Raw genomic sequence first — 69,543 nt, 5'->3', positions numbered from 1 at the left:
AAGATGAGCAGATGTTGTGGGTGGGTGGGGGAAAGAGGCTTGATTAGGGGCTGGCAGTGCTGGAGGGACCCCGATCTCCAGGCCAACGGGCAGGAGGGCTGGCTGGCTGAGAGGTGCGTGGAGCTGTGTGAATGAGGCGCTGGGGACACGGCAGTCAGCTGCGTTCCAGCCCCGCCCCGCTGTCCAGAGCAGACCTCAGGCTGCGTGGGCACTCTCTCAGTCAGCTAGGGCCGCCATAACAAAATGCCGCAGCCTGGGTGGCTTAAACAACAGAAAGTGATTTCTCACAGTTCTGGAGGCTGGAGTCCCAGATCAAGGCGTTGGCAAGGCTGGTTTCTCCTGAGGCCTCTGTCCTTGGCATGCAGACAGCCATCTTCTCGCTGTGTCCGACACGGCCTTTTCTCTGTGGGTGCACAGCCCTGGTGTCTCTTCCTCTTCTTATGAGGACACCTGTCCTATTGGATCAGGGCCCACCCTTATGACCTCATTTCATATTAAATACCTCCTTAAAGGCCCTATTTCCAAATACAGTCACATTGGAGTAGGGCTTCAACATGTGAATTTAGGGGGACACAATTCAGTCCATAACAGGCACCGAGGGTGGAGAGCTGCCTCTTGTTGGAGGTGAGGGTTGGGGCATCCCTGAGCAATCCCGATTCAGAGGACTTATCACTCACTAGTTTATCTCTGCCACACGCTAGGTAGGAAGGGTCCCTCTGCCTGGAGTGGCTGCTCTCTTTCTCTGGTCCCGAGGGGAGGTGACACACTGTAGAGCAGGTGTTCTCACTTTAAGTTCACAGTGGGCTTCCTGGGGACAGTGGACCCTGAGATTGTGTGCGTATTTTGTGGGTTGTGTGTCTGTGCCTTTTGCATTTTCCTGGGAGAAAATCAACGACTTTCACTTCATTTCCTGAGGCATTTGCGTCCAAAACACGATAAAGACCGTTGCTCTCTGTGGCTGGGGGCCTGGGCCTTGGTCTGGTGGCTCAGTGCAAAGCTCTGGAGGGAGCAGGGCTGTGCACGTGGTCCTTCAGAATGCAGCATGGCGGGATAGAATCTCCTCATTCCTGTGGTGCAGAAACATCAGGAACTCGCCTAGAGGTGACATCCAAGGCCCTTCGAAATCCGTTATCTTATTTGATCCTCACAACAATCGGGGGCCAAGCAGGCGTTACATCTAATCGACTCATATTTCAGAGGAGGAAACTGAGGCTCACAGAGTTAGAATTGGCCCAGGGTCATTCTGGGAGCTGAGACCCTCGGGCTCCTGATTCCTGGGCTACATGTTCCGCATCGCATTGTGTGCTCTAAATAAGCTAATTTGTTTGTTTTGCTGGCTGGCAGGTTTTGCTTATATTTCAAGGCATGAATTAGAACTCAGGAGTTCAACTCTGTATCTCGTAAGTCTCTTTGTGTTGGTCCACTTCTCACCAGAGGTCAAGCTTCGCCGCCTGCCATTATGCCCACATTGTCATTGATTTGAAGCACCAATTCTCAACCTCAGCAGCCCGTGGAGAGTCCCTGGGGTGACTACATCCTGTTTGAAGAACAGGGTGTCTGGGCCTCCCGCTCAGGCCCAACCTAAGTCGTGGGCATCCCCACTTTTATAAGCTCATTAGGTGACTCTGATGGAAATGAGAAGTAAGACCTGCTGATTCATAAAAATGTTGAAACTGAAATGTAAACAGCAGGGTAATTAGCAGGTTTGCTAACTGATCTCTCTTCATATATCAGTTATGATTAGGTTCAGCAATGGGGAACAAAGTCCTGAACAACAGAGGCTTATACAAGATAGAAGTTTATTTCAGCGTCACGTAAAACGAGTCTGGAAGTACACAGTTTTAGGGCCAGTATGGTGTCCTCATGATGACTCAGGCTCCTTCTAGCTTGTGGCTTCCATTCCCCAAGATCACCTCATTGTCTAAGATGGGTGCTAGGGCGCCAACCATCACAGTTGTGTTCTAGGCAGCAGGATAGAGGAAGGAAGGGTGAAGGGCATGCCCTATCCTTCTTAAGGAGGCTTCCTGGAAGTCTTGTATAACATTTATGCTTACATTTATTTGGCCAAAAAGACACAAAAAACACTAATGTAGACTTTATTAAAATTGAGAACTTGTCTTCATCAAGAGTTCAAGAGAGGAAATAGTCAAGCCAACGACTGGGAGAAGATGTTCAGAATACATATATCTGACAAAGGATTCCTATCAAGAATGTGTAAAGAATCCCCACAAATTAACAAGAAAAAGACAACCCAATTTTAAAAAAGGAGTGAAAGACACATTTCATGAAAGCGGATATACAAATGGCCCATAGCATATGAACAGGTACTCAACATCATTACTTATTTGGGTAAGAAAAATGAAAAACCACACGAGATACCACTATCCAATTACTAGAAGGACTAAAATTGGAAAGATGGACATCAACAAAGGTTGGCAAGGGTGAGGAGCAATGGAAACTGTCATCCACCGCCTGGAAGGGTAAATTAGTTCAAACACTTTGAAAAACTGGAAGTTTGTTATAGAGCTAAAACGTACTTTTATATGGCCCAGAAATTCAACTCTTTGGTATTTAACCAAGAAAAGTAAAAACATATGTTCATATAAATAATTTAATAGCAACTGTATTCATAAATGGCTAAAAATTCGAAACGACCCAACGTCCAACAACAAGAGAATGGATAAAGAGATTGTGATGCACTCACATGACACGGATATGAGAAAGTGCAAAGGTCATTGCTGTAGGCCCAGCTTGTAGCACGTGCTGCCCACCGCCCCCATCGCCTCCCCCCACTGGTTCACAAGGCTCAGGGCCTGGCTTGGGATCCTGTAGCAGAGCCTTGGCGGGCGGGGCTGGGGATAACTCAGAGTTGGAGGGGGTGCAGCCTGCAGCAGCCAGGGGCACCTCCTCCTGGAGACCGGACTCAACCGGTCTGCATCTGTGAGGAGCCACATGTAACATGCATGGCATATAACATGTGTAGCACGTAACACACATGGTGTGAGACATGCATAAGGTGTAATATATAGCATGTGTGCATGTATAGCACACGACACACAACATGTAACAACCTAGTGTATAAGATCTTGTATAGCATGTAACACAATGAATAACATTACAGCATGTAACACACATACACGTATCATGTGTAACACATATAGCATGCAATACCTAACACCAATAGCATGTAACACATAATACAGTACATGCTACACAGTACACAGAGTGTATAACATGCATAGGATCTAACACACACCATGCAACATACACCCATATAACATGTAACAAACATGCGATGCATACACGTATAGCATGTAACACACAGCATATACCATGTATAGCACATAACAGCACACAATATGTACAGCATGTAGCATACAGTATGAAGCACACAGCATATACCATGTACGGTATATAACTGAGACAGCGTGTGCACGTATGTAGCATGTAATAGGCACGGCACAAACCCTGTGGCTGTGGTTCGCCCTTCCACGAGGCACATCTCCCTGGGTGGCCTGGCCTCAGGTGGGAATAGCTTTTTCTGGAGGGTATAACCAGGCTTGTTTTGCCCCACCGTTCACCCTCTACCCATTTCCGTCTGGGGTCCTGGCCTGAATAGCTGGGATAAAGAAGGAGGACTTTTTTAACGTGGCCATGAGCAGAGAACAGTCCCAGAGGCTCTTCTCTGTACCAGCCCCTGGAGCCAAGTGAGACCGTCTCTCTCGGCAGCACCAGGCCTCTGGCTGCCTGCAGGCCTGCCCCCAGGCTGCGCCTGAGGGCACTGGCTTCCCGCCCCTCATGCCGCTGTGGCTCCATGGAGGGGAAGCAGCAGGGAGAGAGGACTTCCGGTGGCTGCCCTGGAATCAAGGTCTCCGTGTTTGTGTCTCCCAGAAGCAGACCCAGAGCAAGGCTTCCACTGCCAACGGTGGACTCAGGAGGTGACTCGAAGAAAGCTCCAGAATGTAAACGAGGACGTGAAGGAAGGCTTATCTAGCAGGTCCCACTGGGCAACTGGGGGTCATTTCCCCTGGGACCCTGGAGACTCATCCTCTTCCGTCCTGGAGCCATTAATTCTCCAGCTACAGACGCCACCTCACAGGGACTGGCATCTCAAATCTGCAGTGACCCTCCATTTCACAGCCGAAACACTTGCTCACGGAGAATGAGCGTTTGCCCCAAAGCTGGCAGTGGGGGAGCTGGAGGAGGACTTTCCCCACCAGCTCCTGGGCTGTAAGTTCAGGAGCAGAGGGACAGCCAAGGGGCGTGTGAAAGGGAAGGGGTGAGGACTGGCCTGAGGGTGGGGGGCACACCAGGGAGCCCCTTCCTCCCTGACCAGTAGAACGGGAGCGAGCGGGGCTGAGGCTGAGCCCACGGGGCCTCACGTCGCGGCTCAGTGATGCCCTGTCACTTGACCCCATCTGACGAGGCCCCACAGTGGGCCCCTCCCTGAAGGGAGGCCAGGCCGCACGCGGGAGGAGCCAGCACACACAGCTCGTAGCGGCCTTCCCAGGGACGGGGCCCCGAGGGGCGCTGACAAAAGATCCCCAGAAGTGACTGCAGAGGAGAGGGTGGTGGTCCGGCTTCTCGCCTGGCCCTCAGCAGCTGGTGCCGGCCTTGTGAGGGTGTCGGCTCTCCCTCGGGCTGCGGCGAGTCAGAACTATCTGGCTGCTCAGGAGGGCTGGGGCCAGGGCTTGCTGCGGGCGCCGGCCCGGGGAGGGTTGCTGGCGGAAGGGGAGCGGCAAGGACTCGCCATGGTCATCGTTCTGTCCTCACGTCAACTTTCTCAATGACTGGCCTTCCGCATGGAGCCTCCATCAGGTGATGGGAGGAAATGTCGGTGCCTGTCCTGGGTCAAGAACAGCCCTGCCCAAAGGCAGCCTGGTTAACATCAAACTCTAGACAGGGAGTCTGCCTCTGGGAATGTGGAGCAGACGCACGTATGCCTCCTGCTAAGCAGAGCCAAACCCTGGGTGTTTCACAGACAGACAGAGACATTGATATCTATGAATAATACATATTATGTTCATCTATCTATAGCTATCAACCATCTATCATCTATCAATCATCTACCTACTATCTATCATCATCTATCATCTATCTATCATCCATCTACCTATCTATATCTATCTATGTATCTATCTATGTATCTATCTATCATCTATCTATCTACCTATCAATCATCTATCACCTATCATCTATCTATCTATCTATCTATCTATCTATCTATCTATCTATCTATCATCATCGTCATCATCATCATCATCTATCATCCATCTACCTATCTATCATCTATCTATCCATCTAAACCCTAAGAGGCAGAGAAAAAAGATGGCCTGGCTGGGCCCTCGAGACCCGGGAAGGCCACAGCAGTGAGCTCCTGGGTTTTCTTGTGGCCTCACATGCCCCAGCACTGGAGCAGAAGCATCCAGCAGCCCAGCACTGCCAGTGGGCAGACAGAAAAGCCCGAGAAAGCCACTTTCTTAGCTGAAGGAGCAGGAGAGGTGCAGCCCAGCAGAACAGAAAACTCTTAGGTAATAACCCCTCTACCAGTCACCAGAAAACTCTGTGGCCCCACCCCCAGCCCCCCGCACTGGCAAAGGCCAAGTGGGGAACCTCAACTACACAAGGCCCCCACATCACCACGGGGTGGGTCAGAGAAGGCCAAGCAGGGAGCCAGGACTTTTGTCCCCACTGGCTGGTCGTCAGCCCTCCATGAGTGTCAGTGAGGAGGAGCTCCCCACTTTGGTGCCAAGAGGCAATGGAACCTGGATGTCTCTCTACACTGGGGCTCTGGTGAAGGGGACGACAGGTGTGTGGGGGAGGCGGGGCCCACACGGGGGAACCTCACGATTACTTCATGGTTCATCCAGCAAAACGATGTGAACAAATGCTCGAAGCCCCAAGGCCCCCAGCCCCATGTCTTGGCCTAGGGGTTCTTGGGCCTGGCCGTCTGCGCTGGGTCCCTTCCTGTTCCGGGAGCCTGAAGCCTGACTTGCAGCCTGAGCTTCCGCGCGTGCCTCACGTACAGGCTTTTCACAATGGTGATTTTATTTTGAGAAACAGAAAACCATAAGGAAAAGTACAAAGAATAACATGACAAACTCCCACATACCCACCACCCAGAAGTGATAGTTGTTACTCCTTTATTTGCCTGTTTTCTAGCTATAACACATAAAATGGTACAGAGAAAGTTTAAGTCCCCTTAATCCTCCAGCCCGAGTCTCACCTTCTCCCTGCACTGTGAACTCTGAGAAAATCACTGTCATGGACTGAGAGTGTATCTTCCATTTTGCTTTTGTTTTTATTTTCAGCTCTCTATGTTCAGAATAGGTAATTCATTCACATATTCCAAAATTCAGGAGGTACAAAAGGGTACACAGGAGAAAGCCCCTTGCACTCGGTGCTGTAGCAGGTCCGCGTGTGCCCAGCCAGGAGCAGCAGGTGGACAGTCTTGAAGCAGCACGTCCCGGGCAGTCGGTGGAATGGAGGTGTTGTCACCGGGCTCCAGCTGTGTTCCCTTTGCAGGAACACCATCTTTAGTGGCCGTGCCATGTGGCCCATCATTGTTAGGATTAGGTTTAGTTGCCAGAGACAGAAACCCCAAGCAGCAGCAGCTTAAACAAGGTATGTGTTTATTTCTCTCTTACATGGATAAAGTCTTGATGTAGGCAGCCCAGAGCTGGTAGGGTGGTTCCATAGTCATCAGGGACCTAGCTTTTTGCTCTACCATCCTCAACACAAAGCATCTACTTCATGGTGCAAGATGGCTGCTTGACCTCCAGCCATCACACCTCCATTCTAGCCATTAGGTAAGAAGGGCCCACTGCTTCTCTTTTAGGATGTTCCCCAAAGCTGCAAGTGTCATCTTCTCTTGCACTTTGTCGGCTAGAGTTTAATGGTGTAGCTACATCTCATTGTGAGGAGGCTGGGAAGTGTGACCCTGCCAGCTTGACCTTGGCTGACTGTGCTCCCAATGATACATGGAGGTTCTACTGCTAAGGAAGGAGGGGAGGACAAATATCAAGGGACAACTAGAAGGCTCTATGGCGATGCCCTAGTTTTAAATCCTCTGAAGTGGACAAATTCCTTCCTGCGTGGAGAGCCCACTGAAAACGCAGACTCCCGGCCACGTCCTGTGCGGCCCCTCTCGACAGGCTCCGGACACACAAGTTCACACTGGCTTTCAACTGTTTCCTGCAGAGCGGGGCCTCTGCCACGCAGGAAGCCCGGCTCCCCTGGAAGCACTTCCTCAGAGCCCCTTGGAGCCCCGTGGTGAGGCTCACCCTGGGCGTCCTGGGGTCGGGACGGCACTGGGGCAGCACTAAGCGTGCGTCCAGCTCCGCACAGACAGTGTTGTCAGGAGCCCCTGGGGCCCTGACTCCGGCCTCGTGGCTTCTGGGGAAGGGCGGGCACCCTGGAGAACAAAGCAGCCCAGCTGCGCGACTCCAGGCGGCCCCCTGAGTCTTGGAGAGGCCGCCCGGCTTTTTGTTTGAGAAAGAAAAGTGTTTTCCACAGTCCCTTTTCACAGAGAAGCCCAGGGTTCCGACGAGCCACAGAGTGGGGAGAGGAGGGGGCGGTGAGGACGCTGGGGGCACTGGGAGGAGTGTTGGCAGGCAGGGAGGAAGGGGTGTCCCTGCCGGCCTCCATGGCCTTGGAAAGAGCGCGGAAGGGCCGAGAGGGAAGCAGAAAGAGAGGGAGCACGCTGGCCTGTTGGGGATCCTGGAGCTGGGTGTTTGCAGGACTTGTCAGCTGTAGGGGAGTGGAAACGGCAGTGTGGCAAGTGCAGACGGACAGCGGGCCTCCCACAGCCGGTGGGCGGGGAAGCCTGCCTGGGGGAGGTTAGGGGCCCTGTACCTGCCTGGGGTGGGGGGGTCCCTGTGGCAGGGGGAGGGGCTGGAGGAGGGGATAGGGCTGGAGAGCTGAGGTGGGGGCTCGTCAGCAGAGCATCAGAGGGACAGACTGGCTCCTGGGAGGCTTTCTGCCCCTCACCCACGCCACAGGGGTGACCCTGAGTTCCCACTGCCCTGAACATCCTGCAGAGGAGCCTGCGAGGATGGAGGCTGGCGGTCCCAGCCAGGGCCTGATGGCCTTCGTGACAAGGTGGCAGGGGGACAGCAGAGGGGGCCATGTGTGAGCACCCCGCCACCCATCCCTGGGGGATAGGAGTGTCCCCTGGGCCCCGATGCCACCCAGAGAGGAGGAGAAGCAGGGGACAGGGGACCCCTAACACTGGTTCTAACCAGGAGAGACTGAATTTGAACAGACAAATTAAAAAAAAAATCATGCTCAGAGGAGTGGGAACGTGCAAGTCAGGGAGTGAGCAGTTTCTTTAAAAAGGGCATGTTTTGGGGCAAGCCTGGGCAGTGCTGTGTCAATTCGGACGGCTCCTTGGGCCTGTCCAGGAGCCCAGGTCCCCCCTGAAGCTGGAGGCCGTGGCCGAGCAGGGAAGAAAGGCAAAGGAGAGGGACAGTCCTCAGGTGTGCCCAGAGGAGAGGCTGGGGGCCACAGCGGTGCTCCACAGCGGGCGGTGCAGCGGGCGGGACTGAGGGGTGGTGGGGAGGGTCAGGACTCTGCTTGCTCGTGCTCAGGGTTGGTCAGAACTGGAGCCAGAGATGAAGATGCAGCACGCGGTGTGCCCCGCCTGGGCCTGGCTCCCCTCCTCTGGACGCAGGTGGGCCCCAACACCAGCCTCCCCACCTCACAGAGAAGGGCCACAGCAGGTCAGCGGTCCAGTCGGAGTCCAAATCCCCATCTGACGACAAGGCTGTGTTCTGGAAAGGCTCCTCTGTTGCCGCAGCAGGGAGGAGAGCCAAGACCAGGCTCCCACAGTGAGGGGGTCTCCTTGGACCCACGAGGCGAGGACCTCCAAGCCAGGCCTTGTCAAGGGGGCTGGGTGCTCACCCTGATCCACTAGGGCAGGAGCTTGTGGGGAAGGGGTCCGGTCAGCTGGAATGGGGTGTCGTGCAAAGGGTCCCCATGACATCAACGCACCCGGTGTCCTCCTGGAGGCCTCCTAGTCTTGGAGGTCCCTGAGACCCAGTGCATGATCCCAGGAGGGGACTGTGGGCTCCCATCCTCTCTGGGGTGGCTGACGGCACCCAGAGAGCCCGTGTGCTCTGGCTTGGGAGCATGGGGGCCAGAGGGCCGGGTCCTGTCTCTGCCACCACAAAGCGGCTGTGCCCAGGTGGAGCGAGTAGGGACTACTTTCCCCCAGAAGAGACGCAGAGTGGCGCCCAGAGCACTGCGTGAGGACGAGCGCTGGCCCGCAGGGTTTGGGTGAGGGGTGAGCATCCACGGGAAGCGTGTGGGTAGCAGGCCCACCCCAAGAAGAGGCAGCTGCTGGTCATGGCTGGAGTGTCAGCAGGGCCAGGGTTGGTGGGGCAGGGTGGCAGCTGGCCACGAGGAGGGGGTGCTTGGTCCGAACCCAGAGACCCGAGGAGCAGGGTCAGATGCAGGCTCGCCCAGCAGTGCAGGAGGGGCAGGGCCCACGGGGTGGACGGGTCTGACCGGCTGGGCTGACCCAGGGGAGGCTACAGCCGAGTGCAGGGAGCAGGGATAGGCGCCGGGAGCCTCCAGGCTCTCAGGCTCAGGAAGACTGAAAAGTGGCCTTCCCCTCTGAAGAGCAGTAGGAAGATGGAACCCCCCTCCGCTAGGCGAGGTGTTTTCAGGACCCATTTCCCTTCGTCTGATCACACGCCAGCCCTGCCGAGTTGCACGGAGCCATCAGAAAGTGGAGGGCACCTGCGTCATGCGTTCCCCGAGGGAGGAGCCAGGCTGAGGGCTCCAGATGAAGTGTCCAGGGAGGGGCCGAGGTGGGGGCCTGCGCAGGTCTTTCCCCACTGGGGTCCTTGTGGAATCTGCCTCTGCTCCTCCCTCGCGAGTCTCTGCTGTTTATTAAAGAGGGCTGCTCCCTCACAGATCAGAGGGTCAAGAATGCCCTCTCTTCAGATCTGAGGGCTGGAGATTTAAGGCGCAGCCCTGTCTTCCTCCCACTCTGACTCTCCCACGTAGGAGGGGAAGCCCCGGTGATGACAGCACCCACCTTCACCCCGAGGACTGCCGTGAACACTAGCGGTGACCGCGGTCTCCCGGGTTCTGCCCTGCCCTCATTCGCTCCGTGACTCATCCTCTCTCCTCTCTGCAGCCACCCTGGCCCTCCACCCGATCCTTTCACCCCTGTGGATGGTACAAGGCCAGAGTATCCAGGTATACATCCTGGGAAGGGGGAGGAAAAGAAGACCCCCTCAGCGTCGAGGTCTGAACCACTGGCTCCAATGTGGCTCTTCTTGAGTCTTGCGTGTGACAGTCACTGGGAACCGGCTCAGCCTGCTGGGTCTCCCCAGGACCCTCACAGAAGTACATGGCTGGGCACACTGGGGCCCCTGGCCCTAATTCCCTCTGGCAGCCGCTAGCCTTACCTAAGCATGACGGATCCACTTCCCAGAAGAAAAAGCAAGGAGCTGACTGCTTTTATCAGCCCTGAGGTCACATCAGGACCCAGAAATTGAGCAAGGGACCCCCACCCCATGGGACAGAGAACTGAAATTCATCAGTGCTAGTGGCCAGAACCACCTCACCTGCGGGGCACTCGTGCCCCAGATGTTCACCTGCATCTGATCACGAGGAAACAATCAGACTCATGCAGACCTCTTAAGAGACAACTGGTCTGTTAAAATGTCAATGCTAAGAAGGATGAAAAAAGGCGGGGGTGGGCCTCTGCCTGGTTACAGGAGATACTGGAAATAGGAGAAGAGATAGGAGAGGCATGAGTGGATCAGAGACGTTCTGAAGACAGCTGGAAAATTTGGATATGGACTGTATGTCGCCTAATATTGTTGTATTTATGTTAAATTTTGGGGCTATAATGGGGTTGAGTTTTGTAGCAGAAATGTCATTCTTAGAGGTACATGCTGGAGAACTTAGAAGTCTTCTGAGGACTGCAACTCGCTTTCAAATGTTCCAGAAAAACGTGTGCGTGTCCGTGTGTCTGTGTGTGCCTGTGAGTGCACTTGTGTGTGAGCAGCCGTGTGTACAGACACAGTGGGAGCAAGTGTGAGCACAGGACAACTCACGTGATGGAATGCTAATCCAGGTTAATCTAGCTTAAGGGTTGATGGGTGTGCACGGCGGCCTGTCCGCTTGTCATCTGAAATCACTCAGAATTGGGAGGTGAGGGAGAGAGGTCTCTGGGAAGGAGCACGTGGCGCCTGCCTTTCCCTCCACTGTCCTGTAAGCTGGGATTGTCTTCTCAAGTACCATGATTAATGATTCATAAACGACTCTTGTGTGAAGACAGTCACCTCTCCAACTTCCATGAAGCATTCCTTAGTGGAGAAGCGTGTTGACCCCCCTCTCAGGGGCCTGCACGGAGGGAGGAGCCTGGGCTCCTGCGTCCCCTCCTGTGCTCACAGATGCTCACTTGGGAAATTAGATCCAGAAGGAAGGTCCTGGCCAGGCTGCCCTGGGCGGACGCTATGGTAACAACCACAGACCACAGCACACCAGTGGCTCCTTTTCAGGGTTTATTTCATCTGCTAACATTCATTCTCGACCTAGACAAAAACAATTAGATGATTATGACTTGCTTTTCCATCATCACCTCATTTTTTTTTTGTATGAATAACCAAAAGATTTCTTCTCAACACTTTTTTTTTTTTAATAAGAAGCTATAAATAAATAAAGCTTTAAACGCTCCTGGGTTCAAGTTAAACACTTCCAGTTCCCAAAAAGTTCACAGACTCGCTGCTCGGACAATTTGGCCATCCCCGGCTCCTCCTCCAGGAGAGGCCGGTGCAGGCCTGTGTGGGGAGTGGGCTGTTCGCTCACTGCGTGTTTGCGCCTGTCCTCTCAGCCCTGGCAACAGCCGGGTGGGGCCGCCCCTTCCATGGGCCCCAGCGTGGCGTCGAGGAGCTGCCGCCAGCACAGGAGCCTTCACCGCAACGCAGGTGGCCTGAGCGGGAGAGGCTGGACTGGAGACTTGAGAAGCTGAGGGCTCTGCCAGTTGGCACCGTCTCTGGGCACCTCAGCCTGGGCGCTGGCCCGAGACAGGACAGCTTTCCAGATGCAGCAAAGAAACCGAAAAGAGACCCATACTTCCGTGTGAACTGGGACAACAGGCCATAAGTTAACACATTGCAATATGTACAAACCAGATCCTACACTCAGGCCCGCACACACAGGAAAGCCACCACGAGGAGGGCCGTCCTGAGCCAGGCCACTGGCCAGGTGCCCAGGGGCACAGGCAGAACATGGCCGAGCTTTCCACTATGCCCTGGAGTCGGCCACCTCCCAAAGGGAGGACACAGCAAGCCCCCAGCGCCTCACGTGCTTGTGCAAGACCACAGAGCTCTTGTGAACACATCTCCCCTCCCCAGAGCACGCGTGCCCCAAATGATGAGCGTCAGAGCCCAGACACCCCCACTGACCTTCAGTTCCCCTTAAAAGAGCCACTCAATTACCTCGCCTCTTCGGCATTATGTGTCCACTCGAGGGGTGGTCCTGGGCTGCCTGGCACGGTGCCCACCCAGGCCTGCTGACAGCTCTGCCCTTGGACTACAGGATGAAGTGGCCAGTGTAGGAAGGTGGATGGTGGGGCCCTTATGCCAGACAAGCAAAGACTAAAGCCGCTTCCTCCTGGGTGCCACGTCACTCGGCACTTCAGCCTCTCCTCTGCTCTGGAAGGGCCCTTGCTCCCAGGCCTTCACTCCATGGTGGAACAGCTGGGGTGGCTGAGTGGAACCTGGGCCAGGGAACCCCTGGTGGGATCTCCCACGAGGCTGTTGCCCTTGCCAGCCCCTCGCCAGGTGGCCCATGGCCCTCGCTGCCCTCCTTGAGTCCGGCCTGCAGCCTCCAGGCACACATGCTTCCTCTCTTGGAGATAGGGCGCCCGTCCACCTCAGGTGTGGGGCTCACACTCAGCTCCCCAGAACCCAGGTGCCTCGTGTAGGGAAGCACCTCCAGAGGGGACACTGGCCCAGCCTCCTCGAGCACAGGAGGGACAGGGGCAGGGATAGTGTCTACAACAGACATGAGACATGGCTTCTCTAACCTGCGGGGCTGCAGGGAACAGGGCCTGACCAGGTGGGGCGGGGGGGGGGGGTGCAGGGAGAGCCGGGGTGGGGAGGGTACCCGGGAGCTTCCAACCGGAGTTGAGAATCTGAAAGCCCGAGGCCCCTCCTGGCCATCCAGAACCACCATGGCTCCAAGTATGGCTCATGGGCAGCAGCAGCCGTCTGCCGAGTTCCAGCCAACGGAGGCTTGATTGTACTTCATACGCAGGTCGTGGGAGCAGTGGGTATGAGCCCTGAATAATGTCCAAGTGATGGGCTTCGGGCTAGGGGCAGTCTGCTGACAAATCCCAGAGGGTCAGAAAAGAGACTGGGGCAGGGGGAGCTCTCGGGTTCCATCCCCCTTCCTGTCTGAGCTGGTCTGCTGGGTGGTCACCCCCAAAGGCCAGCTGGGGGGGGTCAGACACAGGTGGCCACAGCCTTCCCTCTCCTGGGACACACTGTGTCCATGGCAGGGGCCAGGAGGCGGGCCATCTCCCACAGCCCCCTCAGTCTGAGCACTGTGGGAAACGGGGGCAGGGAGGCGGGCCCATCTCCCACAGCCCCCCCAAGTCTGAGCACTGTGGGAAATGGGGGCCGGGAGGTGTGGCCCATCTCCTGACCCAAGGCACGAAACCACAGTGGGTTTTGATCTTGGGCCAGAGATGGGGGCGGGCTTCCTTGGGGCTAGACTAGAGTCTTCTTGGCTTCAGAAGTGGGGGGCCCTGACCGTGCAGATGGGCACGCTGGGGGCTCCATTCCTGATGACACTCAGATGGCTGCCCGTGTTCCCAGGGAGGTGGCTTCACATAGGCCCTGGGGCAATGTGGTCACCCGAGGCCAGGGGGCTGCCGGGATGGCCTGAGCCTGGGGAAAGTGCCTGGCGCTGGTCTCAACCCCCTACTGGCCAGTGAGGGGTGTGCAGTGGGCATGGGATGCACCCCTGGCCTGCAGTCCACTCTCGACTCTCCTGTCTCTCTCGTCTCCAAATCCTTGGCCACTGTGAGGAAGGTGGGGGTCAGGAGAGCAGGGCCGGCGCTGCCCTTGGCCTGTGCAGACGTGACTGGGGCTCCTCCAGGCATGCTTTCCTCTGACCCAGTGCGCTGCACAGGTCAGTTTCTCAGCCCGCGGCCTGGGAGAAACAGTGAGAACCAATGCCGCCCAGCCCACCACGCGCCCCTGCCGCTTATGCTCAGGACACATCTACCTTCTGGGCAGCGGATTTGGGCCTCTCTTCCCATAGACCCGGGGGGGCTGCGTGTTGGTCTGTCCGTCCGATTCCCCCGCCTCGCCCCGCGCCGGCCGCCACTACCACTTCTCAATGATGTGGCTCATGTAGTCCTCGGTGGGCACGCGGCCCGGCTCCTCGGCGTCCTCGCGCGCCAGCGCCTCCTTGGCGCGGTGCAGCAGGCGCTCCTCGCGGCTCTTGAGGCGTTGCTCCCTGCGCTCCAGCTGCCGCTTGTACTGGTAGCGCTGCTGGAAGAGGTCCTTGGCGTAGTCGTAGAGCTGCATGTCCAGGTCGTTGAGCTCCTCGATGCGCCGGATGGTGGCGCCGTCCACCTCCACGCCGCCTGCCCGCGTGCTGTTGTACTGCATGAAGGGCCGGATGAACTTGAGGTTGAACGTCCGCTCGAACAGGTACTGCGTCTTGCGCTGGAACTCCGTCAGGCCGAAGAAGGCCATGCCACGCAGGTTCTTCTTGGCGCTCTCCAGCAGCAGCTGGGCCCGCTTGCCCTCGGGGATGAAGGACAGGTTGTAGCAGCCCACCAGGCTCAGGTCGGCCAGCATGCGCACCTGGCGGTTGTTGGCCAGGTTGTAGGGGCAGTCCATGAACTCCTGCAGCGTGCAGCCTGACCAGTCCGTGCCCTCGTAGCAGGGCGGCAGCTCCTCGGGCGTGGGCGTGCGCCCGTCACACATGTGCAGCGACGTCTTCCACGTGGCCCCCCGCTGCACGTGCCGCCACTCGCTCAGGTAGCGGGACACGGGGTCGCGCAGCAGGGTGATGTAGTAGAACTTCCTGCAACGAGACAGGGAGTGGGTGAAGCGAGGGCGCGAGGCAGGGGCCACACCGAGACTGTTCCGGGGTGAAGGAGAGACGGGGCTGGAACCCCAAGTCTGACCACTCAGAATCTATGCTAGGGGGCCACAGACAAGCGACTTCACCTCTGATACCAACCACTATGTTTAGTTCTCAAAACAACCCCTTCTGAAGGAGAAACTCAGCCACTGTCACAGCTGCCACGTGTGACCGTCACGGTGTCAGGCAGTATCCAGCCTTAGCACCTCCTGACCCCTGACCTGGGGTCCCCTCTGGGGGCTTCCCCGGAGCCCCAGGCGTGCCCTCCTGCCTGCCTGCTCCTCGGGAGGGGCAACCTGACTTCACCCTGCTGGAGGGAGCAGGGTGGCCCTGGAGCCCTCGCCGCGTGGAACCCATGGTTTAAAGAGCTGTTCACAGTGGCAGGCTTGGTGCCGCCCAAGGTGCCAGTCAGCAGAAGTCACTCACAGTCCCAGGCTGCAGAGGCAGGCCAGGGGCAGGGCCTCCCACGGGGCACACCCCACCCCAGGCTCCCGCCGAGGTCCACTGTGGGAGGAGCACCAGTAGACGACCCCTCGGTGAGCCACAAATCATAACTTATGTTGTCTCCTGGGACCTGTTCCAACCCCACGGAGTCAGGCATCCCTCAAGATAAGACCTCCCGGTGCTGACTTAAGGGAGTGTCTGCCCACGGGAGAACGGACTCAAGGAAGGCTCTGCCCCTTCTCTCCTCTCCCTCAGGGTGACAGGCACCCAGAATGATTCAAGTCCCTGCAGGGCATGGTGTGATGACTGGCCCGAGGGCGCCAGGGCACCACAGGCTGTGCGGCGGCTGCCAGATCTTCCTTTGATGGGCCTGGTGTGTGTGGGTCAACCCCAGAATGGTCTACAGTTATTCCTGGGGGCCCCTCCTCCAGGGCTGGCAGAGCTGGCGGCCTGTGCATGCTGGGGTGGGCCCTGGCCACAGAGAATCAGGGCCTGGGGCTGGCAGCCTAGAACGTCCTCGAGAGTATGCAACAGGCGCCCACTGGGCCCCACATACCACTCTTGGGGGGAGAAGACCCAAAAGGGACCTGCCCCACCAGTGCCCCCCAAGAGGGCGACACGGAAGTACACCCACACTGCCCCTCCTCGTTGAGGCCCAACAAAAGCACCCATCACACCACCCTCTGGGAGAGCTGCAGGGCACAAAGCACCTTGAAGGATCTGGTGGCAGTGCCCTGCTCTGACCACACCTCCTGAGGGTAAGGGGTCCTGGGGGGCAGGCACGGTAACCGGTGAGGACAAAGGTGGCGGGGTGCCACGGGAGGTCACCCCAGCCTACAGGAGCACATCTAGAAGATGAAGCACCTGCTTCAGGGGGCCCGGGTCCCCAGCAGGCCAGGGCATGGGGAGAAGCTGGCTGATGGCTCGGAGCAGAAGGAGAGACAGGGCAGCTGTTGGCCACCTGACACTCCCGCGGCCCCCACCGGCTGGCGCTGTGCCACTGGGGCTGGGCGAGGTGGGCCAGCCCCTATCGTTGTGGGGCTCTGGCCAACAGTGGGGAGAGGGCCTCTTTCCTAGCAGGGAGTAGAGAGCAGGATGGGCATCCTGACTCCCGACCCCTCCCCGAAGCCTGAGTTCTTCTGTCCTCTCTGCCTCAGGTCATGGATCCACCTTCCCAGATGCTGCCTGGGCCAGGCTGGGGGTGAGGTTGACAGGTCCCTATGTGCTCTGGAAGCAACCTCAGCATGTGCCCCACCCCAGCCCAGGCAGTGACCACTTGCTCCTGGCCTCTGTAGGCAGCTCGTGTTCTAGTTCCTCCAGTGTGGGGAGCCCTACAGTCCAAATCTGACCCCTTACCTCCTGTGGAACATGCTTCAGTGGCTCTTGCTGCCCTTGGGAGAAGAACAAAGTCCCATTTGTGCCCTCCCAGCCCCCCGTGACCACTGGGGCCTCCTCTTGGCCCTCTCGCTGGCTCCTGAGATACCCCAGGGCCTTTGCACAGGCTATGTCCTCTTCCCTCTATTTCATCAGCTGACTTTGGCTCATCCTCTAGACTTTAGCCAGTACCATCTCCCAGGGAAGCCTCATGCTGCCTCTTGGGCCTCTGTCACAATGGTAACTTCACACTGACCTCTCAGCTCATCCTGGGGTAGGGAGTGGGCGAGCAGGAGCTGGCTCCTCTGTGTATCAAGCAGGGCCATGGTGCCTCCCTGGGGACAAGGCTGAGAGGGGTCAGAGGGTCCAAGACAGAAGGTGCCTCAGGGCGGTCACCTCACACAGCACTCTCAGCCCCCAGTTGAGGAAACCAAGCCCCAAGAGGGGAAGCACTGCCTGGAGGGCCCCAGTGGCTTCAGCGCTGGGATGGGGCAGGTGGCCAGGCCCCTCTCTGCAGACCCTAGCTTGAGGCCCTCTGGTAGGTGAGAAAGCCCTTAAATGTGACCGGGACGAGGGAGGTCAGTTTGTCCAAGGTCAGCTTTCTAGAGACCAAGTAGAAGACACTTCTAAATCCTGACCACGACAACTGCTTCTAAAGAGGCCCAGACAGGCAGACACAGAGCAACAGACAGAGGGACACACCTAGAAACAAACGCATAAGCAAACACAACCTGCGTGCAGGCTGCTGGCACACACCTGCCCAGCCGGGTCCTGTGCCTGCCCTCAGGCCCCACGGGGAGTCCAGGGGCTGCCTGGACCTCCCCCAGTCCCATGGGGCTGACCTCCCATAAGCAAACGGGCTAGTGCGGCGGTTTCTTCTGGACACAGAAGCCAGAGAGTGGCGTGTCACCTGACAGGTTTGTCTACAGCCCCAGCCAAACCACGCGGAGCTCAACCAGGCTCCAAAGGTGACCTCCGGGCAAGGGCACACGGCATATGGCTGCGCACCGGCTCGCCTCCCCAGCGCCCGTGCCTGCGGTCCCTTCGTGGTCCTTTCAGCCTGAGGGCCCGCACTAGCAGTTGCCCTGCCCTGAGAGGTGGGCTTGGCGGAGCCCCAGCTGCCCCCAGACCGTGCGTCCCAGAGAGGGGGATGGGGCCACTAACCCCCACTGTATGGTGCCTGCGGGCCCTGGGGAGGCCAGGTGTGGACGCCCAGAAGCCCTTGGCCATGAGCCATTCCCGTTGTACAGATGTCACCTCAAAGAGGTAAAGGTCACCCAGTGACCTACGGCCAGGACCTGGAGAGCCAGGACTGATGGGAGCCCTGCCCGAGGGGGCAGGGCCACTTGTCTTCCAGGTTCCTCTCCCACAGCCCAGAGAGGGTAGGTGATTTGCCCAGCATCACACAGCGAGTTATGAGGCAGGCCAGAGCCCACGCTGGCTGACCTGAAGCCCCACAGTGAGAGCTGCCCTGTGTCTGGTCGGATGATGCGACTGGGTCTGTCAGAGGTCCGGGCACTTGAGGGCTTGGGGCCCATGGAGGAGGTCACTGAGGGGTCTCCAACGGTGCGGTCTGCACTGGTGTCTGTAGCTGGCAGGTTCCAGGAGAGCAGATGAGCCTTCTGGTCCTTGGAGTTCCCTGTTGGTGCTCTCTGGTGGAGCCAAAGGAGCTGACTGAGCCCCCCGAGCCCCTGGGGCTCACAGCAACTCCCACAGCTCTCCATGCACCACATGAGTGCTGAGTGGGGTGGCCTTGCTCCTGGCTGCAACCCTGGATGCTGGCCTGGCTGGGGTGACTGGGAGCAGTGTTAGGACGGAGTGTGCCGCCCTTCTCTGCTCAGGACATCACCATGCCCTGGCCCCCAGTGCTGTCCCCCAGACATCGCCTGTGGTGGAGACCAAGGGCCTGGGCAGACTGTGGAACCTTCTTGTGGGGCCAGCAGCCCCAGGCCACCGCCAGCAGCCCCTGTGGGCGCACACATGCATGTCTGCCGGCTGCCTCAGGAGCTCCTGCGCCCGACCCCACCTCCACTCCCCTCGTCCGCCCCGGCCCTCACTCGCTCTGCGGCCACGACACGGCAGGCACCTCCAGGCACAAACTTGTGCCCTGGCCATCCTTTGCTCAGAAGCCCCCACTCCTGTCTCCCTTTCTCTGCCCTCTATTGCCCATTATACACATGACGAGACACAAGGCTGTTTATGTTCTGGTTTACTGTCTGCTGAAAGGGGGAGCACTGATCAGAAGTGAGCCCAGGGCAGCGTGTGGCATGGGGCGGAAGACCCCTCAGATGATGGAACTCCCCATCCAGGCAGCTCCCTGCCCAGGATGTGCATTCTCTGGAGGAGCTCACAACTCAGAGGCCTGAGCCACTGGGCAGGGGGCCAAACCACAGTCTGCACACTCAAAGGTGTCCCACACACCTGCCACCAGGCTAATCTAACCCCTGACCCAGCCGCCCCCCAGGAACCTGGGGGGGTCTCTGCCCCAGAGCACAGTGCTTCCTGCGCTGACATGTGGGGTCCCCCACAAAGCAGGGGGCTTTCTACTTATCACTCTCCAGCAGGACCTGTCCACCCAGGTGGTCCAAGTGCTAACCAACGAAGCTTTCAGAAAGAGGGGAGAGAGGAAACAGGGAGGAGACGATGAAAGAAACAAGAACTGGAGTACATAATCGTTGAGAGCCCAGCAAACAAATGTGGGGACCAGACCCATGAAGCCCCTGGACAGAAAAAACAGACACAGAGAGGGTCGGTTGTCAGAACGGGACTCAACCACTCTCTCTAACACCGTGTGCTAAAAGTCAAAGAGCAACGGCTTCAAACGCCATCACACCCAGCCCAGCTATCGACCAAGTGAGCGGACAGCAGAGAGATTTTCAGACATGTAAAGGCTGAGGAAACTTATCTCCTAGGAATCCTGCTTTAGGAAGATACTGTAGTATGTATCTCGTTTAGTAAACAAGAGGAAAGAAAAGCGCAGGACCCGGGAGAGAGATCCAGGAGGCCAGCCGTGCATCCTGCGGGCCTGTCAGGAGCAGCGGGACAGGGGCTCCAGGAAAAAAGGGGCACAAACAGATCACCGGACACAACAGAGCATTTGTGGAAAAACACCAAGAGCAGGTACATGGCAGACCTGTGGAATCATCTGGAAAAAATTAAGTCTATGAAGACAGAAAACAAAGCAAGTAAAAAACAAGATGATCACTAATTCCAAGAAAAACACAAAGTTATACAAAAAAGAAATGAAGTTTACTACTTGGTTCTGAAGTAAAGAGTGGTTTTAGAGACATCATAATATACAGTGATTGCTTATTTAATAAAAACAGAGCTTTAACTCTACTTGGAGGACAGGTGGGGTATGGAGAAGGATGTGTTAAGGGCATAAGAACACAATCTTCATCTACCTAAACAGAAAGTAAATAGATCTCGTTTAAAACAGTAAATCAAGAAATAGCACTGTAAGTTATCTAGAAATATGGAGGTAAATACATGAAGAATATTGAAAAGAGCCACAAGTGGTTCTTTGGGGAGGCTGGAAAGGAAAAGCAGATCTGTTGGTTTTTATCATAAGCCTCTTGGAACTATTTGTCTTTAAGCATGTATATAAACTATTTTGACTAAAAAATTAGAAGTAAAAGAAAACAATGAGGAAACTGGCTAAAAAAACCTATGGAGAGATGCTCCACTTCATTAGTCACTGAGGGAATGGCACATTAAGCCACAACGGACTATCCACCAGAGTGGCCCAACAGAAGTGGGGCAAGGCCAACTTTCGACAGCTGCTTATGGGACGTGAATGGGGGACAGCTGTCATGGAGAGCCTTCCCTGGAAAGTGAAGGTGCACACGCTCCCCCTGTGACCCTCGCCTCCTCTCCTGGACACGCATCCCAGGGAAACCTTGTCTGTGCGCACGGGGGGTGTGGACAAGGCTGTCGGCAGCCACACTGCTGGGGACAGCCCCAAACGTCCACCAGAGAGGCACGTGTACACAAACGGTGGCATGGTCTTCCAATGGAATACTGCTCAGCAATAAAAACGAACAAACTACAGCTAACAACAACAACTTGGGTAAACTGATGTTGGGTAAAACAACTTGGGTAAAAAAAGATGTTGCAGAAAAAAAGCAAAATAAAATTTAATAGAGTAGAATGATACTGCCTATCAAGTTCCCAAAAATAAACAAAACCAAAAAAAAATACTATTTAGTGATACATATATATATATTGAAATTATTTTACAAAAAAGGTGATGAGGTGACACACATGAACATTCGAGTCAGAGGTTAGCCCTGGTGTGCTCTGGGGCGGCGGAGGCCGGGGACGGCACTAGTTCACTTGGTGTCCATGGCACCGACCATGCCCTCATTCTTAAAGCATGCAGTGAGGGCGCGGGTATTTATTTTTATTTTTATGCTTTATTTCTCACGTACATCTTGTATGCCCCAAACACTTCGTGATACAGGAAACAGTTTTAAGAAGTTTTACTTCTTTAGGGCAGCCTGAGAGGCTCCAGCTGGCCTGGCAAGTGAACCGGCATTCTTGCCAAACCAGGTGCCTCGGGTCCCCAGGGTCCCCAAGCGTGCTGGCCCCTCTCCCTTTGCTCCTGGTCCCTCTGCCTGCAATGCCCCCTCCCACCTCTAGTTCTGCCATGTCCAGGTGTCTTCAGCCCTTCCTTTACTCCCCTCTCTCCCTCCCCCTCCCCTTTACTATGTGCAAATGCCTCTGCAGTGAGTAGAGGGAGGGTCCACTGAGAGGTGGAGAACCCCCGTGGGTGCTGTCTTTGGGGGCCGCGGGACGGCCAGTTTTCCGGGTCAGTCGGGGCTGCCCTGTGGCTTGTGAACTAACTGTGCGTTACTGAGCCAGCTGCTCCATGGCCTCAGGGAAGGAACCAAGCTCCTCCCAAGCTGAAGCATCTGGATGGTGGTTGGCTTCCCATCCAGCAGGGTCCTGGAGGTGCAAACAGGGCCAGCCCCACCCCCGGGCCTCCCCTTCACCGCTGCCAATCCCAACGCAGGGGGCCAGGGACCCTAAGCTTAGTGATTTGGCTGGCAAACTATGCTCTTTCAGGGTGGCAAGCTTCTGGCACCTTCTGTGAGCACAGCCCTAAACCACATCCTGGCCTGTGGGTGCCCACAGTACCCCGACCTCTAGGCAGGTTTCTGCAGAGCACTACTGCCTGCTATGCACTGGGACAGGCCCAGGAAACTGCCCAGAGCACGCCCCAGCCCAGACTGTTCTGCCTGTGGACAGGGAGCAGTGTCACCTCTGAACAGGACACACACTGGGACCAGAGAAACGACAAGGATGCCATGCCCACATCTCCTCTGAAGCCGTCGGCACCACTGGCTGCCCGACACATCCATCCAGTCAGTGCCCTGCACGGTCCACTGGTGGAGGGAGGATGTGGTGGGAGGCCCCCTAGAGGCATCCCCTCTGCAGCTGTGTGCACGTCCATCTGTGCAGTCACCACACACCATCCCCGGGTCTTCGTCCCTCCCTCTCGCGCCAGCAGACTGAGAGCTCTCGGAAGGCAGGCCCATGTACTCCGGCCAGCACAGTGCCCTGCTGAGAGCCAAGACAGCCCATCTCGTCCAGGGCTGCAGAGGCAAGGAGAGACTGCCGAGACGGCTCCTCCACTTCCCCGCGGCATGCCGGGGGGCCACAGGAGCGTGCCGAGTGCCCACTCAGCCAGGGGGTGGCTGACCTTGGCCGAGGGTGCACACGGGGCCTGTGCAGCCCATCTGGGACTGGGCCAGGGAGCGCAAGCAGGGCGTCTCGCTCTCAGGCCCTCTGCCTCCATCACTGCAGCTGGCCACGGAGTCAGTGGGCCGGGGGCTGTCACCTGGGAACAGGGGGCTCCACAGTGGGAATGACGGCTGTCAGGTGGTGGAAATGGGGTGAGGGAGGAGGAAGCCAGTGGCCCTGCCCAAGCACTCGAAGGCCCCAAGGCACCCCATTAATGTTAGCAAAGGACACGAACTGGCAGTCCCCCAGGCCCCTCACAGCAGCACAGCTGCCAGGCACAGCCTGCGAGGCAGGCACGTCTCCCCTTTCAGAGGACGAGCCCCAGGCGCAGAGGGGGGACGGCTCTCAGTTGCCCACTTTCCAAGAGCTGTGGGTTGGGACCAACAAGGGCAGTGGGAGGTGACGAGTAGTGGGGGCGCCGAGGGCAGCACTCCCAAGTGGGGCGGGTCGGGGAGGCTTCTAGGAGATGGCGGGGACACAGCCTTTCGTGATCTGAGGAGGAGGCGGTAGAGGCTCGAGGCGCAGGCAGGGCCGCACTGAGAAGGGCCGTGTTCATTCTATAGGAAAACAAGCTTGGTTGGGTAATGGCAGAGTGCAAAATTCACACGGATTTCAAAGATAAAACATGGGACTTGAAAGAAATTTCATGCTGTGAAATAATTCTAGTCTGCACGGGCTGCAGCCTCTCTTGACAGCCCACAGGATTTATCGCCAGCATCGTGCATTCTTGTGTTTAATCACACTCCGCCGAAGGCTTTCTGACATTTTTGTGCGCGCCCCACAATCACGTAAGATCCTAGTGGGCAAGGACTGTGTTTGTTCTTGGGTTCAAAAAGCCCTCAGGGGGCGGCCAGCTCGAGCCCTGGCCGGGAGCCCGCTCCACTGACAACACGCAGCAGACGGACGAGCTTTGTGCTCCCTCCCTGGAAGGAGGGTGGGGGACAAGCGGCGGACAGCTGAGGGGAGCGTGGGGCGGAGGCCAGCTCTGCTCCAGGACAGGGTCGGGGAGGGGAGGTGGACCTTCGTGCTGTCCCAAGGAGCCCCTTCCTCCCGCCCCTGGCCTGTGGGCATCAGGCAGGTCACAGCCCACAGTCCTGACTGGGAGGTCGACTCCGTCACTGTAACAGCGATGTGGAAACGGGGCTTGCAGAGGAGAGGTGACCGACCCAAGGCCACAGCGGCATTTGTCTTGTGAAGGGAAACCGCTGCCAGGAGCGCCTGCCCCTCGCCCTCCCCTGGGGCACACCAGTGGCCGAAGGGGCTTCCTTCTCCCTTCTCTGCCCTGAGAGTGTGGGTTTGACCCAAACCCCATGCCGAATCCACTCACTCCTCACCCTCCTGGGTGCCCAGGACTCAGACAAGACTCTAAACCTGGCTCAGGCCCTGGGAAGCCCAGAGCCAGCGGGTGCAGGATTCTGTGGTCTGGTGAGGGCTCGATCGGTCATTCCACTTCCAGGAAGTAGTCTGCCCTAAAGGGAAGGGCTGAGATGCAGCAAAGCCACTGCAGGATGTGGCTAAGTGTTCGCTTCCCCAGGGAGACTTGGAAACAACGCAGGAGGTCGATTGTAGACACACAGCAGCAGACTGTCTTGCAGCCAAGGGCAGGGATGCTCACGAGACCCAGCGCCGACCGACCAGAGGTGACAACTGTGCTGTCATCACCACCCAGAACAGAATCTACTATTAAATGGCTATCTCAGGGGGGTGAAATTATGGATTTTCCCCAACATTATAAAATGTTTCAAACTTATAGAAAAGTAGGAAGTTCAGTGAACACCCGTATGCCCAAACGGGTGGTTTTAACATTTTCTTCTTTATATATTTCTCTATTGCCCGCAATGAGCACACATTATGCTACCCTCTCACCTCCTCTCTTGGGCCTGCTGTCCCCTCACCTCCTTTCCTGGTTCCCCTGCCCCCTCACCTCCTCTCCTGGACCACACTGCCCCTTCACCTCCTCTTCTGGGCCACACTACCCCCTCACCTCCTCTTCTGGACCACACTGCCCCTTCACCTCCTCTCCTGGGCCCCCTGCCCCCTCACCTCCTCTCCCGGACCACACTGCCCCTTCACCTCCTCTCCTGGGCCCCCTGCCCCTCACCTCCTCTCCTGGACCACACTGCCCCTTCACCTCCTCTCCTGGGCCACACTACCCCCTCATCTCCTCTTCTGGACCACACTGGCCCCTCACTTCCTCTCCTGGGCCCCCTGCCCCCTCACCTCCTCTCCTGGGCCCCCTGCCCCCTCACCTCCTCTCCTGGACCACACTGCCCCCTCACCTCCTCTCCTGGACCACATCACCCCCTCACCTCCTCTCCTGGACCACAATGCCCCCTCACCTCCTCTCCTGGACCACACTGCCCCCTCACCTCCTCTCCTGAGCCCCGCGCTGCCCCTTCACCTCCTCTCCTGACCACACAGGCCCCTCCCCTCCTTTCCTGGACCACACTACCCCTTCACCTCCCCTCCTGGCCCTGCTGGGCCCTCACCTCCTCTCCTGGGCCCCGCTGCACCCTCACCTCCTTCCTGAGCTGCGGGCTCCTAGGGCAGGGGTTTCGTGAACAACAGTGTAGTTCACAAGTCTTAAGCTCAAACGCCAAAACCAAGGTGGATTTTTCTACCAGTGCCAACAGAGTTGTAGCTCCCTAACTGCGGGTGAGGACATTGCTATTTAGAATCAGAATTACAGTCTGTTGGGTCTTTTTCTAAAGAAACACTGTCACACTACTTCCGGATACACAGTCACTAGAAGAAAACTAATGCCATGGGTCACAAGAGCACTTGGGGGACCGGCTTCAAGGCAGCGAGAATGCACTGCCACTTTCTCCCCTGGGACAGGCTCTGGGGGTCCCAGGGTGGCGAGGAAGCCCTGTGAGGGGTACCCAAGCCCCATCCACCCCAATGGTGTATTCTGGTCTCCCAGGGCCCAGGGGTCCCTTCATGAGGACAAAGGCCATGCCCTGAAGCCAGGATCCAGGTTAGTTTTTGAAAACCGTACTCTGAGAGGTGTCCAGAAATTCAGCGGGAGGACAGGGCGAAGTCGCCCCGGGGAATGGTGGGGCAGGCGGGAGCAGACCCTGCACTCCAGCCTTCGCACACTGCTCCCCGGAGTCTGGCTCTGAGGGCTGTCCCACGCTGGGCCAGGTGCCGGCGGCCCCCAGAGCCCACGGCCTGGCAGCGCCCAGCAGCCTGGTCCTGCTGTCCCTGCTGGCCCTATGGCCTTGGAAAGCACTGCATGTGGGTCAGGCTAGCTCTGGGGAACGCGGTATATACAGTAAAACCACCCAGGACAGAATCCAGATGGGGGATTTCATGCCTTAGAAAAAATGGAAGTCTGATTTTAGCTCCAGTTCCCACCGTGAGGGGAAGCAGCTGAGTGCCCCGTGTGGGACTAGCTGCCTCCTCCTCCTCCTTCCCGTGACAGGAGGGGCCTGCAGGCGCAGCTCCTCAGGGCTGTGTCACCCCCCCTCCACGAACCAGGGTCCTCAGGTGCATCATTAAGACAGCCCGGCGGAGTGAGGGCACAGGCCGAACGGAGAGGAAGCCAAATGGAGGGAGAGGCAGGGCCCTCCTCTGAGCCGGGCATGGGTGGCGGGAGGAGATGGACCAGGTCCCCAGCAGCACAAGAGGGAACCAGCACTGACGGAGTGAACAGACTCTCCACTGGCTCTGGCCGCCACTCACCTCCCCACCCCAGGCCCCGCGCTGTGGGAGCAGCCCTCCCCAGTCCTGCAGGAAAACTGAGATCATTAAGTGCTGAGCCGGCAGCACAGGCTGCGGAGCCTCTCTCCAAATGCAGTGTGGAAAGTGCTGGTGTAAGGCTGTCCCTTCCTGGGCAACGTGTCTGCAAAGCAGCTGTGAACTCACTGACTCCGCTTCCAAAAATACCTGGGTTGGGAGAGCAGCCCCACATCACTGGTCAGGGTCTGTGTGCGCACAGGCGTGGCCAGTTCCCGCCCCTCCTCCCAGAGCCCCCTGCACCTCCGGACTCCCAGGGCAGGTAGAGCCTAAAGCTGACACAAATCTTAGCCCAACACCAGAATGGAAGCTCTGGGGTGGGTGACGTCTGACCAGGACTGTGGCCCCTCGTGGATCGCACAGCGACCTGTAAAGTCTGCATGATCGTCCCAGCTACAGAAGTGGGGATGCTGACATCCAGAGAGGCCAACGGCCGGCCTGAGGCCACCCGGCCTCTGAAGGGTAGGCTGTGCTTAGAGCTGGGTCTGCTGAGGCCCATCTCCCTGTGTGCCAACCCCTCCGGCAGGAATGGAGCTGCAGGGCCCCAGCACATGTGCCCTGTTGTCCTCCTCCAGCAAGGGGCGCACATGGACCACGGGCATGGCTGGCTGGCTGGTGCCTGGCTGGCCTCACAACTCTGCCCCCTGCCCCACCCACCTCCAGCAAAGCAGGGAGGGCCTCCTTGGCTCACCCAGTGAGCTGAATTCTTCCAGACAGTGGGAAGTGAATCCAGCCAAAGGAAGCAGCCCTCACGTGGGCCCCCAGGTGACCCCACAGGCTTAGGGAATAGCACGGAAGTCCCTAAGGAGGAAGAAGCCCAGGAAATGTTTTACAGCCAGGTGTGGCTGTGTGACTAAGTCTGGCCATCAGGATGTCCTTAGAGACACCTTCTTCCCCCTGTTCTCCTCCTGCTGGCTGAAATGTGGACGTGACTGCAGTGCGTCAGCAGTCATCTTGGACCATGAGGCAGAGGCCCTGCTTTCTGGGGACAGTAGGACAAGAGAAAGAGCCTGGCTCCTGATGCTTCCTGTGGCTGCACCACCAGCCTGGCCTGCCTACGCTGGGCTCCTTTCCAAAGGGAGAGGAATAAACTGCGGCCCTATTTTGGTCTCTGAACCTAATCCATCTATTCAGGGCCAACACACTAGGGACCTAGGAATGATTAGAGGGTTAGCTTCTTTGGGTGGGGTCAGCCAGGGGTGGGGTGGGGCCTGGGGTCAGGGGCTCAATAATAATTGAATTAATTAATTCAGTGAACCCTCAGTGCTTTACCCTGGTCATCTTGGACACTCACAGATACCCTGTAGGATGGAAATATTCCCATTTTGCAGATGAGGAAACGAAGGCCCAGAGAGGTTAAACAGCAAACCTGGCCATACAGCTGGCTGGTGGTGGTGCTGGGGTTGGAGCGCAGGCTGCTTGGACCCAGACTGGACCTGCCTGATGAGGAAGGTTCCCCTGCTGAGCCACAGCCCCCAGAAGGCATGGAAACATGTCACCTGGCCAGGCCGGCCCCGGCCACTTGCTGACCACTTGCCAAGCCACAGCCAGGAGCGGTGGTATTTTTGACTAAACTATGAACACAATTTACAACCCATTTAAACCTTTAAAGTACAGTGAGTTAGTTAAGAGTCAGAGCGATCTGCACAAAGCAGCACACCCAGACCTGCAGTGAGGACGCACCAACCCTGAACTCAAACACTTCATTCAGCAACCCTGCTGTCCTGACGCGGCCTCCCGGGGTGTCCATCATGGGAGGGTCACAGCCAGAAGCCCTGGACTTTGGCCCGACCCAGGCAGCACCTTGCTGTGGGATGCTGGGTGGGCCTCCCGGACAGGTTCTCTGGTCACACAGAGCCCCACAGCCCCGCTCGGCTCCCGCCTCCCGACGGCAGATGGAGGATGACACCGCTGCAGCTGCAGAGCTGGGGGAGGCCTGGCAGCATGCCTGTCCCTGCCGGGACCCAGGGGGCAGGCTCGATTCTCCCAGGGCTTGGGTGTCCCTGCAAGGGCAGGGCTGCCACGAGCCTCACCTTGGCACCTCAGCGGCTCTGCCCCATCCCCTCCCCACCCCGTCACACAGTCCTGCTCCCAGGGAGAAGCCCAGGCCCCCGCGGGAGCTCCCACCTAGAGCAGGAGGGCCCAGCTGGAGGCCTAAGTGTGCCCAGGGTGTTCGGGCCACGTGGGCCCACAGCTCTACACAGGCCTCTCTGACCACTCTGCTTCCAGGGCCTCTGGGATTCGAGGTCTCGAGGGATGGGCAAGGTTTGCTGGGTGCCAGGCCCTCCCTGTCGGGAGGGGGCTCTCAGAACAAAAGGATGGTCAGCAGACTCCCACGTGGCGGGGGGGGGGGCAGCAGGCCCAGTAAGGGCAGCAGGCCAGGGTGAGGGGGGCCGTCTGACCAGGGGCTGCGGGACCTAGGGACAAGGCCTTCCAGCAGGCTCCCAACAGCAGAAGGCTGCTCCCCAGGCACCCTCCTGCCAGGCTAAATCCTGCCTTGAGGTTCATATACTGTCTCCCTGTCCACTTGGGTGGCCCTGCCTGCCAATTACTGCCTGGTGCTGGCACAGGCCTGGGCCTTTCTCCACATAGGAGGTGGCACTGGAGCTGAGGGCCCCCGTCCCTTCCCTGGACAGCATGGAGACACAGGCGCTGCCTGCCCCAAAACAGCTGTCCCGGGAGGGGGCTGAGAACGCAAAGGAAACAACGGAGTGAGGATGTGGAGCTTTCTGCATCCTGTCAATTTGATCTGAGGCGTCTACACGGAGGGGGAGGGGGCAGGTCCAGCAGCAGACTCAGCCCCCCGACCCCCCACCACGTGGCCTGGGGAGAGTCACTGGCCCTCCGAGCCTCAGGTACCACTTGCTGTCCTCCCAGGCTCCTGCCAGGATTTGGAGGAAGGGTGTATATGTAAGAGGCTTTTGGTCTAGAGGATCCAGAGGTGAGGAACCCACGGCGCCAGCAGACCAGGAGCCCCGGGCAGGTACAAATGGTGTAGCCGTGCGTGAGCCGGGGACCTGGCTGCTTTGGCCCAGGGCTCGGCGCCCTGCCCTGGCTCCGCAGTGCCTTCCAGTGTGACCAGCCTTTCCTCGTTCACAGGAGCACCTGCTGTGTGCGGAAGAGTTCAGCCCTGCCCTCCTGCAGCACCCGGAGGACTGGAAACGTGGCCGCGGAATATCCAGGGGAGCAAGTGCTAGAAGGACACGGTCAGGTGCCTAAATCCCATTTAGGGTCAGGCAGGGCCCGAAGGGTGACATCTGAAGGACAGGGAGGGGCCGGCCTGGCAGAGGGTGGGGGCCAGCATTCCAGCAGACCCCCAGAGGACCAGGAGGAGGGGTGCCGGGCAAGGTGGGGAGGTGGGCCCGGAGAGGGCACAGTGCAGCCTGTAGCTCATCTAAGTGCGCAGGTCCCGAGGAGAGGGAAAGAGCTCATGGTTTCAACAAGGAAAGCACACTGTTATTAGAAAGTGGAAAAAAAACTAAGTTTCTGTCCCTGTTTCAAAATTCCAAGTTGTTGAAAAATTATGAAGAGAAACAAGTCATCTTAGTTTAGGCTTAGGAACTACCTCAACATCCCTTCCTTCTCCCGACAACAGCGACAGTTACAGAGGCGGATGGAAATCTTCCCTCTGTTTACAAACATGGTCAGCAGTTACAGGAAACAGAGCAGGCTACCTGCAAAAGGTGCCTGGACTCAATTCCAACACGCGTGTGCGTGTCTGCGTGTGTGTGTGCGCGCGTAGGGTTCTCACACTGACAAGCAGTTCTCCGACGCCAGCAGGGTGTCCGAGACCTGAACTTGATTCTGATTGTCTCCCTGGAGATGGAACAGATCCCACACGTGGGGGCTCAGTCCCACAAGGCCGCCCTCCAATTCAGACGCCACTCACAAGCCAGGCTGTTAACTGTGCTTCTGACCAACTGGCTACAAACAGGAGGTTCCAACGACACCCCCCAGATCAGAACACTCAAGAAAACCCGTTTACTCACTAGATGACCGATTTATTACAAAGAATACGAATCAACAGCCAGATGAAGAGACACACAGGGTGAGGTCTTGAACAAGGGAGCTTCTGTCCTCGTGTAGCTTGGGGCCTGGCACAGTGGTACGTGGGCAGCTCTCTGAAAAAAAGGACCAACGAGCTGTCCTGGGGTTTTGTGGAGGTTTCATTACGTAGTCACGATTGACTAGGTCACTGGCAACTGACTCAACCTCAAATGCCCCTCCTCTCCATGGAAACCAGGGGGGGGGACTGAAAGTTCCAACCCTCCGATCACACAGCCGCTTCTTCTGGCAACCAGCCCCCACCCTTGGGTGGGGTCCAAAAGTCACTTTCATTAACATAACCAAAGGCAGTTTTTTATCACTCTCTTAGGAAATTCCAATGGTTTTGGGAGCTGTGAGCCAGGAACTGTGGGCAAAGACCAAACACTGGTAAGAAAGATATTTTGGTCATCTCAACGACCAAATGTATATTTCTTATAAATCACAATATCACACTACCTCACCCCCCTGGCTCCACTGCACAGAGAATCCAACCTGGGCACCTGGGCAGGTGCTGTGCTCCTGGTTGGCCGGGGGATTACAAGGGGGTTCCCAAGGCAGGCAGCCCCTTTGAGTATATTCTATGGGCCTGAAGCCCCCATCTTCCCCCTCCGGGCAAGTGACCAGAAAGTGGAGTCCCACACCTGGGGGAAGCCAGAGCTTTTTCTCCCAAGCCCCCTGACCTTCATGATCCCACTGGACCCTCACAAGGCCCCTAGGAGACCCATGGGCAGGGGTGACTTAACCATCAGGCCAACATGCACGTGGGGTGCTCTGCACGCTACACCCCTGCACAGGCGCAGATGGGAAGGCCCCAAGCCAGGGCTGGGGTGCCATGAGGAGGAGAGCTGTCTGGAAGTGGCTGCCGACTGGCTCTACGTGGGCCTCCTGCCAGGCCCCCGGCACAGGTCTGCCCTCTGTGCTCCAGCCTGCGTGTCAGTCACTCTCCATTCTTAACCAGGGGTGGTCCCCCTACAAGAGCATCTCAGCGGACACGTCCAGGACCCAGGGCTTGGGGTCCCACCCACGAAGGTGCAGGGGAGGCCACCTTCCCTGGAGACGCGCTTCCTTGCTGTGTGCAGGTATAGGTGCCACTGTGCACGGCGAGGGTGCACAAGACCCAGAGCAGGCCTCCTGTCGGGGAGCTGTTTTTCTGACAGCACTGATGCTGAGGCACCCAGTTGGACGCCAGGCCCTGGTCACCCCTCCTGGCAGGAGACCAGAAAGGCTGTGGCTGCTGGGAGTTCTGGAAGCCCTGCCCAGGGTGGGGGCCACAGGAGGACATACTGGCAACATCCTCCCAGCTGAGGTCAGGCTTGGGGTTGCCCCATCAACCCAAGGATGGGCCTTCCAGAGATCCTGGCTCCAACGAGAAAGGACTGGCCGATGGCTTTGGGAGCTTTCCTGCTGTCCCCAACCCAGCACGGCCAGGTTCAGCCCCACCCTGGACTCTGAGCATCAGAAGCGGTGTTCTGCCCAGGGCTTGCAAGGGGGCTCCCTCCGCCTCTGACTCTACCAAGCTCCTGCCTGCTGTTCCCGGGCAGAGCTCCAGCTAAGTGGGCGCTGACCAGGAGGTGAATCCAGCCAGGTCTCAAGGGCCCACGGTGCCACTCACCTGTGCACAACTGCTGCCCATTCCTATTTCACAGCGCCTGCCTTGCACTTTCTGGCTTCTGACACATGGCAGACAGGACTTCGCTTCCACCTGAACACACACACTCACACGTTGGCGTGAAGGGAAGGGTGAAGGGTGACTGTGCCCTGCTCCTTCCCTGGGTGGCCCGTGCACCTGCTGAATCGCCCAGACCTGCCTCCAGAGCCTTAGTCTCCTCTTGTCAGCAGCTTGAATCCTGGCCAAGAGGTCTTGGGCTCACTCTTTCTGCCTCCAGGCCTCTGCTGAGGCTCTTCCCCCACCCCGTGTCCTCACAGCCTGTAACTGCAGACCCGCCCCGGCCTCCTGGGCTCAAGGAGGGAGAGGCGGAGGCTGTGAGTGAGGCCGGAGGCAGCGTCGGTGCCTGCCAGGGTGCGCAGCACGTGCGCCTGCTCGACCTGCTCCTGCCGTCTGCCAGAGCCTCTGGTCTCTGCGCCAGGACGCATCCTGCACGCAGCCAAACGGAGCGCAGAAGGCCCCCAGAACGCGCAGCTCAGCGGACACTGTCCCTACAGGCTACAGACAGCTCCGGGCCTCCGCAGGCCCAGGGGCGCACAACTCGATACCCACACCCGACGACTCCACAGCAAGTGGGCGCACAGCCCTTCTGGGGGCTCTGCAGACAGAGGGCACACCGTGTGCGTGATGAGTAGAAGCCCACATCAGAGCTCCTGTTACAACTTGACGCCGGTTCTGGAAAACGCATACACCGGGCACAGAGGGAAGACAGGACAGAAACGCAACTGGTGCCAAAAGCAAATGGGGCTTGTCCCCGGGCCTGGAGCCCTGGGCAACTTTTTCTTCTGCTTTTAATTTTTTTATCTTTCCAATTTTATATAACTAAACTTGTATTATAAAACAAACAGACAAAAAGATTAACAGCCTTTTATGTACCTGATCTAATCTGATTTTCTCACAGGAACTGGAGAGTCAGGCCTGGAAGGCCCTGGGCTTCCCCAGCGGCCTCCCAAACGTCTGAAAAGCCACGAGACCACCAGTTATTTGCTTTTCTGGGGGTCAGGAGGGCCAGAGCTGGTCTGAGGACCACTGGGGGTGTCCCTGGCGCTTCCTCAGCTGTGCTGACCCACAGCTGGAGGCTGGATCCACACTCCACACAGCCCTCCCTCGGGGATCCCACGAGGCCCCACAGAGCCTCTGCACGGAGAGGAGGGAGCTGACACCCTGCCCTCCAAGCACACACATCTGCCCACACAAGCACAGGGCTGGCCAGGGAACGATGGTCTCGCAGGTTCTTTGAACATAATTAATTATTTTTCCCCAGACAGAAATTCAGAGCCTAAACAGCACGCTCCAGACAGATGCCATTTGATGCCCAAATTAGCTACAATGCCCCACTTTCTCCTGTCTCGTGGTCCCTGCGGGCCCAGCTCTGCTCTCCTGGGTGGAAAGAAGGTACCAGCTGAGGAGCTGGGAGAGTGGTTGCCTCAGCAGTGACCCTCCGTCTCCGCGGACCCTTCCAGAACCAAGAACCCCTGGGCCATTTCAGGGGCCCCTCTATCAAGTGCTTCTGTGGTGGGAGGGTGGGAAAAGAGGGGCTGCAGCTGTGTGTGGGGAGGGGGCCTGGCAGGCATTCAGTGGCTTCATTCCTACAACCTCTGGCGTGGGCACCACTATGAGATGCCCTCTGCAGATGGGCAACTGAGGCTCAGAAGATCCTTCCTCGGCCAAAGTCTCCCAGTTATCAGGGGCATCTACGCCTGGTGTGTGTCAGCCGCGGACCAACCCCATATGCAGGGTGTCCAAGAGCAGCTGGGGCAGGGTGCCCATGGGAACCTAGTGTGCTGTTCCTGGCACCAGGAAATGGGTCTCCCAACTTGCCATGGGCTCTGACACTTAGCAGCCATGTGGCGTCGACAGGCAACCCAAGGAACATCTCTAGCACCTGTTTCCTCGTTGCATGATACAGACCCTGCCTTGTAGAGTCCACAGCACAGCACCCTACATGAGGGGGGCCCAACCTAGGGACCCCAACCCAGCCATGCAGGAAGGAGAGGAGAGCCACTAGAGAAGGGCAACAGCCAGAACGACTCACCTGCTCTCCCCAGCTGTGAGGAGGGGGCACCAGGGGAACATGCAGGAGAGAGAGAGAAAAGCCAACAGTCAAATATAAAAATCATAAGCAGCTCTATATAGCCTTAAAAAAAAATTGAAGCAGTAGTTAGAAATCTTCCTACAAGTATTCAAATATTGAGGAATGCTCACAGCCTCCTTTCAAACAGTTCTGCCAAAAAGCAAAACAAAAAAAAAAAGGTGTACATACACACAAGTATATACACATACACGCACGGGCACGTGGGCCAAAATGGCAAAGGTTAACAGTCAGTGCGTCTAGGTGAAAGGTCTAAGGTTTCACTACTACTTCAGCTACTTCGTAGGTTTGACATTTTTCAAAATAAAAAGTGGAGGGGAAATTCCTACAAAGAAAATGCCAGGCTATCTCTACCAAATTTTTTTTTTTTGTGAGGAAGTTTAGCCCTGAGCTAACATCCGATGCCAATCCTCCTTTTTTTTGCTGAGGAAGATTGGCCCTGGGCTAATATCCATGCCCATCTTCCTCCACCCTATATGGGATGCTGCCACAGCATGGTTTGACAAGTGGTGTGTTGGTGCGCGTGTGGGATCCGAACCTGTGAACCCCGGGCCGCCGAAGCAGAGCGTGTGCACTTAACTGCTGCGCCACTGGGCCGGCCCCTATCTCTACCAAATTTTAAAAGAACAGATGACCCAACTTTATGCAAACTCTTGTAGACAACAGTAAAGAGATGTAAACCCACCCCCCAACTCACTCTATGAGGCCAACATAACTCCGATACCAAAATCAAACACATCAGAAGAAAGGAAAATTACAGCCCTTTTCAATCCCAATGTAGACATAAAAAAATCCCAATCAAAAACCTTGTCAAATCAAGTAGAGCATATAAAAGATATGACACTATGACCAAGCAGGTTATCCCTGGCACGCAGGGATGGTTTAATAGGAGAAAATTCATATATGTGACTCATCACAGCAACAGATCACAGACCTCAACAGACGCGTAAGAAGCATTTGCTAAAATTAAATACCTATTTATGACAAAAACTCTACGTAGGAATAGAAGAGAATTCCTGTAACCTGATAAAGTAGCCAAAAGAACCTGGAACCAACACAGTCCTCACAGGGAAGCGTCAAATAGACGCATTTCCTCTAAGATGAGGGATGGGGCAAAGACGTCCACTCTCCACACTGTGACTCTCCATCATCCCAGGGTCTCAGCTCGCATGATAACACGACGAGGAGGAGCCTGTCTGTCCATTTCGTCTTTGCTGAGCACTGAACTCACGTGTAGGCACTGGGCTGGGGCTTCACCCTCGTAACCCTGACCACAGGAGGGAACTACCTGGCGTGTCCCGTGCCCAGAGTGCCCGACAGTTAAGGGTCTGGATTGCTCTCAGAGGGCTGGGGGTTCTGGAGGTTTGGGGCAGCCATTCCATGGGAGGAGCGGCAGGAAGCAGCAGCCTCATCAGCCTGCATCCTCCCCGAGCCTAGTCTCCTGGGGACTGGGCCTCTGGCAGGGACAGCCCCAGGCCCCGGGAGCTCAGCAGGTGCGTCAGCCAGAGCACCCGCTTCGGAGTGAGCTCAGGGCGCTGGTCTAGGGCCCTGAGGAGAGCCCCTGTCTACAGGACCAGGGTCTCCAGAGGCTGACGCCCTGCCTGGAGCAGGTGGACTGGGAGGGTACACGTGAAGGCAGGATGCAGGGCCAGCGCCTCTCCAAGTCTCCGTGTCCTTGATTTCTGGCACCAGCCGCTGCGGCCTGACATCAGCGGGCCCCTACCCTTCTCCATCTGCAGGGGTGTGGGTATGCTCAGGAAACAGGCAGCAAGCAGGATCCTGAGGGAGGCCCCTGGCAGACCTGGAGGAGAAGGATCCCTACAAGGATGTGTGCTAACAGCTCTGGCCCAGGCCCTGGGCCCTGCCGCTGCTCACACTTTCCTCGGATCAGCCAGGGCCCACAGCGTGTTTCTGCCTGAGCACACACCGCTCTCTGTAAATGGTTCTCGGCCTTCCCCTTTCTCCGTTGGGTCCTCCGAAAACACACTCCTCCCAAGGCCCACCCGGGCAAATCCCCGCCCAGCTCCTCGATCCCTGGGAGGCTGCAAGAGAGAGGGTCTGGCCCAGGAGAAGGCTGTGCATGCCCAGCAGAGGAGTCCGGGCTTGTCTGGGGTGGAGGGAGCCAGCTTGGGGAGGCTGCACTAGGCAGCGGTGAGGGGAATGGACTGGGCAGGGAGAGCAGGAGCAGGAGGCCAGTGGAGCAGGGCCGAGCAAGGCCCAGGCCTGCCTACCATCACAAGGATCAGCTTGGGTGAAAGGGGTGGGACCTGAGAAGGACTGTCCCCAGCTGCCCACACTAGTCCTTCCGTGGAGTCCAAGCCAGGCAGGACACTGGCTCGGGCAGGCTCCTGAGATGGTAGGCAAGTTGGAGGCTCCTGGCCCATCTAGTGACCACACACCCAGGCCTGGTGTTTGAGGCAGGGACACCCACGCCACGTGCAGAGGAGAAAGCAGAGGGCCCAGGCCCATACCAGCCTGGACACAGAAACAACCTGGGGGTCTAGCCTTGTCCTAGAGGGGAAAGCGTGTTCTGTGCACAGGAGCTCAGGGACCACACTTCCCAGGAGAAGCAGGCAGAAAGTGCCCATCAGCAAGGCTTTCCAGGCCCTGGTGACAGGGGAGGATGCTGGAGCATCTGGGTCTAGCGCCCTATCCTTGGGGGACAGCTGACGGTCTAAGCGGGAACCCCCGGGTACAGGGTCGGGAAGACGCCTGCGTGAATCGTCAGCTCTCCTAGCTGTAGGCACCAAGCAGAGGCCTACGCTGTCCTGCAGGAGATGGGGCCGGCACGTGGGTGGGGACAGTGGGGCCCTGAAGCAGAGGAAGCAACATCTGAGGAAGTGAGTGGGCCCCAGATTCGGGGTGTTCCGATGGCTGCAGGCCAGGGCACGTGGCGCAAGGAGGGAGGGCCAGTGACTCACTGGGCGCATGGGGGGCGGGCTCAGGGGGCAGATGCAGTGCTGTCAGCTGATGGGCTCCAGCTGGAAAAGATGGCTTGACTCACACAGGAGGGCGCCTGAGACGCAGGAGATTCTGAAAAAGGCAGCACAAGGGAAGCAGCCTCCCAGTGGGGCTGCGGCGGGGCCTCTGCCCGCCCACACCAACGCCTCTGGTCACCAGTGCTGCTCCCCTATGAGAGAGGACACGCCCAGCACCGACAGGCTGCCCACCCTGCCTTCCCGTTGGTGGCAGCAGACAGAATTCTGGCGGCCTCCCTCCCTGGCTCAGACACGGTGTGTGCCAGTGTGCGGGACCTTCCGAGCACCAGGAGCCATGGCCCACGGGGCCCTGACTGTGGAGCGTCAAACACCCAAGGGCGTCCACAGGCAAGACCCAGGGGCTGCGGTACGGGGTCACCCCCCCATCATCCCCTTCCTCTAGCCACACATGGTCATGCCAAGGTTCCCACCTGGGCACACCTGTCTCCCCAAGCTTCAGGACTAGCAAAGCCCATGGCCAAGGCCTGTCTGTGGGGTTCCTGGTGGGCCCGCCCGCTGGGAGTTCAGGGCAGGTCCGTGGAGAGCCACCCCCCACTGCTGCTGACCCCCTCCACTGGCACAGCTGAACCTGGGCACCCCCTAGCCGGGTCCTCCCAGCACTTCTGAGGGGGCTCAGAGTCCTGCGAGTTATCTGAATACACACGACCCCTTCAGAACCCGTCCCAGCCTGTGCCAGAGGTGCCCACTCAGCCCCCTACCACCCCTCAACTGTGCACAGCCTGTAGGTTTCTATCTCCGTGGGCCCCAGGGGAGCTGCTCCCCTGCTCCGCTCCCCTCTACACTGTGCTCTCCTTCCTGACAGCCGAGCCCTGCTGTGCATGCAGTGGGGGCCATGCACTGCCAAGGTAGCCCCGTGCCCACTGCACACCCCACCTCCTCCTAGTCCTGCTTCAGGGAACCTCCTTCTCCTCTTCTCTTTCCTCTCAGACGCTCCCCACCCTGGCCCGCCTCTCAGCCACGGGCATGTCACACAACAGGCTGCTCTTTTCCTCTCCTGGCCTGTCTCCCACTACTTTGGCTCGTCCGCCCAAGTCCCCAGGGCCAGGACGGGGCCTGGGCAGAGCGAGCACTCAGAGAATGGCTAAGGCTTTGAGGCTCAGAACGAAACTGACTGAGGAGAACGACCTTCACGCCATAAAACCAAGAGCAAAAGCAGTCAGTGGTGGTATCCTTGGTGGCCGCCGCCTACCTATCAGGCCATTTCCTCACCCGGAAGGGGGGAGGTCAAGAGGCCGGCTGCCAGATTTCCCAGAAACCACGGTTCCTCCCACCCTGAGAGAGGAGGGGCCTCTCCAGGTTGAAGGAGCAGCAGCAGCAGCAGCAGCAAACCATGGGCCCCAAGGGACCTGGGAACGGACTCCCCCCGCTGGATGAGGCCACAGAGCCTGGGGCTCTGGGGTGAGGGGTCCACGAAGAGGCCTCAGTGCCTGGCAAGCTTGCCAGGCCCCAGGAGGACTCAGAAGTGGGAACACACATATATACACACACTTCCAAGACTTCTCACAAATGAAAACGTGGCCCAACAGTCTCTGGAGGATCGGCCAAAGGACATGGTCTCCAGCCCTGCAGGGCCTGCCATGACCCATCCTGCTGCTGAGAAGGTATCCCTGCGTCCAGGGCCTCAGCTGTCGAGTGACAGCCTTGGAGGCAAAGGCCCCTGCACTGTCCCCAACATGACACCAATCTTGTGGGAATCAGGAAACAGGAATGTGAAGGCTGCAAGCCGGCCAATGGTGGCAGCTGGCCCGCAAACATCCTGCCTGTCGCCTGGAGCCCCTGCGCCTAGGAGGGGAGTACCAGGTCTATTACGGCCCAAGACCCAGGAGCCCCTGCGCCTAGGAGGGGAGTACCAGGTCTATTACGGCCTAAGACCCAGGAGCCCCAGAGCCATAAATGACCCCGTGCAGGGATCCCTCATAAATCCAGTGTCCCTGGGTTGAGAGAGCTCAGCACACACTCCCAGTCTCCCCCAGCCCGGCCTGCACGGGGCCCACGGGGACAGACAGGTGGAGAGGAAATCAGGGTGGCCTGGCACACAGAGCCCGTGCATGTGTGGCCTTCGGCCACCAGCGAAGGAAGGTGAGTCATACACCTGAGCACAGCTACAGCTGTTTCCTGAGTGACCATGGGGGCTGAGGAATGAACAACCAACCTCGGAGGCGGGAAGCCACAGGGAGGTGAGGGCCATGACGGGGCCCAGTCAGTCCCACAGCTGGTTTCAGACCATGGAGTGGCCATGGTGAGCCAGGCAGAGGCTGAACTGGCCCTGCTGGCATTCCCAGGGGGCGGGGCCTGGCCCCAGTCAGGAGCCCACGTTGAGACCACTGCAGAGACAAGCATACCGTGATGGTGCCACTCCTCAGCTCAGCTCTGAGCCAATGGGCCTGAGGTCCATGCCTCCTGAGGGCAGGGACCTGCCCACTCCTGTCTGCACCTGCCCAGAACCTCTGCTGGACACCTGCCCCAAACTCTAGAAAGCGCTGTCCCACACCCCTGCCTCCCCAGTTTCGGGGCCCGTGGAGTTGGAACCTGGTTTTGCCACACTCCTCCTGAGACCCTAAGCAACTCCCACCCCAGCTCTTCTGCACTGCGTTCCCGACCATCCTGCTCTAGGCCAGGGACAAGTCACTAATCAGAAAATAAAGTTGGTAAGGATGTGGAGGAATTGGAACCCTGTGGGAATGTAAAATAGGATGGTGGTTCCTCCAAAAATTAGACATAATTTCCACATGATCCAGCAATTCCACTTTTAGATATAAACCCAAAATAATTGAAAGTAGGGCCACAAACAGATATTTGTACAGCCATGTTCACAGCAGCACTATTCACAATACCAAAAGGTGGAGGCAACTGATGCATAAATGGATGTGTCCAGTGAAGGATAAACGGATAAGCAAAATGTGATATATACATACACCGGTGTGTCATTCAGCCTTAAAGCAACAAAGTACCGACATGCTACAATTTGGATAAATCCTGAAGACACTACAGTAAGTGAAATAAGCCAGTTGCAAAAAGACAAACACTTATGATTCCACTGATGAGAGGTACCTGGAGCTGGCAGATATACAGCGACAGAGAGTAGGACGGTGGGTGCTGGGGGAGGGGACAACAGGCAGTGAGTATTTAGTGGGGACAGAGTTTCACTTGGGGAAGATGGATGCTGGTGATAGTTGCACAACAATGCGAATGTACTTAATGCCACTGAACTGACACTTAAAAATGGTTAAAATAATAAATTTTATGTCATGTATAGATTACCACAATAAAGAGAAAAAGAGGTTCTTCTACGATAAGCATCTGCAGCTCATCCTGTGTCGGGCGACTCCTCAAGAGCAAAGCCACAAAGGCTTCTCAGGAAAGAAAACAGCCCTTCTCTGGGCACGGCCACCCAAAGGCCCCCAGTGACGGGGGGACAAACGGAGTCCAGAGGGTCTAAACCTACCCCCACCAGGGTGGGCGGGGCTCTCAGGGGAACAGCAGGACCAAGAGAAGACTGAAGGTACCACACTCGGCCTTGGGCGGGCAGGAGGGCACCCGGACACAGCCCAGGACTCAGGGGTGACCTGACCGAGAACCCCATCTCTGTTCTTCAGTTGGACAGAGCAGGGGCTCAGCAGGTAGGCCCCCGCCTCCCACCGTGAGGCCAGGGAGCACACAGGTCTCCTCTTCGCTCCCCTGCACCACGCCTCACCTGAGGCCGACGCCGGTGACCCCAACCCCCCACTGAGGGGGTTCACACCCCCAACGGCCCGGGAGGTGGTGCTCTGCTCCTCTACCCTCCGAATGAGGAAACTGAGGTTCAGGTCTCGCCCTGGGCCGCGGGTCCCCAGCGGGAGCAGCCCTCTGCCCCTGCCGGCCGCCCCGAGTGCTGTCAACCAACCGCAAGGTGGCAACATGACACGGGCTGCCACTCCAGTCTAGGAGCATAGGGAGACGACCGCTGTCCTTTTAGGGCTCCCTACCTCCAACTTGTGACAAGAAGGGGGACAGGACAGACAGCGGGCAGGGTCCTTTCCTCCAGGGCCCCCCTTGCGTGCCAGGCACCCCGGGAGGCTGCATTTCCCAACCCCGGGGGAGTCAGAGAGAGCAGCACCAGCCCCATTTGACAGATGAGGAAGCTAAGCACAGAAAACTCAGGCGCTTCTCTGAGGCTACATACTGGTGAGGAACCCGGTGGGCTTCAGCCAGGCTGTGTCTCTGAAGGTCATGACCTACTCTGTGCAGGGCCTCAGCAAAGAGCCAGGACCCACAGGTGAAGTGCAGTGGCCCACGCCTGTTTTGAGGGACCCCAGCTGCTGGTGGGACAGAAGCCATCGGGGCAGGGGCTGTGCTGGAGAGCAGCTCAGGGCCTGCAAACACTGCCCATCTGCTGGGCAGAGAAATGTGGTCTGCAGCAGCACAAGCACCAGCCCTCCGGCAGGCAGAGAGCTGTATCCCCCTTGGGGCTGGGGTCCTCCCCACACCCAGTGCACAGGTCTCCTTCGAGGCCCAGGCCAGGGCAGCCTGCAACATCGGACCCCAGCCTGGGCTAGCTCCCCCTGGCTCTGCCAACTTCACCAGGCACAAGGGCTCCAGGGCTCCCGCCTTCTGCACCTTTTGCAAAATGGGGGACTTTTCCAGGGACCCCAAGCAGATTTCGACCCCAAACTCCTGCAGCCAGAATCACAGGCCTGTCTAACACACAGCATACGCCGAGGGCAGGGCTGTGTGGACGAGGTTGCACAGGAAGCCTCCTGGGTAGGGAGGCCGGGGCCCGGGCCCTGACCCACCATGGGCCTCCCACAGTGGCTCCCCAGGTGGCTTAGCTCCCTGGGCTGCAGCTGGGGTCTACAAAGTAGACATTGCCGCCAGAGAGTACCTGCAGCCCCAGGACACAGGTGCCCCCACCCAGAACCTGGCAGGGACAGGACAACCTGGAGCAGGCGGAGGGCCCACCTACCTTCCCCAAACCAACCCCAAAGCAGGGCCTTTCCTATCACAGCAGGTCATCCCCAGGAGGTGTGGTGTCCATGGATACCTCTGAGGGGGCCATGTGTGGGGGCAGCGGGGGTGTGTGTCTACCTGGGGGCAAGGCGGCAGGGTGTGGTGTGTGTGTCCACCTGAGGCCCTGTGCTCATGGGGGTGTCTGTGGCCTTGGCTCAGCAGTTGAGCAGTTCTTGTGGCTGGAGGTCCACAGCCCCTCCCCCAGGCCCGTCCCCAGAGCCCCTCCCCCAGCGAGGAAGGGAGGGGCAGCTGGGCCTCCAGACCCAGCTATCTGTCCAGCGGCTTGTTTGTAGTTAGTCTCTCCAGGCAGGCCTGACCAACAACTGGGGGAAGGACAGCGTAGGGTGGGCCAGCTCGAGTGACAGGCTGATGCTGGTAGAGGGCAGGGGATGCCCCATGACCGGGGCCCACCACCCTGCTGACACAGTCACCCATGCCCTCAGCTCCACAGCCACATGCATGCTTCCAGGCCACCTAGGGCCCCTTCGGTGCCAGGTGCCCCCACAGTAACTCCATGAGGCCACCCAAGGACAGCCTGAGGCAGCCACTACCCCTTCACAGCAGCACAGTCCCTACCTTGTCGGGGCCCCGGGTCTGCCCTTCTTTCCTGTGCGACAGCTATCACGGTGTCTTGGGTGTGGTGAGCACAGTCAGGATGGCAGACACAGGGAGCGCCCAATGCACCGCACCTGTTGTGCCTGCCTAAGAAGCGAGGATCGCTGTCATTGTCATTAGCCGGGGTCCCTTCTTCTGGGAGGGCAGGAGGGAGTAAGGGAGCCCCGAGGTCCATCCATCTGAGGACTCTGGTCTTTCACCCCCGTGACAGCCTCCTGTGAAGCCCAGAGCCCGGCCCTCCACCCCTCCTGCGGGCAGGGACCTGATGGGCTGAGCCGGCCCTCCACCCCTCCTGCGGGCAGGGACCTGAGGGGCTGAGCCGGCCCTCCACCCCTCCTGCGGGCAGGGACCTGAGGGGGCTGAGTCGGCCCTCCACCCCTCCTGCGGGCAGGGACCTGAGGGGCTGAGCCGGCCCTCCACCCCTCCTGCGGGCAGGGACCTGAGGGGCTGCACCACTTGGCTCCAGGCTGCTCCCTTCCTGCTAGGGCAACCACTGCAAATCTTCCACAAAAACAGGTTTCCTTAACGTCCTGGCCTTTTCTGAGGGGCAGCCCAGCCACGGAGTGGAAAATTGCTCAGCACCTAAAGGAAAAGCAGGAAGGAATTTCAGATGGGAGGAAAGGTCCCAAAGTGCCAACCACTTGTAAGGAAAAAAATGAATTCTAGTTCTAGGATGTTTCTGAGTCACTGCTGGCTCCACAGTACGAACTGCTGCTAGGAGTGTGTGGGTGTGTGTGTGACCGTGAAGGGGTGGGTGTGGCTATGTAAGAGCATGGGTGCCTCATGCAGCCTGTGGTCAGCCTCAGGAGCCCCCTAACTTCTCACCCTCTTGGAGGAGGGGCACCTTGCCATTTCCCTGGGGAAGGGGCCAGTGTCCCTAAGGCCCACACAAAGTCCAGACCCAGCCCAAGGCTGCTGCTCTGTGAGGCAGAGGATGGCTTGTGGTTGGCAGTGACACGGAGCACAGACGACAAAAAAGGCCTCCAAACTGGAAAAGGAGCCATGCCATGTGGCTGGCCCCGGAAAGGCTGTGGCCCCTCCCCCAGCAGCCACGTTAGCTCTTATCCTGGGTGGTGTGCACAGCAGGCACAGGGGTAGGAGGAGGCTGGGAGCCTGGTGGAGACCCAGTGGTCATCAGACCAGTGGTTGCCAGTCATGGGCACAATCTGTGCACAGGACAGGGGTGGAGGTGCTTGTCCTGACCTCAGGGACATGTGTGTGCAGGTTTGAGGCCTGTGGCCCTGCCCGTCAGAGCCTGGCTCCCATAGGATCCCCTGAGACCTGTGTCAACCATGGCTGAGCGCATCCTTGGAGCTCAGCCCAAATAACCTGTTCCTCCACCAACCCACGTGGTTGGGAGCTGATGAACAGTCGGGGACAGCATACTGACCTGTGCCTCCCCCACCAGAACCACTCAAAGGTCCCCTAAGGGCAGGGAGGGCAGAGGGCCAGGCCCTCTACGGTGCCCACTGGGTCCTCTCTCTGGATAAACTCAAGCTCCAATCAAACAGAAAACACTCCTGCCTGGGCCACGAAGCCAAGCCTGTCCCTCGAGAACACTTATAGCATCTGGAAACCAGGTGGGCATCGGGAGACCCCCAGGGCTGCCAGCCCACCTAACCCTATGCCGCACACAGTGTGGCCACGGTGTGGAGGCTTTCAGCCAGGCCCTGCACTCTAGGCTGGGGCTGCTGCTTCAGAAGGTCTCAGAGAGGCAGAGTATGGAGAGGACGCCCAGTCCTGGGCCCCACGACTCCCTGGCCAGCCCCTGAGTCACAGCATGTACTAGCGTTATAGAAAGAAAGAAACCAAGGTAAATATTTAAAAAACAGTTTTCAAGTATGGCACTAAATTTTCCACAGCGCTGAGCTTCCTCTTCCCCATATGTGGGACTGACCCAGCGGGCTCTGGGCGACATCTGACGCTGCCTAGGATGCTGGCTGCCTTCTCTTAGTGTCGCTGCTCCTTGGGACAGCACGGGGGCCCATCCTGAGAACTGGCCCCTCTCTGAGGACTGGCTCCAGAGTGACAACAGCCAAGTGGCTGTAGCCAGGCCTGTGGTTAGAGCACAGACAGGGCTCCGGGACGCCTGGGTTCAAGTCCTGCGTCTGCTGCCTAAGCCACAAAACCTTCGGCAAGTTGCCTGACTTCTCTGAGCCCCGGCTTCCCCACTTGGAACAGGAAAAGAGTGGAGCCACCTCACAGTGCGCCGGGGACAGTGCCTGTGCCTGGCCCACTGGTGCCTGCAGGCCAGGGCCGAGGCCCCACAGGGGCCGGCAGAGGGTGGGGTACAGGGTGCATCCACCCCGAGGCCAGAGTAGAAAGTGTGTGAAGGGACCCTGACCTGATGTCACCTGGAGAAAATCAGTGTCTGGCCTGGCAGATGGACAGCAGAGAGGTCACCAGAGGGGGTCCAGGCCCTCACACGACCCCTGTGAACTTGAGAGGGCCGCCAGCACAACCCAAAGAAGGTGTGGACTGCCGAGACCCGTGGGCCCTCCTGCATCCGGGCTGCCAGTCAGACACGGCCGCGCAGCTCTGGCAGGGAGAGGAGGGGGCCAGGATCCCACGTCAGTGCCCCAAGACCACACTGAGGGAGGGCTCGGTGAAAGTCTGCTAAAGGAACGAAAAAGACCCCAAAGGCTCCCAGCACAGGGTCCAGGCTGGCCCAGGCTGGGGCTTCCTGTGTCACCTCAGCAGGCAACAGCCGCTGGCCCCCGAGGGTCAGGCTCCTAAGCCAGCAGACTAGCCCGGCCAGGGCTCAGAGCTGGGGGAGGCCAGTGACCAAGTGCCCACACACAGCTGCAGGCTATCCCCCCAGGCTCTGTGGTAACCGCTGACCCTGCTGGAGAGCACTTCCTCGGGAATGACCCAGAACGGCTCACGTGATCCCCGCCCTGCCACCGCATGTGCGGCACACTGTGAGGGCGGTGCTAAGTCACCCCACCCGCAGCCCGGGACTACCCCTCCACGCCTGGTGCTGCCTCAGGCCTGGCCAGCAGACGGACACACTGACCGGAGATGGCCGGGCTCAGGCTGCAGGAGGGCGCAGAGAGGGATCGAAGGGGCACGCTCAGCCCTGCTGCGCCAAGCAGGGCCCACCTCCCCAGCCACGTGGGGTTCCTTGGTCTGTGGGGAGTCCCTGCCAACTCAGAGCCACTCTGCTGCTCGGATAGAGCCTTGTGGAAAGGGCCGGCCCTCCAGACAGGTGCTGTGCGTGAGAAGAAGCCTCTGCTTCCTGACTCTTCTGTGCACTAGACGAGCAAAGTGAGGGCTCCATGAGGTGAGCGCGGCCCATGCTGTGGACTGAGCCAGGAGGAGGACACCCCAGGCCGCCAGGGCCCCCTCAGCTCTCATGCCCTAGGACTCTGCTAGCCTGATGCGCAATCTGCGGCCCTAGTGAGCCCTGCCTGACGCCCACTGGGTCCCATTTCGACCCAACTGCTTGAGGCTGGGGCTCTGCTCCTGCTCTGGAACAGCTCCACACCAATGCCATCCCCGCCTTCCACCCACCGGGCTGAAACCTGACTTCCTTTTCTTTGATAAAAATGGTGTTTTCCTCAGGGTACGTTGCCAGCCCAGCTTTCAGGAAAGCAGAGGAACAAGCCCCTCCTTACGGGCCGGGCTCCCGCCCGCCTGTGCCGGGCGGTTTCAGAGCAGGACTCAGAGGCCCTGAACTTTCACAGGGTTCCGACGGTGGCCAACAAACAGCCTTCTGTCTGGACTGGCGGGAGGAAAACAAACTGCCCAGACCTGCTGCCTGGCCGCCGGCCCACCGCGAGGGAACGGGATAGGGGGCGCCGCGCTCGGAGCTCTGGTCTCTCCTCTCGGGACGCGGGCCCTGGGTGGTGCAGCGGGCTGGGCAGGAAAGAGGGCCGGGGCCTGGCCAGGGGAGGCCCTGGCTCTCCAGGCAGGGTGGGCACCGCACTCACACCGTGGTCCACTACTCCCTGGCTTTGTGCCTGCCCAGGCGGGGCCTCTCCCTACAGTGACATCAGATACCTCCAGACTCCCCTGGGAGGCCAGCTGCACTGTCCCCCCGTTCCGCCTGCCTTCAGTCCTCGGGGAGCCATATAGCAGACGGAGGGATGTGGCTGTTTCCAGCTGGCGGCCAGGCATTCAGCTGGGCCCCAGGAGGGTAGGTGGGTGATCACTTGGGGGCCCCCCCAGGACCCCTGGACTGTCTTGGGCTCTGGGAAGCCCATCTTTGAAGTGGCTGTCACCCTCCACCACAGGTGGGCAGTGTGGCGGGCTTGAACCTATGCCTGGTCAACACCTTGGTCTCCTCTCCTGGATGGGGACCACCTGCTCCTTGTCACTGGGGAGGGGTTAGCAGGGAACCCTGGAGCCACAGCTCCGCCCCATGTGACCCTGGGTGACAAGTTATTTAGGCTCCCTGAGCCTCAGTTTCCACAACCGTAAAGTGGGACCTCCAACAGTGGGGTGTGAGCGAGGAGTGGGGCACTGAGGTGGTAATCCGTCACGGCCACTCTGCTCCCAGACTCCGCCCTCCAGGCAAGGACCCCACTCACCCAGCCCCCAGCACAGCACACACCCTGTACGTAAGTGGGGTATACGGGGAAAAGCAACGTCACCTCAGCGACAGCGCCTTCCCCAAGCCCCTCCCTCTGTCAGCTGTGGTCTGGCTGGAGGACCTTCTCCTGCTGTTGCAAAGGTTCCCCAACGGGGAACGTGCAGCTGGACTCCAGAGCAGACGACGGCTGCACCCCAGACCCAGCCTCGCTGCTCCCAGATGACACCCCATCCCGTCTCTGGCCACAGTGATGCAAACGCAAAACCCCGAGTGTGCAGGCCCTCATTTCCCAAGGACGCAATGCTCCAGGGAGGTAACTGTTTACACGTAAGCCTTTCAAGCTCATAACTCAGAGGGGACACGCTCACCCCTGCCCACGGGCCGCAGGCACGTGCCCGCGTTTGTTCCTGGGCCCTGGAGGCCCTGTGGCAGCAGAAGCTGTCCAATTCTCAGACAGAAGGTGACTTCTGGGCTCTCCTCCCAGGCCAGTGTGGGGGGCTGTCTAGGAGCAAATGCTGCAGACACAGGGCTGGAGGGTGCATTCCATGGCTCCTGGGACGACGAGGGAGCCCTGCAGGAAGCTCCGCCCAGAGAGGACCATGAGGGACAGCCCTGGCATGCGGCTGCAGCAGACAGGGGACCAGGCACCAGCTGGAGGCACAGGGAGTAGCGTCTCGCTCCTCAGCCAGGCTGAGGGGTGACCCAGCCCCTTATTTTGAGAAAGCCCTGCCCAGATTTTGATCGGTGGGGAAGGAGGGTCCCACGACTTCAGAGCAATGGGCTCCAGGCTCTGGTCTTGGCTGCAGGATCCTTTCTTGTAACCCAATCTCACAGGGGCCCCGACAAACCAGGGCCGAAGGGCGTGACACTGGTCAGGAGGACCACCTATTTGTCTGGGCTTCTGGGTGCTGCTGAGGACTTCTGAGGAAGGCCCTGGAGGTGTCCCGCTGCATGGAGGGTGACCAGTCAGCCACCAACCTGCCCACCCACTCAGCCCCCTGGGCCTCTGGCTGAGCCCCCTCCACAAGGGGGTCCCAGAGGGGTTCAGAGGTCAGAGGTACGCTCCCCTCCACCCCCTGCACGTGCACTCAGTGCTGTCGGCTGAGGACAGGGGCCAGCCTGCCCCACTGTCCCCTACTGGTGCAGGTGTCACTAAGTCAAACGCCCAGGCCCACATGCAGCGTGAAGGACGGTCGGGAGGAGACGCCCGGCAAGCATGTCACCCACATAACTTCGTCCTAGGATTCATAACGAGGACCTCACAGGGGAAAACGCCCCAAAAACATGAACAGGAAACCTCAGTGGCCAGTACCCACTACGGGATGCCAGTCTCACCCGTCACGGAGAAACGCGCTAAAACCACAGCAGTCATCTCACAGCTACAGGCCTGGCGAAAATGATGTCTGCCGGGCCAGACGGGGAACTCAGGCACGGCGGGGGGGTCGGGGGAGCCAGTCTGCAGAGTGCTGGTCACGTCCAGCAAAGCTGAGGATGGACCATCCACCCTCTGACCCACTCCCCAGGCACAAAGGAGAAGGGGTGGGCAAGCCCGGTCGCCGGCACCTGGTCTGTGCTACACCCCTCCCTCTGCTCCCAGAACAAGGCACAGGAAAAAGAGAGGTGTCTAGACAAACGCGATGTTAACTCCAGCAGTCCATGAATTAAATATGCACGTCATGGACCAAGATGGACAAACCACAACAACGAGGCTGAGTGAGGCAAGCTGCAGAAGGTCAAGTACGGTCTGATGGAGGTTCTAGAAAGTACGAAACATTCAAACAGCTAAGCGCTGCCCATGTCTGCAGTGGAAGTATAAAAAAGGTGCAGGAAAAACACGAAACGCAGAGAGTGGTGATAGGGCTGGTGGGGCAGAGGGGAGGCCACAGGCGGCTTGTGTGGCCCCTGTGCTAAGCTCTGAGCCCACAGTGGGGGCAGAGGTACTGGTGACATAGATCACGGCAGCAAGCAGTGAAAACATGAGCCGGCCATGTCACACCCACCATGCCCCTTGGTAGGGACCATGGCCTGGGCCCAGGGCGGATGGGGGTCCAGGGAGGATAAGAACACCACATCCCTAGTTTTTTAGGGGGCAGGGGGGCAGTGGAGCAAGGACTCGGGACTCAGCCAGGAACCTGGTCTGTGAAACACCCCTCCCTCCTGCTCCCAGGACAAAACACAGGCCTTTGTACAGGCAGGCCTCTCCCTGCATGGCCAGTCACCTGACATTGTCACCCCTTCCTCCCCATCACACTGAGTTCCTCTTGGCTATGTCTCGAGGGTTCTCAGAGGGACAGGTGGGCAAGCTGCTGACACGGGCCACAGACACCAGACCAACCATCTGTCCCCACAGGCCATGATCACAGTGCCACTTGCATCTGCGCTGCCGGCCAGCAGGGAGGGGCTTTCCAAGATCCAGAGAACGAATGTGGCAAAGCCCTTTTGTCATGTGGGCACGGACAGGAGGGAACAGGTGGTCCCCAATGCCACAGCCTGGGGTGAGCAGGAGATCTCACGGCTGAAGTGTAGCACGTCCCAGGCCACCAAGTCGGGAGGCCAGTGATGCTTGGCGGACGTCCCAGATAACAGGATCCTAGCTGCCTAGACTTCAGCTGCTTACAGGGAGCATCCTGCTGGTCCTCGAGCTGGTCAATTCAGAGTGGGGACAGGAGTCAAACTCCTAGCTGGCTCTGAAGGGCCCTTCCCTGGCTCTACCCTTGCTCTGCTGCTGCCACCCTGCTATGACCCGGGGCTCCCAGGCTCTGAGGTGGGCCCTGGCACGCCTGCCACTCCTGCTCTCCCATCTGCTTTGTCCTGTTTTCTCCCAGGCTGGCATTCTCGCTGCTGGGTTACCTGTGGACAGCCTCTGTCCCTACTTGCCGTAGAGGACACAGGGAAGCTTCTGGAGCTGACTACTGCTGGGTCTGGCATGTCCTCATCGACTCCTCCCACCATTCCACAAAGCAGGTAAGGAACATGAGGCTTGGAGAGTTGGGTGTGTCCGGCGTGGAGCAGGGCCTGAGCTGGAACCCGGGCTGGTCTCACTCAAGAGCTGAGCCATTCCGAGGTCCACCCCGGGGCACCGGGGCGAGCGCCACTTCTGCTGAGGGACTGGGCTGCGGCGACGGGCAGGCTCCAGAGACGCCAGGGTCCCCAGCTCCTGCCCTGGACCAATGGGGGTGGGTCCCCCTCGGACACCGACCCCCTGTGACTCGACAGCTTTGTAAACACTAACCCCAGAATTTTAGCCTCTCTAGTTGTTGTCTTCCCAGACAATTACTGATTTGCTCTGATCCCCCTCGTTGGGCCTTCTGACGTTCCCCCTGTAAACCAGCCCCGTGGACACACACCGAGGCCCTCATAGGCATGACGCAGCCAGCCGCCTTCTGGATGAGGAACCGGCCTGCTCCCGGGCCCTGAGGCCTGTGCTCCGCCGTCGGATTGCAGAATTCTAGGGGTTACGAGCGGCCACGGCTCTGCCAGGACACAGACGCGATCTGGAGCTGGAGGAACCATGACGTCACAGGAGGTCACGAGTTCCGCTACAGAATCAAATGACCCACTCCAGATCCCCATTTTAGAGACGGGGAAACTGAGGCTCAGAGAGATGTTTCCCTGTGTCTCCGAGACCCCCTGGCTCCAGACACAAGGTGAGAGGGGCTGCCTGGGGGGCTCCTCTATGTCCCCCAGTTCCTGGCTGGGCCTGCTAAGGCCCAGAGCTGCTGCCTGGGCTTCCAGGAAGGAACCCAAGGACCAAGTCCCCACACATCTCAGCCCTACCCTGGAGCCTCAGAGCCTGCCCACACAGAGGGCCCATGAGCTCCTATGGCCCTGTGGGACTTGGAGCGTGTTGGTCCTCGCAGGCAGCCCTTGGTGAGCCGAGGCCCCAGACCCAGGGTCTTGGCTGAGTGAATGAACCGACCAAGAGCTGGGGTGGGTGTGGGGCCTCCAACGGCCCAGCCACTCTGGAGGGAGCGTCCAGAGAGGCGCGGGCAGGCAGTGCTGCGGGCAAAGGCCGCTGGGGGCTGCAGGTCCTCGGCAACGGTCCCAGCACCCACAGACCTGGTCGTGAGCCTGGCCGGGGCAGCCAGGGGCAGTGGGGAGAAGGGCTGCCCTGGCTGGTTTCTGCTTCCCCATCAAGGAAAACAGGCCCCAGGCCCATGCCAAGGCTGGGTCTGATGTGTGTGGCCCCCAGTGGCTGGACAGCCTCCTCCCGGTGCCCGCCTAGTGGACCCCCATGTCCTCTAATAGCGTCCACCCCGTCAGGCAGTCTGGGACCAGCATTTTAACTCTGGTGTGTGGGTATGTGGGCACCATGCTTTTCCAAAACAATAGGCCCTGTGGGCTGGGGACCTGGGACAAGGCCACACCAGGAAGGGGACATTTTACCCAGGGAGGAACACAGAGATCAGGCCACAGTCCCACAGCAAAAAGCGATGGGCCTGCATTCAGGGGCAGACTGGACACCAACACCTGGGCCTCTGCCTATCTCTCTGGGAGAGCCCTTTCCTACTCACGCTGCTCCTGTCCCCACTCTCCTCCTTTGCTCCCATTTGTTCCCGTGACTGGCTGTGGTCTCAGATGATGTGTCTGAAACCTAACCATGGTTCCACAGCGCTACTTCCTGTCCATACTCCTATTCATCCTGCCAAACCCTGTGTGGAGGCGGCTTCTGCAAGCCCCTCAGGCGCTACAGGTCATACCTCCTGCTGTCACCACTCACATGCCAGCCTATTTTTGTGGCTGGGGCAGCATCTCACCCCTTGGGGCCCTGGACAAACTTAGGATTTTTCCTGCATTATACCACCACCCAAAACAGACAGCAAAAATTTAATAGGAAGACAAAGAGCCAACTGAGTTCTGGAAGAGACAACAACAGGAGTCTTGAGACATGAAGACCTTCTTGTAAACGCACCTCCTCAGCTGTGAGTGCCGGCAAGTGAGGCCGAGGTATGGCTCTCAAGGAAAAGGGAAGCAGGGCTACCACCGTGAGGCACGTGGCTATAGGTCATCGCTAAGGGCCCGAGAGCCGCCGTCCTGTACTGCTTATGCTCCCTAGCCCAGCTGAATCCCCTTCCGGCCTGAATTACACAACCCTTCCAACAAGGCCCTCTAGGACCACCTGAGAACGATCCGACCTCACAGGAGAGGAGAGGTGGTGGGAGGCACTGGCTACACTGCATTAGATGCCCCTAAGCGTCGCCACAGCTGGTCTCAGCTGCCGCCACCACAAACCTGGCCGGTGCTGCCTTGCCGGAGCCAAGAGGATGTGGACTTATTCTTGTCTTGCTGCTACTTCGGTGAAGGCTGCCAGATGTTTTCCAGTAAACCCAACGACGCAGGTCTGCATGTGAAATTGCCCGTGTCTGCCCAGAGTCTCAAGAGCCCACATGTTCTGAACCAGGCAGGTCTGACCCAGCGGCTGGCTGCTGTTCTCACCACGAACAGTCTCTCAGCTGGGGGATGGGGGACGGGGTGGGGGCAGGAGAGGGCTGGGGGCACAGAGGCTTCAGGACAGACAGACGTTGAATGCCAGCTCCCGGCTCTCCAGGATGAGGGACTCCGCAGGTTCCCCAGTGTTTCTGGGCCTTGACTTCCTTGTGCGGAAGATGGGGACAACCGTCACACACCTGCCCAGTGAGGGTGGTGGGGCCAAGTGAGATGACGCATTCCAAGTACCCACCGAGCGCCCAGGGGACAAGAGCCAGCCTCCCGTCTGCACCCTTCCCTCTCTGGACCCTGACTCTCCTCGGGCTCAGGCCCCTCTGGCCCGTGACCTGTCTCCTTCAGACCCCAGATGGCAGAGAGCCGCACCCTGGGCAGTGGTGAAACGCAGAGCTCTGTGACCAGACGGGCAGGCATTTGGGGTGACCGGGCACGGCCCCTCCCAAACCCCTCTCAAGTGACGGCCCACCCCCAAGGGGCCACTCGTTAGGCGGGACTTTTCGATAAAAACCGGAGATAGACACATTTTGCTGATTTAAGAAAGTAAACTCTTTTAAAACCCACAACAATATTCACTACCAAGAAGGGTGCTGCCAGGATGGGCAGTGAAACACCACAGGAGGCAACACAGCAAGGTGCAGACTTTCTGAAGAGTAATTTAACATTTATATTGAGGGCATTTAAACACCCAGGCCATCCAACTCAGAAATTCCACTCCTAGGACTTTCCAAAGGAAATCAGAGCTAAGCAAAATGTTTACATCCAAGGATGGCCACTGCAGCAGTACTTACCGAGCCAGAAACAAGGAACCTGTACGTTCAGAGGGCAGCACGGCGCACCCAGAGGAGGAGGGGTCCACAGCCACACAAGTACTAAGTTTTTAACAACACGGAACAGCATTTACGGAGAATTTATACTATGGTTTCGATTATAGTGAAAAAAAAAAAAAAAAAAAGCAGGCATGGAGAATATGGTGACTTCGCTTTTCTCTTCTACACTTTCCTCCCAATTATCTACCAGGATCACTACTTTACAACAACAAATAAAGAGGGAGATGTGAAAGAAAGACTCAGGGCCCCATGGGGATGACAAAGCCAGGCCCCCACTGACTGTCTGCAACTCCCCAAGAGCAGCAGCCAAACTCTCAGACCTCCCGCCCAGAGACGATGGGTTGCACCAGCCCCTGGGTCCCAGGCTGGGAGCTGCACCCACTGGGAAAGGCTCTCTGACCTCGGAGCAGACAAGTGCCCAGAGCAGAGCTAGCCGGCGAGGCACAGTGGTCCAGCCCCCGGTGCAGGGCCCCAGGTTTGACCGGTGACATGCCTGGAAGGACGGGAAGCTCTGTGGTGCTTTCAAGACAACACGAGTTACAGAGCCTGATGATTTCACAAGCCAGAGTACCAATTAAAATGATGGTCAGCAAACCATTTGAGTTTGCCTTCTCATGCATTTGCTTAAAAAGAAGAGGTTTTGTTTTTGTTTTTACCGAAAGTCTAATTCTGAACCTCTTGACCTTGGATTCCGTTCATTTCAGCCCAAGGCCCATCTAAGTGATACAGGCCCTGCTGACACCCCAACCACGTCCCTTTGGTGGCCGGGCCAGTTCACTGAGCACTCCCTGGCGTGTGCTCTGCTAACACCTGCCTCACTGCAGGCTAACGTGGGTTTTGTCCCTTGAGCGCAAAGAAGAAAGTGATTGTTAAGGCAACTTGGAAAATTGTCAAGTGGCATAGAAATACTCCAATCTAAGTCGACCCCAACCTGGTCACTGGGACCCCGAGGTTCTCTGGGAGTGGCACTACACTCAAGGCTGACTCCCTGACCTGGACTGGCCAGAGGCTGTGTGCGGGGGAGTGGCTGAGGTAGCTGCTGGAGAGGCTGTGGGACCAGAACGTTCTTGTTGGTGCCAACGTGTGGGCAGCACCCGCTTGGCATCCGGCCAGTGCCAACATGCCATGGACATGCCAGAATGGCAGACAGAGAGCAGTCAAGGGCACCTAAGGCAACAGGGTGCTGCCAGGGAAAGCTTCCTGGAGGAAGAGGCAGCCGAGCTAAGGCTGAAAAGAGAGGAGGAGCCAGCAAAGCAGTGGGAGGAGAGGAGAGCATCCTGGGTAGAGGACCGCACAGGCTCACCAAGAACACCAGCGGATTTCTGGAGCCAGAGAGAACTTCAGGATGGTGGAGGGACAGTGCGTGACCTGAGATGAAGCTGCAGGACTGAGAGGGCACACGCCATCGATGCGAGGGCTTCTTGGCTCTGTGCCTCTTGCAAGGAAGCAGAGTCTCTACAGGGCGACATCACAGACGCTGGGAGCCCAACAAGGCCTCCCGGGGGAGCCCTAAGGCAGAGCAGATGCAGGCTGAGCCCAGGACCCCAACAAAGGTGGCCCGGAAGCCACACTCAGGTCCCAAATGCCCTTGGTAGCTCCCCAAAAAGCTTACATGATTTCAGGGACTTTCCAGGGCAACTTCAGCACGACCCTGACCTTGTCTCCTCTTCCGCCCCCTTCAGGCAGACGGGAAGATGAGGAGCAGGTCTTCCAGCTCTAGGAGCACCATTCCGCGTCTATGAAGCAACAGGGAGCACTGAGACACTCTAACCAGAGTCGCCCCTGGCAACAGTCGGCCACCCGCCTGCTGCCCGTGGGCAGCCACACCTTTCCAAGGCCAGTCCTTCTTGGGGGGGCCTTACAAGCACCCCGGTCTGATGCCAGCAGATGTGGCAGCCCCCTTTCAACATAGGACGAAAGAGGGACCTGCCCATGCTTCTCTCACACACCTGCTGCTCTCTTCCAAGTCAGCAAACACTAACAGCTGCTAGAAGTTCCAAACCACGACCCAGGCAGGTGCTGAACACCCGTCCATCTCCCCGTGTCACCTCAGCCCATGCCCAGCTCAGACCCACCCAGGCTGATGCTGCGATGCAGAGGCGCGGGAGCTGTGAAAACCCTCACTTCCCGCGCCACAAGGCCCAGCTCTCGTAGGCCCCAAAATTCGGCAGGCGTTGGCACCAGGAGCTGGGAGAGGCTAGGTGGAGAGGTTCCAGAAGCGCCCTCACAGCAGGGAAGCGTTGCTCCAAGCCCGCGCAGCGTGCTTGGCCCTGGGAACACAGAGAGGAGGAAGAAAGAAAGGGTCCTCGCCCCGGGTCCAGTCCCCAGAGAGCCCCGTCAGGGCAGCTAGCGGTGCCGGGTCCACCTCCTCCTCAGTTCACCAGCCAGGCGGTCACTCCAACACCTACAGGGCCAGGGGGAGGTTGGGACCTGGCCTTCCAGGAAGGAGGGTGAGGGTGACATCTGAGACTTGAAACCAGGCACCCCACAGAGGCCGGCACTGCCAACGTCGCCCTGGTCAGGTGCTGGGTCCTAGGCAGATGGGACCTCCACAGCACCCCGGCCCAGCCCCAGACCACGGGAGCACTCAGCAGGTGGACTCAGCGCAGACAGGCTCGTAAATGCACAAAACCAAGATACTCTTGCCTCTCAAGAAAGCTTATTAAAAAAGCAATCCACCAAGTGCCTGGGACAGAAATGAAGGGAGAAGTGGGAGGAGGCAGGTGACAGGGAAGGCGGAGCTCTGTCACCTGCCTGGTGGCACAGCCCACTCCCAGACAAGCTGGCAAAGGGAGGGTCTCTTGAGGACCCTGGAATCCCCTCCTCCACCTGGCCACATGCTGCTGAGGTCAGCAACTTCCAGGCCCAGGGTCTGGCAGCCCACAGCAGGGGAGGCATCCCGCTGACCAGGCACAGCCTGCTCCATTCCTGCTACACACATCCACCCCGGGGAGGGGGCGCCGGGGCCTTCCTCATGCAGCACCCCAGGGCCCCATCTGCCCCATCTGGTCCTCCCACTCCTGGCTGTGAGGCCGGCTGGGCCTCCTGCTCTGCTGCACAACTTCCGGAGAAGAGTGACCAGGGGCCTTTTACCTCTGGTGACCCAAAGGGAAAATCAGCCTCAGGAAGCAAAGCGGCAGGAAGAGTGCCCTAGTCGCAACATACGGCAGAGGCCACCTCTGCTGAGCAAGCTTTCTTCAAAAGCACCAGGCCTCTTGGCAACCCCCAGAGCAGGTTCTGCATTCTCCCCTCCTGGGCTCTCCCACACTAAATTCCCTCTGGCAGACAGGATGCTGCCCACCCCCATCTCCCACTACTGCAGCAGGGAGGCGCCCACCTAGCCTATTGGGGTGGGTCAGTGCCCAGTTCCAGGGGCCTACAGCCCTGGGAAGGCAGGAGGGTGGGTGGCAGCTACAAGCTCCCAGGCCCAGCATGTTCTAGTTCAGAGCAGCTGGACCATAGAGGCAGGTGCTACACCAGGAAAGTGCTTCTGTCGGAGCAGACCAAGGGCTGGGCAGGAAGCAATACTTCAAGAGCCCTGGACAGGCAGATGTGTAATCGCTGCGGTCCTAAGGGACCCCGAACATCACTCTCAGACCGGGAGCTGCTGTCTTTGGGGGCGGAGGGGAGACCACGGGAAAGTGGGAGGGGCTCCCCCCAGCAGCAGGGCCCCAACCTGCTGACAGTCTGGGAAAGACCACAGGAAAAGGGCCGAGCAGGGAGAGCAACGCCATGGCCCATATTCAGCTCCGGACTGGCAGGGCACCTGACTTTTACCCCCAAACATACCAGAGACCCTGCACCTTCCTGATCCCACAGACAGCAGATGAACACAACTATGTGGGTCACACAAGCTCTCCATCTCTAGCTTGTCTGTAAATGCAGTGCCAGGGCCGATACAGAAGGCAAACCTAAAGGCAGACAGAAAGACCTCCCTTCTGGCCCTTCCCAGCCCAGACATCCTGGGGAGAAGGCCCCACGGGGCACGGGCACGAACAGCAGAAAAAGAATCTCAACTTTTAACCACGTGAAACCCAGCACTGCTGGGGCTTCTGGCTACAAAGTGATTCCCAAGAGAGCTGCCTCACACACGGGGCAGCCTCGTACCCCCAACCTCCACAGACATGGGGCGCCCCAGGAAAGGCGTCTGGCTGCACAGGTACCCCGACCAGCTGCTCCCCACAACCTGGCTGCTGGCCCCCTTTTGTTCCTCTTTCAGAGCGAGCTTGCGCCCGGTTCTGGCCAACTAACGACCGGAGGCGGCACTGCCTCCTCCCCGCCCAGGTCACACTCCGGCCTTTGTTCCACCTGCACAGCCCGGCGGGCAGAGCCAGCCCGCCCTGGCAGCTCCTCCCGGGAGGGCTGGGGGCCCCACAGGTGCAGGGGGAGAGGCCCTGCACGCTCTCACTTCCGCTCTGGGTATGCGAACCACGCGGGGCAGCGAACGCTCCAGGTGGGCTACACACGGACCGGACCCCGCATTCCCGCCCGACCACCCAAGGCCAGCCCGGACCCACACTGGGCAGGTGCGGGCCCGAGGGCAGTGGGCAGTGACCGGAGGCCGCCCAGGCACTGAGGAGCCTGGCGGGCGGTGCACAAAAGCAGAGAAGCACAGATGAGGTGAGAGCGAGGTCAGACAGCAAAGGACACAGTGGGCCCAACCAGATAAACTAGGGGCCTCCGGCGCCCAGCAGGTCAGGAGCGGTCCAGAGGAGTTGCGGCGAGTGACGGCCACAAGAGGGCAGGAGAAGAGGGCGGGGCACGGCCCGGGGGAGCAACCACAAGCAGGGACCCGACGGCGCGGCCACGCGGCGGGCGCTCACCTGGGCGTGCGCAGCGTGGCGGGGTCGCGGCGGTCCAGAACGCCGGGCACGCAGTTGGTGAGCTCAGTCCAGTCGGCGTGCAGCCCGCAGCTCCAGCCCGTGGAGAAGCGGGAGAAGAGCCAGGTCTCGCGGCGGTTGGGCCGGTAGCAGGTGCACTTCTTCTGGCCGGGCCGGCAGTCGCAGGGCACCTCGAGGCGCACGTTCTGCACGAGGTGGCGGCCGAAGGTGGTGCCGCCCGTCTTCTGGATGTGCAGAAAGACGATCACGTCGTCGCCTTTCATGTCGAAGCGCAGCGAGCGCTCCAGCTCGCGCACCGGGAAGTAGTACTTCTTCTCGTAGTGCGGGTCGGGCGTGGGGAAGAGGTCCAGGTCGTCGGGCGGCGCGCGGCCGCCGGGCGCGCCCAGGCTCAGCCCAGGGCCCGCGTACTGGTACAGGATGAGCATGAAGCACGCCGAGCCCGCCACCACCAGCACGAACTTGCTGGCGCGCTCAACCATGGTCCTGCCGCCGGCGCGCCGCCGCCGCATGTGTCACCATCGCCGGCGGCCCGGGCGCGGGGCGCGGGGGCCTGGGAGGCGAGGGGCGCGGGCGCAGCTGCCGCCGCCGCCGCCCGCGCTCCGGCCCGGCCCGACTACTCGGCGCCCAGGCCGCCCGCAGCGGCGCGCGCCCCGGCCCTGAGCGGCGCCATGGCTGCTCTCCGCCCGGCCCCGGCTCCCCGGCCGCCCCGTGCTCGGCTCCCGCTCGGCCCCGACCCCGGCCCCGGCCCCGGCCCGCGCTCCCTGCGGCCCCGCGCCGGTCACCCCGCTCCGCTCTGCGCCGAGAACGCTCTGCACCGCCCCGCGCGCCGCCGCGTCTCCGCAGTCGCCGCTGCCCCGCCCCGGCCCGCCCCCGGCCCGCCCCCGCGGCGCCTCTTGCCGTCGCCGCCCGCGCCGGTCCTAGGCTCCGCCCCCAGAGTCCGAGGGCCCCAGGTGGGTGCTGGGCGCGGGGACCCGGGACTTGGCCGTGGCGAGGCCGCTCGGAGGCGGGCCGCGCGGTCTGGGCACGGATTCCGTCCGCAGAGGCGTGGGGGGCGACTGCGGAAACGCGGAGCCGGGGCGCGGGCGGCCCTCTGGGCGGGAGGAGGACGCGCTGCGGCTGGCGCCCCTGGGGCCTGGGTCCCCCTCCCCTAGGTCCCGGCTGCGGGTGGAATACCCCTGAAAGGCATTGACCTTGCGCGCTGGGTGCTCGGAAGTTCCAAACGCGAGAGGGCCGGCCTGGACTTGGAGGGACATGGGGGCGGGAACACGCGCGGGCAGGCAAGGAAAGGGAGAGTGGGGGGCGCGGAGTCGCGGCCAGATCCGCCCCGCTTCCTCTGGGGGTGAGGGGGGAGCTTTGGGACAGGGACCCGGAGCCCATCATCGGGAGATGCGGAAGTTTCCGCAGAGGTCTTTGGCCCAGCTTTATGCAGTCCCTTTTTCTTTGAAAGGAACTTCAGCCAATGTGCGTTTTAATCTCTATGCTTATTATAACCCCGGTGAAAAAGTTACAAAACTTGACCCAATAGTATTTGAAATTGTGAGAGTCCGCAAAAAAATTCCGACTTCCGGCTTTGGAGGGTGGATCAGAGGGTCTGGCGGCCCTGGGCCTGTTCTGTGTGCCGTGGTGCTCCCGTGGGCCTCCCCGCGCGCGCGCGGCCTGGCCTGCCCATCTTCTGGCTCGCCGTGCGCGGCTCCTCAGACGCCCCTGCCCTGCCCTGCCTTGGCGTGTGGGGTCCGTCGGGCCTCTGACCCACGCGCCCCGCCCTGACGGTGCTCAGAGGCTGTGGCACCTCCGTGGAGCAAGAGGCGGCCGGGTGGTGACCGGGCTGAAATGACCTGCCCGGTCTCTCAGAGGGCGGGGGCCGGGGCAGCTGTGGGGGGCCCTAGTTTTTTGACCCAGGCTGGAGTCGCCTCTGGGAGGGAGTCCGGCTGCCAGGCCTGGGTTCAAATGCCCACGTCATCCCCTGCCAGGGGCTCCCTGGTTTCTTTCTGTCGGAGGTCCTGAAAGCATGGGGTGGGAGTGTTTGTGAGGGTTTATCGTGTCAATTGTAGCTCAATAAGACTGTTAAAAATATGTAAAATCACACCTGAAAGCCCTCCTGGAAGCCAACCTGGAGAACTGGAAAAATGACTTCCGACCCCCAAAACCCAGTGAAGAGGGGAGCAGGCTATTTTCAAAAGGGGCTGAAGGAACATCCACTCTGGACAGAGAAGTGCAGCGCCCTGAACACAGTTCAGAGTGACCTAGAGCTGGTGGGGGTGGGTTGGGGTGTGACCTAGGGCCCAAAGCGCCCACCTGAAGCTGCTTTAAGACTGTCCGGCCCAGGGAGGCCTGGGGTGGGTTGGGCAGACTTTCCCAGTAGTGATTCATTCTTGCCAGGAGTGGGGCTGGCACAGCAGTGTGCCGGGAGCTGCCCGCCTCTACCTGCAGTCACTTGACCCGTTTTTCTGCTGAGTTCTGCGGTGTCGTCCTTCATGGGGCTGGAGGCGGCAGCTGAGAGCTGGTGGGCAGAGCTGCCCTGGGTCAGCCCTCTAGACGTCTTTACCCAGATGACAGTTCTCTACCGCGTGGTAAATGAAGGCTGCTCTTTATCTAGCACTACTGGGTGCCAGGCCCTGTAGCTGTGTCATTTCTAATCCCAGCAGCAGGCTTTCGGGGTAGACTGATGCTATTTTACAGAGAAAACAGGTTTAGAGAAGTGAAGACCGTCGCCAAGGTCACACGGCTGGCTGGTGGTCTCCTCTGGTGCTTCCTTTTCCTGACCCACGAGAGCAGAGTGGATAAAGCCTGAGCGAAAGCCTCCCCCCTGGGTACCCCTACTTCGGCCCTGGGTGTCTGGGCCCAGCATGCGGCCCACGGTGTCCTCCAGGGCTGACCAAGCTCCTCTCACTTGTGCGAGTCAGCAGAACGGGGATTCTGATCCTGGGCTATCTGGCTTCAGAGCCCGGCACTCACCCACCCTTGCACTCCCCTCGGCTCCCCCAGGCCAGGGGCCAAGGCTGAGGTAGGGGCAGTGAGAGGGTCTGTACCACGGTCTCTGCTGCCAGATAAGAATGTGGGTCCAGAGTGTTCAGGAGAAAGCTGGAGTGTCATCAAAAGGCCACCAGAACCATCTGTGCTTGGCCTGTGGTGCTGTCTTGTGACAATCGCACTGTCCCAATGGGGAAACTGAGGCCCAGACAAGGAAGAAGGGCCTGGCACTTGGACCCCAGTGGTGGCTGCCCCTCCCATGGGCTTTGAGAGGAGCCAGAGCAGCCTGACCAGTGGATGAACAGCTCCTCACCTGCCAGAATGGCTGATGAGGAACCCCTGTTTAGCCAGGAAGCCCTTTCTTTGTAGAATTCTCCTAGGAAGAAAACTTTCCTAGTTGGCTGCTGGATTTTGCTCAGTTTTTTCCTTTGATTCAAGTGTGGCACATACACTGTGACACCCCATGGCTGTGGGTGAGTTTCTTGTATCTCAAAGTCAGATGAGCCACCATTCCTGAGTCTGGTTGCTTCGGAGTCAACATTTGGGAGAAGGATGGAATGACTCTACCCCTCGCTGGTTGGGCAGCTTTCGTCAAGCTACTCCCTGTGTTGAGCCTTCAGCGTTGTCCCCTGAAACACTGGCAGAAACACGCACAATAAAGGGCAGTTGTGGATTTCAAGTGAGGGCACAGCACAGCCAAGCGCCCCTCTCAGGAGGTCCTCTTCGCCTGTGTTCTCTCCTCCTGGATCTGCCCGGAGCCAAGGTTCCCCACAGTCCTAAGACTGTATGTGAATGTAAGGAGGGCTGATTGTTTGCTGGAGGCAGTGCTCAGCCCTGAGTGATTTCAGAGTCCAGGAAAAAGCTATCTCAGCTCTACTGCTCCTTGACTATCTTTGTCTATCCACTTCATAATTTCTGTAGTGTATGATCTCTGACTTCATGTCGAAGAAAAAGAAAAGAACACAGCTAGTGGTAGAATGTGATGATCGAATAAAAACAAGTCATTGTGCTTCCGCTCCAGGAGAGTGCAAGCCACGATATGATTTTGGCTTTAGGAATGAAATGTAATTTCCTTTGAACCTAAAATAATCTCAGAACCCAAATGCAAGCTTTCCCGCCCTACCCGCCATGCGTTCAGAGTCTGAGAACCAGGAGATCAACCGCGGCGCCCTCCGTCCCGGGCGTGCAGTCCCGCGGAGGGGCGCGTGGGGGCAGCACCGGGCCCGCGGCCGCCGGTGACATTGCCAGGCTGGGGGATTTTCCACGCTCGGGTCCCCAGTTCTCCGTCGCCGGCCGCCCATTGTTTCCGAAGCGTGAGGAGGGCCGCCGCGCCGTCCTCGGAGGCTGCTCCGGGGATGGCCCCGCTTCCCGCGGCGGCCGGAGAGGGATTTTGTTTGGAGATAAACTTTTAAAGGATGGCGGCGAATCGACGTCGCCTGCGGTTAACGCCCGAGGGGCCGCCTGAGGCCTAGCGGTGCCCTGACCTCGGGGGACCAGGGATGGTGGGGGCGCCGGGGGCCCCTGGAGCTCGTCTCCCCTGGGCTCTGCACGCTTGCCCCCTCGTGTCCTCCGTTTGCCCGCTCTGCCCTCTGCCCCGGCTCCGGAGGAGACCCGCCCGCCCGCCCGTCTAAGGCCTCCTCCTCCAGGGAGCCCTCTCAGCGGCTCCTTCCCAGCGTAGAGCGGTGCCCTGACCGGGGGCCGCCCCCGCAGCAGCCGCTTGCACTGCAGGCTTTGCGGGGGACCCCGTTCTTCTGCCGGGCCAGCACAGAGGCCTGTCCAGGGTCTCCCCTGGGCGGCCGTCCGTGGGTTGAAGCACTCAGGCTTGAAGAGGCCACCAGAGCCACTGGGACGGCTGCCCCCACCTCCCCCTGAGCTTTGAAAGGCCGGGCAGGCCAGGCGTGGGGGTAGGGCGCCCCGGAGCGGCCATCCCTAGTTCTCGCTGCCTGTCCTAGGTCCGGTGGCTGGAGGGCAGAGCCGAGCCCCCTGAGCAGGACCCTCAGACGTCTGTCTGAACAGTGTGGGTCCCCTTTGCGTCTCCTCCTCCTCCTCACTTTCCTTTGTGTTCTCTCCTGCTGGGCTTTAAGGCCTCCTTGAATCCTTTTGGAAAGAAGGTGGGAGTATAAACAGGTGAATGAGAATCTGAGCAGTTCAGATGGCAACCGCATGGCCCTGATCGGCCACCCACCCGGAGGGCTGAGGGTTGTGATTCAGTTGTGGCCCTTCCGCAGCCCCTGCCCTACCCGCCCTGGGTGACTGTCCACCCTCACTAACCGCTCACCCCTCGAGCTGGGCCCTGCCCTCTCAGGCCCTGTGCCTCCTGTGTAGGGGGGCTTGTGGTGTGGGGCCGGGGACTCCTTGTCCCGCCTAGAGGCCCTGTTCTGGGTCTCCCTCCCCACATGGAGCACAGAGGGGCAGTGAAGCCCAGCCCTCTCCCCGGGAGTGTCGGGGTTGTTGACAGGGCAGCACAGAGGGGCATGATGTTGTCCTGAGGGCATCGCTGTCACTGTTAACACTTGGAACTTCTCCTGAGGGGAGACGCCTTTAGAAATTCCAGGGCAGAGTCGGCTGGCTAAGCCTGTGTCGCAGGGAGGGTGAGGTGAGGCGAGAGGTCTGTGCGGAGTGTCCAGCGCCCAGTGGGACCTCCTCCCACATGTATGTCATTGTTCTTTCTGCCCAGAAGGGGCCCCAGCCCAGCTGGGGTGGGGGTGGGGGGAGCCACCAGGGAGGGCAGTAGGGGTGCGTTGGAAAGATGCACTGGTGGGAACGTTCCCTGGGAGGAATAGTGAACATTTTTTTTTTTTTTTTAAAGATTTTATTTATTTATTTTTTCCCCCCAAAGCCCCAGTAGATAGTTGTATGTCATAGCTGCATATCCTTCTAGTTGCTATATGTGGGACGCGGCCTCAGCATGGCCAGAGAAGCGGTGCGTCGGTGCTCGCCCGGGATCCGAACCCCGGGCTGCCAGCAGCCGAGCGCACGCACTTAACGGCTAAGCCACGGGGCCGGCCCAGGAATAGTGAACATTTTGAGAGTTAAATGGAACAGACTGAGATGAGCCACCAGGGCCACAGGTACCTGCTGCCACTGCCCCCCCCTGGCTCCCTGAAGCCACTTGGGCTGGGGCATGGGGTGAAGGAGGATCTGTCCAGGGCCCTGGGGCCTTGCAGAGCCGGGAGGGGCGGGGGTGGTCAACACCCTCTGGGCAGCCTCAGCTCTTTGTTTGGGTTTGTGATCAGCTCCTGCCTCTCTGTTTCCTGCGCCCAGCTGGTCCCCCTCCTGGGGCATCCTGCCCTTTCTGCCTCCTTCTGTGTAGAACTCACTCGGGTGCTTGTTCCCCCTTTGCCACAACTGCCCTTCCTGGAAGATAACGGCCTGCCGCCTCTCTTATCTGGCCTGGCTCTCTCTTACTTGATTCATCCTGACTGTTAGTTAAGATTCGCCCTCCTGATAGATGAAAGTCCACGTGACAAGTTGGTTGATGTTTCTGACAGAAGCTCCCTTCCTGGGCAGGGCCACGGGACCTTTAATGGGGTCTGGGCCTGGGTTTCAGAGAGGGTCCCAGTGCCAGCAGCCCCAGGGCTGCCTCCTGTGTGGCCTGCCCGCCCCAGGGGCACTGGGGGAGGGGGCTCGTCTGTCCTGGAGACCAGGCCCTAGAAGGCGCCACTGCTCTGTCCCCCACTGCCTGCAGACCTGGCTGGCCATGGCACTTCTCCCAGCTCTGCAGTGACCGCATTTCTTTTTGCTCCAAATGGGAATCTTATTGCTGATCATTTCCATCCTGTTTCCTCATTAACCTCTGTCCTTTAAAGAGGAGCCTTCTGTGGTAATTAGACACAGGCCCAGCAGGGCCCGGCCCAGGGCTACTGAGCAGTCAGTGGGAGAGGGTGGCATTCCTCTGTGGGCTCCACAAGAAGGATGGTGGACATGCAGGGAAGCTGGCCCATGGTCACAGCAGGTACTTCAGTCCCACAGCTACCAGGGGAAGGGCTCACCGTGGTGTGGGGTACACCAGGGCGTCCACGTGGTTGAAGGCCTGGGCTGGTGACGAGGCCCTGCTGTGGCCATGCCTGCAATGGCTTCTGGCACAAGGGAGTAGTAGGGCATGGCTGGCTCCCCTCGGGCAGTGGGATGGTTAGCAGACAGGCAGCTGGAGCCCCATGCCACGTCTGTGACAGGAACTAGCCCTCCTGGCTGGTGCCACGTGAAGTGCTTCTCAGGCCGAGGTCTCATTTGACCAATGAGGTTAATCAACTCCATGGGCAGGTCCAGTTGTCAGCCCCTCCTTAGAGATAAGGGAGCCAGGACTCAGAGAGGCCAGGTCACTCGCCAAGGCCACGGAGCCAGCTGGAGGAGGAGGTGGGGGTGAACAGAGGCCTCTGCCTCCAGCGGGGAGGAGGGCCAGGGAAGGGGCCTGCACCGTGATGCCCGCCTTCAGGGTCCTGGCCCCCCTCGGGCCTGGCCAGCGCCTCCTGGGGGTGTTTGGTCCTGACTTTGGCTTTTGGGTCACTGAGGCTTGGGACACTCCTCCCCCCTCAGGCTGGTCCCTTGAGGCCCACCTGGGCTGGGGACCCAAGGAGGAGAGTCTCGGCCTCGGCCATATAAAAACAACATCATGTGGGGCTGTTAGGAGCATGGGTGCTGTATTCACATCCCAGCTCTGTGTAACCAACTGTGTGACGCAGAACAAGTTACTGAACCTCTCTGAGCCTTGGTTTCCTCATCTGTAAGATGAGGATCATAATAGGACTACTGCATAGGGTCAGTGTAAGGAATGAGTGAGCCAACACATGTAAAGGGCTAAAGATACTGCTGATCCGCAGTGAGCACTGTATTAACGTCAGCGCGTTAAAGAACAGCCCATCAGCTCCTCCCACGTGCCAGGCCCTGTGCCGGTCTCCTCTGTGCATTATTTTATTCAGTTCTCTCAGTTGCCCATTGGGCGTCATTCCCCCATCACAGATGGGGAAGTTGAGGCCGAGCAAATGTGAGTGACTTGGCCAAGGTTACACTGTCCCCTGCCTGGTGAGAGCCTTGCCTGAGGGTCCTCTCTGCCTTCCCACTTCCAGACAGCCCAGCCCTTGAGGAACCCAACAGCCGGAACCCTCCGCTATCCCTGGGTTGGCCCAATTCTCCTGGGCCTAGCAGGGTTTGGGGCTTCCACATTCCCACCCTGGGACCCTCCTGTATGTGCCTCTAAGCCCCTTGTTTCCCTCACACAGCCTTCATCACTCTCTTATGGGAATAATATTTTTTGAAATATGTTAATACGCCCGTCTCCTTTGCATCTCCTGGGCCTGGCAGCTCCCTCTTCTGCTGGAGGCATCCATTTGCCTTGGGCGGTTTGGGCTTGCAAGAGCGAATATTCAGCTCCAGAATTCCAAAATGAAGCCTTCTGAGTTTGCACCTGGCCGGTAGGCTTGAAAGGCAGGCTTTGTTGAGGGACAAAGATTTTCCAAATCTTTTATCTCTTAACATTTCAAGATGGAAGTAGGTGCTTTTGAATATAGAGGTGTCTGTGATGGCCCAGCCCCTTTGGAGCTTCTGGGTATAGTCTGCTCTGCAGGGCAGCCTGCGTCAACAGGGGGAGACCCCAGCAGGACAGACCTGGTGGGCTACACGGTCAGGAGGGCAGATGGGCTGAGTTTGTTCTCCCAGGCAGCCTTTGGTTTCTTTATGGCTGAGATGGGGTCCAGAGGCTCTTGATGCCCCAAGGAGGGATGCAGAACTTGACTGCATCCTGGGGCAGGGTGGCTCCCCATGGACCACCCGGGCCAGGCTAAACCCTTGACGGCCAGGTCTGCGGGCTGCAGCAGGCTCTACCAGCCTCCACACACAGGATGGTGGCCAGCCCACACCCAGCATCTCTCGTGCATCTCACCTGCCTTCTTGCTTTTGGAACCTCTTGGACTCCTAAAGAATTCAGAATTCTGAAAGGCCAAACATTTACTTGAGCCATACAAGTAGGGACCAGGCTGTCCAAAGAGAGGGTTTGAGGGTCACTCTCAGCTGGATACACAATCTGAAGCACTTATGGACTTTGCTTTAAAGTGCTCCAGTGGGGAGGGGTGCACATGACATACGATGGGCATGGCTGCTAGCTGCAGGCGCCTGGGAGAGCAGTGCAGCTTCCTTATGCTATCCCCTCTACTTCTGCATGAATTTAAACTTTTCATAAACAAAAGCTGAGAAATGAAATAAAGCCTTCACAACTATTGGATCAGACTGGAATGACTGGATGGGACTAAATCAGGTTTTGTCTGTTGTAACACTGGGATGGGGGAGTCAGAGCAGATCAGAGCAGATGGAGAACTAAAGAGCAGTGTTTCAACTTCCGGTCTGGACAAGGTGGCGTAGACCCATTCTCCCTGCTCCTCCCTGCTAAGTACAGCTACAAACCCTGGAAATGGTACAAGAGACAACCAAAGGAGGACTCTGAAAGGTGGGAGAGGAAGGCAAGCTGGCCTGAGACCCTGGGACTGGAGGAAGAGCATGGCAGCAGGGCTGCTTACAAACTCCACCTGATAGAAGGAGGGACCCAGGCCTGGCATTTCCTGACCCCCAGGCTAGTAGCGTCAGAAGGCTCAGGTGGGTGCCTCCTTCCCCCAGTGGCCTGGCAGCGCTGCTGAAATCACAGCTGGGCCGGGCAGCACCAGCAAGAAGGGCCGGTGGGGAGGTCGGATGACAGTAAGTGGCTGGGGGAAGTGTTCTGCTTCCTTGCTGGGCCTGAGACTCCTCGCTGGGGGTTGAAGAATCCCTCCACCTACCCAGAGGCACCAGGAAGCTGGGCCTGGGGAAATCCTGGGAAATCTGCCCCTCAGGCATCAGCGGGATAGTGGGAGCCCCAGCAGCACGAGATGGACCAAAATAGTGCTGAAGGGCTTGAGAGTTAGATTCTCATTGGAAACGAAGGCCACAAAAGCAGGCCGGAACCTGCATGCTAAATCTGAGCTGGCGACTTACTGCTAAAATAAAACGCGTGACCGTGCACACAGTCTCCAAACATAATAGAAAAATGTCAAGTTTACAGTAAGAAATTACCCATCATACGATGAACCAGGAAAATCACAACTTGAATATGAAAAGAAAATCAATTAATGCCAACTCAGAGATGAATCAGATGTTGGAATTATCTGGCAAAGATTTTAAAGTAGCCATCATAAAAATGCTTCAACAAGCAATTACAAATTCTCTTGAAATGACTTAAAAAATAGAAAATCTCAACAAGGAAATAGAACTTATAAAAACTATACCTGAAAAATACAATAACAGAAAAAAAAAAAGCCCACTGGATGGCTCAATAGTAGAGTGGAGATGACAGAGGATAGAAAATCAGTGAACTTGAGGACAGAGCAAGAGAATTCACCCAATCTGAGCAGCAGAGAGAAAGTAGACTAAACAGAAAAACAAAAAATAAGAACAAAGACTCAGGGACCTGTGGGAGAATCACAAAAGATCCAACATTTGTATCACGTGTCATGGGACTCCAGCTGGAGAGAGAGAGTGGGAGTCGAAGCGTATTTGGAGAAATAATGACTGAAAACATCTCATATTTGGAAAAATACACAAACCTACAGATTCAAGAAGCTGAGTGAACTGCAAGTAGGATAAGCCCAAAGAAATTCATGTCAAGACACTTCATAATTAACTTGTGAAAATGAAAGACAAAAAAGAGTTCGTAATAGCAGTCAAAGAGAACCTTGTCTTCTTTTCCTTTGCATTTCCCTGAGACTCATCTTTCAAAAACATTTCCCTTTATCATTTTGGTGTGTCAGTTGATTTCAAAAACTTTATTTATTACATAATAATACATGGTGATTGCAAGAAAATTAAGCATGTTATTCATTAGAAAGATAAAAATTACTGCAGTCCCACCACCCAGAAGATACTACCATTAATACTCTCATATTTGTATTTCCAGACCTTGTTCTATGTATAGAAACGCATATAAACAAACATTTTAGCTAAAATGGAATCATAGAATACATATCATTGTATAATCTACTTTTTCATTTTAATACATTTTGTGAACAACTTTCCTTGTCAAGAAATGGACAAGTATATCGTTATTCTTAATGACTATATAGAGTTCCATTGTAC

At 58.4% G+C, this 69,543-nt stretch overlaps 1 protein-coding gene and 1 long non-coding RNA gene across 4 annotated transcripts; both read right to left on the bottom strand.

The window, feature by feature from the left end:
• Positions 1 to 11,509: 11,509 nt before the first annotated feature.
• Positions 11,510 to 59,188, bottom strand: HS6ST1 (heparan sulfate 6-O-sulfotransferase 1). 2 transcript variants are annotated; one of them, XR_015553140.1, is made up of 3 exons: positions 58,459 to 59,188; positions 12,459 to 15,063; positions 11,510 to 12,104 (listed from the first exon to the last, which is right to left on the bottom strand). XR_015553140.1 is itself a non-coding variant. In XM_004423941.3 (2 exons), the coding sequence occupies exons 1-2, from the start codon at positions 58,983 to 58,985 to the stop codon at positions 14,355 to 14,357; spliced, it is 1,236 nt and encodes a 411-aa protein (XP_004423998.1). In that variant the 5' UTR covers positions 58,986 to 59,188; the 3' UTR covers positions 11,510 to 14,354. The 2 variants fall into 2 exon arrangements, 1 of the variants encoding a protein (XP_004423998.1); XM_004423941.3 differs by having other exon boundaries at positions 11,510 to 15,063.
• LOC147916216 (uncharacterized) lies at positions 30,492 to 55,860 on the bottom strand. 2 transcript variants are annotated; one of them, XR_015553141.1, is made up of 3 exons: positions 43,269 to 55,860; positions 32,084 to 42,916; positions 30,492 to 30,545 (listed from the first exon to the last, which is right to left on the bottom strand). It is a non-coding gene; the product is annotated as an uncharacterized LOC147916216 (long non-coding RNA). The 2 variants fall into 2 exon arrangements; XR_015553142.1 differs by having other exon boundaries at positions 32,084 to 55,144; positions 55,248 to 55,860.
• Positions 59,189 to 69,543: the final 10,355 nt, after the last annotated feature.

Source organism: Ceratotherium simum, chromosome 9 (genome assembly GCF_057802395.1).
Source record: "Ceratotherium simum simum isolate JZ-2026a chromosome 9, ASM5780239v1, whole genome shotgun sequence".
Classification (NCBI taxonomy): Eukaryota; Metazoa; Chordata; class Mammalia; order Perissodactyla; family Rhinocerotidae; genus Ceratotherium; species Ceratotherium simum.
Note: the sequence above shows the minus strand (reverse complement) of the source record. Positions and strands in the feature narration are given on the sequence as shown.

What these genes read in the sequence shown, in the direction of transcription:
- HS6ST1 (XM_004423941.3), bottom strand. Translation starts at nt 58,985, where the DNA reads ATGCGGCGGCGGCGCGCCGGCGGCAGGACCATGGTTGAGCGCGCCAGC. An exon ending in GCCACGCTGCGCACGCCCAG is followed by an intron (nt 15,064 to 58,458) that starts GTGAGCGCCCGC and finishes GTCTCGTTGCAG; the next exon opens with GAAGTTCTACTACATCACCC.